At 33.5% G+C, this 72,089-nt stretch overlaps 5 protein-coding genes and 1 long non-coding RNA gene across 7 annotated transcripts; 4 read left to right on the forward strand and 2 right to left on the reverse strand.

Moving 5' to 3' along the window:
• Positions 1-536: 536 nt before the first annotated feature.
• On the reverse strand, positions 537-2,056 carry LOC132316533 (uncharacterized). The gene is made up of 4 exons (XM_059815006.1): positions 1,814-2,056; positions 1,666-1,719; positions 924-1,550; positions 537-713 (listed from the first exon to the last, which is right to left on the reverse strand). Exons 1-4 carry the CDS (start codon positions 2,054-2,056, stop codon positions 537-539), a joined length of 1,101 nt encoding a protein of 366 aa, XP_059670989.1.
• Positions 2,057-4,500: 2,444 nt separating this feature from the next.
• On the forward strand, positions 4,501-11,498 carry LOC132266929 (uncharacterized). The gene is made up of 2 exons (XR_009468774.1): positions 4,501-5,330; positions 10,779-11,498. It is a non-coding gene; the product is annotated as an uncharacterized LOC132266929 (long non-coding RNA).
• A 19,283-nt stretch (positions 11,499-30,781) lies between these two features.
• On the reverse strand, positions 30,782-38,961 carry LOC132267627 (protein TONSOKU-like). 2 transcript variants are annotated; one of them, XM_059768758.1, is made up of 3 exons: positions 38,587-38,961; positions 31,295-31,392; positions 30,782-31,200 (listed from the first exon to the last, which is right to left on the reverse strand). In XM_059768758.1, the coding sequence occupies exons 1-2, from the start codon at positions 38,836-38,838 to the stop codon at positions 31,300-31,302; spliced, it is 345 nt and encodes a 114-aa protein (XP_059624741.1). In that variant the 5' UTR covers positions 38,839-38,961; the 3' UTR covers positions 30,782-31,200; positions 31,295-31,299. The 2 variants fall into 2 exon arrangements, with proteins under 2 accessions (XP_059624741.1, XP_059624742.1); XM_059768759.1 differs by lacking the exon at positions 31,295-31,392 and having other exon boundaries at positions 30,790-31,200.
• Positions 38,962-53,172: 14,211 nt separating this feature from the next.
• Positions 53,173-54,917, forward strand: LOC132266930 (G-type lectin S-receptor-like serine/threonine-protein kinase LECRK3). Its single transcript, XM_059767946.1, has one exon. The coding sequence runs from the start codon at positions 53,326-53,328 to the stop codon at positions 54,388-54,390; it is 1,065 nt and encodes a 354-aa protein (XP_059623929.1). The 5' UTR covers positions 53,173-53,325; the 3' UTR covers positions 54,391-54,917.
• A 6,384-nt stretch (positions 54,918-61,301) lies between these two features.
• LOC132266931 (cysteine proteinase mucunain-like) lies at positions 61,302-64,854 on the forward strand. Its single transcript, XM_059767947.1, has 4 exons — positions 61,302-62,031; positions 62,981-63,216; positions 63,332-63,472; positions 64,330-64,854. The coding sequence occupies exons 1-4, from the start codon at positions 61,560-61,562 to the stop codon at positions 64,606-64,608; spliced, it is 1,128 nt and encodes a 375-aa protein (XP_059623930.1). The 5' UTR covers positions 61,302-61,559; the 3' UTR covers positions 64,609-64,854.
• Positions 64,855-69,841: 4,987 nt separating this feature from the next.
• LOC132266932 (UPF0481 protein At3g47200-like) lies at positions 69,842-71,672 on the forward strand. Its single transcript, XM_059767948.1, has one exon. It carries the CDS (start codon positions 69,919-69,921, stop codon positions 71,521-71,523), a length of 1,605 nt encoding a protein of 534 aa, XP_059623931.1. The 5' UTR covers positions 69,842-69,918; the 3' UTR covers positions 71,524-71,672.
• Positions 71,673-72,089: the final 417 nt, after the last annotated feature.

A 72,089-nucleotide genomic window follows, 5' to 3' on the forward strand; every position in this document is an offset into this window, starting at 1 on the left:
TATAGCTAACAAAGCATACCAAAACATAGAAAAAAACAAAACACAACAAAAGTTGTGTGCTGCCATCTACCAAAGCACAGCAAAAACACAACATTGGGATTAAAAGCTGTATGTTGCCATCTACCAAAAGTTGTATGATGTCATCTGCCAAAACATACCAAAACATGAGCTATATACTCTAATCCTAATGGTGCCTAAAGTCTTGGATCCATTGTAGTGGGTCTGCCATAAGAAAAGATTAACAACATTGGAATTATAGTGAGATAATGAACTTCACTACTATGGAAATCAATTTAAATATATATACCTTCCTAATGATAATGACGCTGACTACTCCACAAGACATTCAAGTCAACTGATGATGATGATGCTTGGCTACTCCTCAAATTGTTCAACATAGTCCCATACCTTGATGGTATTGTAATGACCTAAGTAAAAAAAAGATAAATATTACTACAATGGTGAAATCATAATAAACTATAAGAACATACAGTAATTTAAATAATATACCTCCTGTAGTTGCCTTTCAGTGGCAGTTATAACCCTTCCAGCCCCTCTTCCTCTTGTACCACCTCCAGCTTTACTTCCTTTTGCACCACCTCCAGCTCATCTTCCTCTTGTATCAGCTTCATTACCTCCAACTCCTTTTCCTCTTGCATCAGCTTCATTACCTCCAGCTCTTCTTCCTCTTGCATCAGCTTCATTTTGTATATCTATATAGTCTGGCAATACACCAGAAACAACAGGCAGACGAGGTCTATCTCCTTTACTTTTTATTTGACCTTTTTTCTTAGGTATTGTCTCAGTTGCCTTGCAAGTCCTAGCGTTGTGGGATATCTCCCTACATCTTCCACACCTTAGATGCTTTTTTTTCTGCTAGCAACACCAAGTTTACTGACCTCACCCATTGTCTTTTTTCTTACCTTTTTAGGCCTACCAGTTACAGGCTTAACAATAGGTGGGTGTATAGGATCAGTGCCAACTTCTCGTTGCAAGTTCCTAAGGGGCATAGGGTATATAATATGGTTATATGTCCTGAAATAACTCTCCATATGATAACAACTATCCACATAATTCTCAGGCAGCCCCCTTTCAGATATTATACATGCAATGGCATGAATGCGTGGTATTGATCCTTTCACATCCCATTCTCGACAGTTACATGTTCTATTTGCTAAGTTAACACCCTTATTAGCACCTTTATAGTAAACCTCAAAAATATCATCACCTGTCTTTCTGGTAGTACAATGTCTGCAGTCATCCATTAGGTTCTTCAAGTCAGTTGCTATGGTAGGGCACAACAACCCAGTCTGATTCTGAATCCACTGCCTTCTGGACTGATTGCGATGCATCAAATAACTACGAATCCACTCCAACATAGTAATGAGTGGTTTATCCCTAACATCACCAATGTTGTCATTCCATGTCTCAGCGAGATTGTTGACAACTAAATCACACTTTGAATTATCCTCAAATTTATGCCTTAACCATAACCTAGGAGGCACATTTGCAAGCCACTCATAGGCTCCCTTATCAGTGTCCTTTATAATCTGCATGTGATACTTAAATACACTCTCAGTAAGTGCACGTGATGCATTCCACATCTCATTTCTCAACTTCACAGCCTTAAAAGTTCTTCTTGAAATTTTCATACATGTGTTTTACATAATATCTATGATGACAACCATGCAACATGTCTTCAAAAGTGTCAACTAATCCCTATCAAAGAAGGAAACATATAAACATTAATTAAATGAACATGCAAACAAACATATATTAAAAAACATAAATTAAATTTAAATTAAATTATTACCTTCTGTATGTCAGACATAAATGTAAACCAATGTAATGAACCCAAAGCCTTCTCTAGTTGTTCCATAAACCACTTCCATGACTGCTTTGTTTTAGATCTTACCACAGCAAAAGCAATAGGAAAAATCCCACTGTCTCCATCCCTCCCAAGCGCACTTAAAAGTTGGCCTTTGTAAGGACCCTTCAAAAAACATCCATCCACTCCAATGAATGGCCTGCACCCTTCTAAAAAACCTTTACTCATTACTTCAAAACAAATAAATAACCCTTCAAATCTTGTAGGGTCTTCAAGTGTTGGTCTGTCAATAGTGGTGACTGTAATACTACCAGGGTTTGTAGATTGAACTAGATGGCAGTAGTCTCTAGCTCTTTTGAATTATGACCCATGGTTCCCCTCAATGTGTGAGATTGCCTTCTTCTTTGCTCTATAAACCTTGGAGCTAGAAACAATCACATCCAAATCCCTTAAAACAGCCTTCTTTATTGCACCAGCCTTCCATGCAGGTTCATCCCTCAAGGTCTCCATGTATTTTTTTGCTAAGAAAGAAGATGATGCTTGCTTGTTAATTTTAGTATAAGAGCAATGATGAGTTGATTTGAATGTCTTTATCTCAAAACTGCTATCTTCAGTGTTGATTGATGCGTGTATCATCCACCCACAATCAGAAGCACATTTGGCAGTAACTCTTTCTCGTTCATTCTTCACAAATCTAATGTCAGACTTCTCACTGATAGCATGAGCCCTCAAGTCCACTCTGAACTTTTCTGCTGATTCATATATTTTTTCCCACTTCAAAGCCAGTAACCCTTGGATTCTGCCGGCCTCCATCATTATTCTCTTCCTCATCTTCATCTTCAGATGAGCCCTTTAAACTTTGAAACTCATCACTTGGAGCATATGCTGATTCAATGTTAGAAAAATTGTATTCCCTCTCATGCAGATCAAGGTCATCAAGATCCACCCCAGAATTGGCATATTCATTGTTCTCAGCAACAGTAGGCTCTACCTCACCATCTTCATGTGCCATTTCATCTTTCATCTTAGCAACAGTAGCCTCCACCTCAGCAAATTGATGTCCCATGTCAGCAGCTTCCATCTCCGCACTTCCCATCTCAACATCATACCCATACTTTATCTCAGTATCTTCTATTTCAGCATCATACCCATGCTCTATCTCACCATCTTCTATCTCAGCATCAATTAAACCTTTTTCCCCATCACCATTGTTTATTAACAACTTAACATTACCATTTGCCACCTCAGTAGCCCATTCTAGGATTTCATCTTCCCACTCAGCATGCTCTGATCCATCCCCCTCCCCATCAACTACTTCAATATTAGGTGAGATGATGAACATTTTAATTAAACTAAACCTCTGATGACAACTAATGCAGCCCAAAACATCTTCATCCTTTAATATTTGTTTAATCCCTTCATCACTGCTCACCATTGGATTCCTATAATATAATTCACTCTTCATATCATCATACCCAAGCTTCTTCACCACACGATTCAGATCAAAAGAATTTAAGTAATCCAGATCTATATTATGAATCAAAGTTACAGTGCCACATGTATGATTAAGAGGTGTGCCCTTAAAAGATCCTCCATGGTGTACCTCCAAACTAACTAACCTAAACATGATCTGTTAACAAAAAATAAAATTAATTAATTAGCATTGCAATTAAAATTAACAAAACAGAAAGCAATGGCCTACTTATGCAATAAACTATATAGATGACAAATACAAGACAATCACAATAACTACAACACATGGACAGAAAGTAAGAACCAAACCCCAAAAGCACACCACAATGACACACAGTGGGGTCAATACACTTTAAGAAACATAAAGGCAGTACCAAAAAAATCCAATTATTGTGCTGACAGTACCAAAAAATATATATATATATTCATGCATTATAAAAGGTTGAAATCAAGATTTCGAAAACCCTACCAATTAACAATCACAATATAAAACAAAGCTCATACGAATGCAAAAATATCTACTACAAACCCTTTATAGAAAAAATGTCAGAAACCCTAGAAATTTAGTGACACTTAGTATTCAGTAACCCTAACAAACAATAACATCAAAATAACATGAAAATAATACATAAAGAAGCGATTTTGAAACTAAAATCAACCTTTGGAATAGTAAGCACACTTACGATTCAACCATCTTTCTTGCATGATCGATTCTGAGAGTTCAAATTTTTTCAATCTTCAATACAAAACTCCAAAACCACAAAATAACTCTTTCAAATCGTAGTTCAAAGACCCTCAGTCTTCATCGCACTTAGAATCCCTAGATTCGCGACCTTGCATCTTCTCTTCTCTTCTCTAAGCACTGAATAGACAGGGTTACAACTTCAACACTTAGGCAACGTTTGGGAAAACTAAGTGTATATCCATGAAGGGCATTCACGGTATTTCACTCTTATTATTTATTTTCGTATTTTTATTTTCTTAATTACGATGGGTAGTTTTGTAAATCTACAATGAGGTGGGCCGGAAAGTGGCCGGAATTGCGTTTCAGTGGTTAATTTAAACGATTTGAATAGTTGTGGTACTGACTTAATAGTTCATTTTTTTAATCCAAAGAACGTAAATTGTCGATTTCTAATAGTTCAGGGGCTTTGCACTTTTGCTTATTTGTTATAATTTTAAAGCAGACAACTATTTCGAGAACAATGTATAATATATATGATTGTTACATTATTATTGAATCAATATTGCATAATTTCGCATGGGGCATGCGCCCTTGGGCTTTGGGAGGATCTCTCTTTGGATTGCAGAGAGGATGCATGTGCGCACATGGATAGCGGGTTTCAAGTTTCTAAAGCCCAATTGCTCTCTCTCCTCTCTCCACCTCTCTCTCTCTCTCTCTCTCTCAGTTCCCCATACTCCATTCATTGAATCATATTAAATGCAAAAAAAAAACACACACCCCCATGAATTTTTTAACTATTTGTCGCCCAATTGCTCTCTCTGCTCTTTCTCTATAAACCAAAACGCACACGGACCATTTTATGAGTTTTTTCTGTTCCAATTCATTTTCAATGATGTCTGTTTCTATAACCACCATCCTTTTCCTCTTATTTGCTTCGTTATCGTCTGCAACAGACCCTTCGATCATTGAACATCATGAGAACAGAATCGAGAATTCCTCGGGTGGGAATGAAGGGGAGGTGATGGCTATGTATGAATGGTGGTTGGCTGAGCATGTTAAGGTGTACAATGGGTTGGGAGAGCACGGAAAGAGGTTCGAGATTTTTAAGGATAATTTGAGGTTTGTTGACGAACATAACTCGGAGAACCGGACCTACAAGGTGGGTTTGAACCGGTTTGCTGATCTGACCAATATATGAAGAGTACCGGTCCATCTATTTGGGCACGAAGACTGACGCTAAGCGCCGGTTCTTGAAGTCCAAGAGCGTCGGCTGGCGTTACGCGGTTCGGGTCGGTTGGAGGGAGAAAGGTGCTGTTGCTCCCGTCAAAGATCAAGGAAGTTGTGGTAGAACTCTCTCTATATAATTTTTGTTTTATTATAGTTTGATATACGTGTTCGAAAATTATTAAATTTGTTTGGTTGACAATTTTCTAAAACTATTTTGATAACATTTGAATGTATACCTTATTATACATGAATATACACATATATGTTATATATATATTTATATTGTATACTGTTTTTTGTTTGTTAAAAAATGGAGAGTGGAGATTGGGTGTGTTGGTGGTGAACTGTTGTGTGAAGAATGGTAGATTTTGGACTTCTGGTTGATATGTCCATCAATTGGTCAAGGGTCTCTTTAAGAAAATTTTGGTAGACCTTTTATATTGGGGTATATTAAATCCAAGGCCCATGGGCCTGTTGTGCTTAGTCCTTCTACTTTGGACCAATCTTGGTTCAAATTTCATCACCAGCCCACTATGCCCCTACAAACGGCCCATATGCACAATTCTGTTCATAAGTACCTTCCACCTTTTGAAAAAAAAAAACACACACACACACACATCTTGGTTTTTTTATTTTTTATTTATTGTGGGTGTTGACAAGGCCACAATGCAAGGGCTACAAAAAAAAATAATAAATAAATAAAATGACCACTATGCCCCTACAAGCGGCCCATTGGACATAGACCAGGGAGTTGGTGGGTCTTCTCGACGGTGGCGGCCGTGGAAGGCGTAAACCAGATCGCCACCGGCGATCTCATCACTCTCTCGGATCAAGAACTGGTCGACTGATAAATCATACTACAATGGTTGCAATGGAGGCCTCATGGACTACGCCTTCAAGTTCATCATCTCCGATGGCGGAATGGACTCCGAAGATCACTACCCTTAAAACTCATCAATTGCAATTGGTTTTTGTGAATTATTGTTACTTGTTCATGTAATTAAGCTGAAATGTATTGAATCAATTGGGATTGTCCACCCAATTCACAGAATGTGGGAGACCATAAATTTCCCCCCTTTTCCTCCTAACATTGGTAATCTTGTATTTGTATTGTAATGTCCGTGGGATGGAGAACTAGGGTTTCTGAAATTGGGTAAGATAAGAGCTCCAAGCCTCCAAATCTTTGATTTTTAACATTGGGAGCTCCAAATCTTTGATTTTTGACATTGGGTTTGTGAAATTCGGTAAAAAAAAAAAAAAAAAAAAAAAAAAAATAGCCCCAAATCTTTGATTTTTGATTCGGTAAAAAGAATGGATACATGAGGATGGAACGTAATGCAGTCGATGCATTCGCTGGCAAGTGTGGATTGCAATGTAGGCTTCTTACCCCATCAAAAATTTGAAAAACCCTGTTCAACCTTATTGGGTGTACGGATGCGCTGGAAAAGGGATAAGTTGTGCTTGAAAATTTCTTAGGTGGTAAAATGGTTCACGGGTCAAGATGGGTTGAGTAATTTTTAACCACTTAATTTCAAGGTCAAGATAGATTGAATATGGTTTATTTCACCCATTACATAATAAACACACAATACAAATCTATTCCATATTACACTCAACTCATTTCTCTTTCTAAAATTCTCTCACTCACAATCCTCTCTCTCTCTAAATTTGTCTCTCATCAGTTCCCTCTCTCTAAGTTTCTCTCTCTAAAAATTTCTTCTAAAAAAAATAAATAATTAAAAATAATTTTAAAAAATTAAATAATAGTTAAATATAATAATTAAAAATAAATTTAAATAATTAAAAAAATTTAAAACCTTCTGAAAAAAATAATTTAAAAATAAAAAAAATTTATAAAAATTTATAAAAAATTTAAAAAAATAAAAAAAATTTAAAATTTGCATGTAGATAGAATTTTGCATTTGATTATTTGCATGCCTTTGATCAAATGGCTGGCAAAGGCTGGGTTCCATAATCAAAAGAAGATTCCTGCAAGGAATGAAGTGGGCTCCATCCACTAACTACCCAGTAAGATTATATATATATATATATATATGTGCTATTAAAATAAGTACAGATAAAGCTATTAAAATAAATAAGGCGGTGTATAACCGACCAAGATATATAATATATAATAAACGAAAGTAAATGTAACTGAAATTAAACTTATATTAATATAACTGAGAATGGCTGAAAGTAACTTACAAATTACTGATAGTAGTCTAACAAATACAGCATACTGATATAGAATTACACTCAGAAAAGATAAATAAAACTGAACTGAAGATTACAATTTGAAACTGAGAAAATGTTATGAAGCCTGAAATCTCTCAAATAAAGCTTGAATTGCAAAGGAACTGAGCACTGCTTTTATAACCGGGCTCCTGCACTGTTGGAGGATGCTTCAGCGCGAATCTTGGCTTTTTGAAAAGTGACTTTTGCTTTTGACAGCTTTTACTGTAGATGAATAGTAACTTTCACTGTGGATGAATAGTATCTTGTCGGGGGTACTGTAGAAACAGTGATTCTGCCAACAGTTACTGTAGAAATAGTGACTTTGACTGGTTACGTAGTATTCTTGACTTTTACTGTAGCAAATAGTAACTTTGACCAAATAGTGACTTTTTCTTCCATATCAATTTTCAATTGAATGGATCTTGGTATGGATTCTAATTATCTTGGAACACAGAGTCGTCATATAAATTGACTACTGGGTGACTTGATTCAGTAGCAGAGGAAGCATCAGCTACTTCTTCTTCATCTTTAGACAGATCTTGGATGCGATCAGTCAGTGAGGCTGCCATTTTTTTGAGTTCTTCTATTTCTGATTTGGGAGCATGTTTCCATGACTTGGTGGAAACATTAGAACTAGTAGGGGAAAGCTGTTTCTATTGAATGACTTGCTGTGTTGGAGGAGTGACCTGTGTCTGTGAAGTAACTTGGTTTGAGGATTGTTCGGAATAATCATTTTCAACATACCCAATAATCCTGTCAAATTTGAAAGTATCCCACCATTTAGCATAGTGGCGACGGATGACTATGTTGTCTTGGATATCATATTGCCATTTAAATATCCATGGGACTTTGTATTTACTACAAAATAACAAGAGGACTGGAAATTGGGAACTATGTTTATTAACTTTGTGAACTATGTAAAAGTATTTGACTTGATCTGCAAAGGAGAGGGAGAGGATTTCTGGAATAGCACCATGAAGAGTCCACTATCTCATAAACCAGGTAGGGATTTGACTTTTGAAATGACTATCAAAGTTGATAAACCATGAATGAGTAAATGACTCATTTTGGTATAAGAGAATGGATAACCAGGCTGTCATATAATCATAATACGTAAACTGTATATTATGATCAGGTAATGGTTGCGGTAAGTAAGGGTGACTGCCCCATTCATTCATGGAGATTATCCGTCGGATGTACAGGGAATGGTAAATAACTTTGGAAGAATCATTCTTATCATAAGTTGTCTTGACTATAATAGATTCAGTATGGTACAGGATATCTCTGTAAAACCTAAGAGTTTTAGAAGGATGGCCTGGGGCATAGTGAAGGTTACTTGGAAAATAGGAGCAGGCCAATTCAAGTGGGGTGACTAAGGTGTGGCTCAATGAAAAACAAAGAAGTAGGGGGTTTTTCAATATATGGACTTGGTGGTTTTTTAGCAGTGAATTGTTGGATCTGGGACTGTGTGTGAATTTGGGGTTGGACTTAAAAAGGATTTGGTGTAAGATTAACTAGGGCTGACTTGAAAGTTGATGGGGAAGCAAGAGGTTGGAATCTGTTGGTAACTGCTAATGTTGAAGAGGATTGTGACTGGGATCTGGTAACTGGAGCTTTGTCTGAGCAAATATCAAAAGGTTTAACCAGTTGGGGCCTCAAGGGAGGCTGTCGGTCTGCCATTCGATTTCTGCAAGAATTCTCTTGTAAGAAAATCTGGAATGGAATTGTTACTACCTTTGATATATTCTATATCAAAATCAAATATACTTAATATAGCTTGCCACTGGGCAAAAATTTGTTTAGAAGCAATATTTTGAACATTTTTTTCTAGAACATATTTTGCACTTTGACAATCAACTCTGACTAAAAACTTTTGATTTAAAATATCATCTTAAAACTTACTAATACACAAAACAATAGATAAAATTTATTTATTAATAGTACTATAATTATTCTGTGCTTTCGTCCAAACACCAGAATGGAATCGAACTAATTGTTCAAGTGCATTTGGACTGACTCGTTGTTTGAGGATGCCACCATAACCAATGTCAGAGGCATCGGTTTCAATGATTTTAAAAGAATCAGTAGTAGGAATGCCACGACAAGGCAATGTCTTAACATACTGTTTGATAGATTTGACTATGCTAGTATGAACAGAAGTTCATGAAGGAGGATTACTTTGAAGGCGCTCAAATAGTGGTTTACATTGCTTGCGAAGATCTTTGTAAAAATCAGCAATATAATTAAGGGATCCTAAGAACCTCCGGAGTTGTGACTTATCAAGGATTTCATCTGGAAATTTTTCAGCAAATTGGATTGAGCGATCAATAGGACGAATTTGTTCTTGGTGAATATGATAACCAAGAAAACAGATTTTTGTTTGAAATAACTTGATTTTAGAAGTAGAGACTACAAGACCATTTTTCTGGATGACAGTAAGAAATGTTTTTAAATGTTTCCAATGCCCATCAAGTGACTTTGAAAATAGGAGGATATCATCAATATAGACAATAGATAAATGACTGTAAGGCTTGAAGATGTCATTCATGATATTCTGGAATTCACTAGGGGCATTTTTCAATCCAAATGGCATAATTTTCCACTCATAATGACCAAAGGGGGTGGTGAAAGCAGTTTTATACCTATCCTTTTTCCTTAAACGGATTTGCCAAAATCCTGATTTCATATCAAATTTTGAAAAGATGACTGCTTGACTAAGGCGGCTAATAAGGTCTTTCTTATTAGGGATAGGGTACCTAATCCATTTTAAAACCTTATTGAGTGGTTTGTAGTTTATGACTAAACGAAGAACTCCTCAATCTATTTCAGAGTTTTTCTGAACATAGAAAGCTGGGCAGGACCAGGGTGACTTACTTTTTCTAATAATCTTCTTATGTAAAAGATCATTAATTTCTTTTTTACAAAATTCCTTGACTTCTGGACTCATCTGAATTGGTCTTGCTTTAGTAGGAATGTGTCTTCTCCTAAAGCCTTTGATATAAGGTAACTTAACTGAATGTCTTTTTCTATGCCAGAAGGCAGTTGGTAGATCAGAACAAACCTGATTTTTTATTTGTTGTCCGAAATCTTGAATTTTTTGTTAGAGCACTGGATCAGTTAACTGATCATCAATGCGTTTATAATTGATTTCTTCTTTTAAGAAATTCAATTGTTGAGTCTTGCTCTGCAATAAATTTATTGATTTTGTTACTGAAGAATTGATAAGTGCTTAAATGTTGCACATTTCAGCACCTAAGTTAGGGTATTTTAGTCTTTGCATCTATCTTAATTTCATGTTTTAGTCTTAATTTATGTTTATGTGTATTTCAGGGTAATAAAGTTAAAATGAGCTAATTTTGATTCACTAAAGCCTTTTTGGAGTCAAGCAAAGATATTCAAAAAAAAAAAAAAAATGGCAAAAAAGAGGTCACAGCCCATTGCTTGTATAGTGTGTTTATTCTTCAAAAACGGTCAATCTCAGGCCTTTGATGATGTTCCCAAAGATGAAGAAGCAAACCAATGAGCTCGGGGCCAAAATGGAGCTAAATAGGGCTTAAAGGAAATTTCCAACTCTTGGGGGATCAATCCCCCAGGGTGGGGGATCGATCCTCCAGGACTTGGCAACATTATAGGATTTTCTTATTGTTTGGGCTTATTTTATGAACTATTGGGCTTTAATGGGGTTATTATTTATGGCCCAGTGAGCCTTTAGTTTAGAGTTAGTTTTTATTTTATTGAGGTGGAGATTATTATTTTTTATTAAGTTTTAAATTCTGTACCGATATCACGTTCTCTCTGGAAAAACAATCGAAAGAGGAGAAAAAGCAAGAACAAGCTAGGGTTTTGAGAAGAAGCTTAGAGATGATGAAGCAGATGATGGAACTTATTGACACCTTGAATCCATCAACTATAAGCGGCTAAATCTTCTACTTAGGGTTGGATAAACCCTAAGCATGTAACCTAATCTCTCTCTCTTTTCACTTTTTGGGAATTTATTTGTGTAATTTTTGTATAGCCTTGAAATATAAATTAATTCTTTCATTTGATTATCTATGTCAATTTCATATTGTCTTATATGTTTTTGATTGATAATTAATCTCTACACTTGATTTCTTTGTGAATTGAATCTTGTGATGGCTATGCATTGTGTTAAGTAAATGTAATTGTGTTTTAATTTGATGGAATTTTCTTCTACTAGATGGGTTGTACTACATAGTTAATTTAATTAGCTTAAATTCTTGTTGAATTTAGTCAATTTCAGGCTTAATTAGTTTAATTGCACTTTCATTCTTAGGTAAGTAGACAATCCATGCTTGTGTTTGATTTCCATGCTTGTTGCCACAATTTACATTATCCTCTAGATTAATGTGAGTTGAAATTGCTAACTGAATTGATGGACCATGCTTTGAATTGGTGAATTGATTTACATTTAGTTAATTGTCATTAGGTAAATGATTCAAGCTTTAAATTGATGTTTCATACTTTTCATTGCAATTGTTAGCCACATTTAGATTATACATTTATTTCCCCAATTAGTTGAAAGTTAGTGAGTTAGGGAATATGCTTAGTAGTGAATCGTACACCCTAAGTCTCTTCCCAATCTCTTAAACTCTATTTGTGATACCCCCACATTTTCCACGCATAAATTGATCAGGCTTATACACGAAAAATGAGGGATATCAAAAATAATTGGTAATATACAAGCATGGAATACAAAATGATAATAATAGAAGAACTTAGATAGGAAAGGAAAACTAAATGATAAAACATCCATCCATCCTTTATGAAATACAATACTCCGTTATATAACTTTGAAATCCTATGTCAAGGATCCCTAAATACAAACTTGAAAGTTCAACGTCGGAAGTAAATAAAACTGAAACTAAAATAATACATAAAACTTCTACCCTGGATAAGACCGTAAGAGTAGATAAGTTCGGATGGTGGTCCCACACTGCTAAGCCTCAACCTTGAAACGGGTACTGACTGTGTCCTAAAATAACAACAATGGTGGGTCAACCCCACGAGCAAGTCCTCTCTACTATGACCCAAATCAGAGAATCAAATAAATTAATCATTAATAATTGGAAGTATACTATACCTGTATACACCCTAATGAAACTACACAATGTATAATATGACCTCAACCAGAATAGACGGTGATCACTTAGACTCACACGAGGTGGTTAAGTGTCTCATTTCCCTACCTGGGAAACCAGCTATTAATACATGGTGCATGGTACTGACAATACAGACTATGAGTCCTACACAGTGGTAACACATCTCAAGGTACTAATGAATATACTGAGCATATCACTTAGGCAACACATGCCAATAATATTAAACCACATACCCCGACAGCCACACATCTGTCTATGGTAACGAATGCATAAGGTATAAATGAGTCTCAACTTAATAATCAGCTCATATGGTTCTATATGGCAACACATCCATATAATATAAATGTGACATAATTTATTTAGCAGTCCATTTATTACCTGAAATGTACATAGCATAATAGTAATGATTTATATATCATAAACAACATAAATAATCCTGTAATATATAACGGACAATTTATATGAATCAAATTATGTAATCATTTCATTTAACATTAAATAACAACACAATTATTATTCAAATATGCCATTACATTAATTACATCTAAACCATAGCGATCCAAGCTGTAAATGATATAATTAATGTTTAAAACTATTAATCAGACATAATAATAATTAACGGGTAATAAAATAACAATTTAATGTCCCGTAAATCCCGAAAATATCAACCCGAGGCCCAAAATTGAAAGTTTAAGGCTCTGGAAATTACAAAACAGTCCCTATGGGTATTATGGACTTTTCCAGCAGCTGTAGAGACCCCACACGCCCCCTCACGCGCCTCCCAGAGCTTCCCACACGAGCCGCCACCTTCCTCACACGCGCCCCCACGCGCATTTGGCATCAGCCACGCGCGCGCTCTAAGTCCTTGCTGACGCGGCGTGTTCTGATTGGTCTGTTGTAACATACTCCTATAGATGCACTACATTGGATCAATCTGTTGACCCAAAACTAATCCAATGGCCGCTGATCCGTGCGCACACTAACTACAATGCGCCACATCACACCGGATTACTCCGGTCACCTTCCTCACTGCCGGTGGCCAGAAATATCGCCGGAGTCTTGCCGGAAATTTCAGAAAAATCCCGGAAAATTCCAGAAAATTCTAAAAAAATCCTTAAAGCCTTAAATAATTATTTTTAGCTATATTTTAATTACATAGACAAATAAATAAATATCTAATAGCCTAATAATTAAAATTTCATTAATTTAATAAACTAACAATTAATTTATTAAAATTCCTAGCATGGTTTTGATACTCCAAAATAACCTAAATAAATTAAATAATTAATTTATGAATTCAAAGGGGAAAAGTAGATAATAACTTGCCTTATGGATTTGAAACAAATCCGCCGGTTGCGCGTAGTCGGGTAAAATCACCTACACCGGTCCAAGCTTCTCTCTCTCTCTTTTCCTTTCACTCTTCTAGAATAGTTCACTGCTATATTTTTCTTTCTTCTTTTATTACGTGAGTTCCCTCAAAGGAATACTAACTAACTAATATATATACACTAACTTATATAATATATATATCTAACCTAAATATTAACTATCAACATTCGCACCTAAACTAACTTAAGGCTATGCAATTTAAGTCAAATAATTGACATAAAATTCCACCACAATAAATGAGATTCTATCCTACTCTCAAAGTTACATCATGACATAGTTTTATTATTATTATTATTATTACACTATAATACAAATGTAATACTTTAATTAACTAATATTAATTAATATAAAACATAACCAATAAAATTTCTAAACTAACATTATATTATATATAGAACATAAAAATCAATATTACGTGCACAAATAAATAAAATTAATTTAATAATTTAACATACACAATTTATAGGTGAATAAATCTACTCATTAAATATATAGAATTAATTTAAATAAACTCTTTAAAAATACAGGGTATTACACTATTTATTTTATTGAAATCATTTAGCTTAAAATTAGTCTAATCACAAAACCAAACCTTTTTAATAATCACATAAGCACTAAAGTAGAATTCAATTATGGAAAATCTATAATTATTTAGATCTCTTGGGATGATCCCTGCTCACTTCATACTCCATAGTATAAGTGTTTAGTGGTTTTATAAATTTTAAAATATGGTGTCCACTTGACATTATTTCTAAACCTAAAGTGTTGTGCATTATTTTGTGCACACGCTCGGTCGCACCAAGAATTTATGACTGATTTTAATTCTTTTCGAGAAGGAGGACTCAGGAATTTAAATTGAACCTCTTGACCGAAGGGTTTAGTGACTAGTCCTTCATTGTTAGTAGTAAAGGGATAAAGGAGGTAGATAAATGGAACTCCTAAGATTAACTTATCAGTCATATTTTTTACCAAGACAAATGATGTCTTAAAACATACGTTGTTTTGGCATATATGAGCTTTAGATAGCTTGTATTTTATGTCCATTTTATTTCCATTGGCTGAGCTTAGCCTTTCAGAGGTTTTCTCATGGTATTTAGTGGGTATGAAACCTTCCTGAATCCGATTAAGATCAGCTCCTGTATCGATCAAAGCAACGACTTCAAGTTTGAAATCTTTGTTGATGATGAGGGTAACTTTAGCATACCATTTCTGAAAAGAGATATGGTTTAAAGTTTGGAGTTTTTTAAAAGATTCTGAATTTTCGGAATGTTTAGAGGCTTCTTCATCAAATGATTCTTTTCCCTTAAAGGAAAAGGCAGGATTTGTGTTTAATTCCTGAATATCATTTTTCATGACTTGGTTTTCTAACTTAAGGTTTTTAATTTCAGTTTTTATCATGTTAATCTCTGTTTGGAGGTCTTGAATAGTGACTTCTTTAGGCTTATTATTAAATCTTTCTAAAGTTTTATATGGACTAAAATTGGGTTTACTAACGGTTGGGGGTTCAGGTTCTGAGTTGTCTAATAGTACCTTAAGTTTTTTAAGATATAAGGTTTTTAACTCAGGGTCATCTACTTTACTGATTAGATCAATAAGTAGATGTTCTTGTTCATCATTTTTTGTGAGAACATTAAGTGACTTAGTAGGATTACAGCAACTATCTTTACATCCTAATGTAATATTAGGAGAGCTGGGGAAAGTATCAGATGACTGTGAGGAAGAACTAACTTCAGGGTCACTACTACTATCCTCAGTATCTCTTAGCTGGAGTATATCGTAAATAGAGTTTTTAATTTCCTCAGGAATTTGTAACTGATTGATCTTCTTTTTTGCATAACAATCTTTTGCAAAGTGACCTAATCGACCACATTTGTAACATTTGACTTTACTAACATCTTTAGCATCTGTAGTATCCTTTTTTCTAGAAGTCTTTTTACTAAATTTCTTCTTAGGTTTAGACTTTTGGGAATAATATTCATTCTGTAATATCTTCGAAAACCTTTGGAACTTTTCATATGAGGTTTGGGGTTTTGTCTTGAGGGAGCTATAGGGGGAAGACCATATTGTTCATAAAAGGTTCCCATTTCATATTTAGCACTTTTCCTATCATCTTGTAATTGGTTACTTATTTTCATGTCAATACATATCCTTAATCCTTCCTTTTGGATTAAGCTAATGATATTGCCATAAGTGAGGTTATCATAATCAATATTACCTATGGCTTTACTAAGAGTGTCTCTAATTTTGTGGGCAAAGAGATTGGGTAAACCATTAATGAATTTTTCTTTCCAAAATGGTTTATTACTATCATCTCTAAGCATAACTCTGGACAGGAATACATCTTTATACCATCTAAAATCACTCATGGTTAGACAAGTGAGATTGGTAAGTTGGTCATGTATTTTGGAGGTGATGTTAGTTGGAGTACCTATGAAATGGTTAACTATGGTATACACTAATGTGTTAACTCCATCAGGGATACCACGGCCTATAACTTCATCAAAGATGGGAAGACCATTATCATCTTGTTGAACAGCATTTCTTATTTGGGTTCGAGAATCTTCAGTGAGATAAGTAAGTAGATCAACAATATCTGGTTGACTTAGGTTATGGGTAGTGATATAATTATTGGCTACCATAGATATATGACTAAGTTTATTAAGAATCTCTTGTTCAGATAAGCCATCTATATTCCATTCATAGAGTTTATCTGAAGAAACAGAGAATTGATTTTGAATATTCTTTTCCTCAAATTGGAGGTCTGGAGATATTGGTCTGGGATACCAATTTTTGGTGAGGCTGGTGGGATTGACTCTTTTGTTAGTAATACGGTTGAGTTCCAAATTGGAGAAGGCATTTTCAATTTTTTGAAGGTCAGAGGGGTAAGTAGAACTATCAGAGGAGAAACTATCAGAATCGTCAGTATTATTGATGACAGTGAGGACTTTTTAGTCTTTGACTTTAGATTTACCCTTTTCAAGAGATTTGAGAATAGCGTCAATTTGGTGAATAACAGAAGGATCTGGCAAGGCTGGTGGAAGACCTTTTATGTTTGTGGGCATGGAAATGATGGGTGTTTCCAGGGGAGGAGTAATAGGGGGCTTGACTGGAGGTTTTGGAGATTGAGCCAATAAGAGCTCAATTTTGTCTAACTGGGTACCAAGGGTGTGTAAATACCGGTTAGTGTAATTATTTTGTTCAATTATTTTTCTAGTATTAGCATCGGTTGTGGTACTTGTTTTCAAGGGCGAAGCAGTAATTTCAGTTCCCATGTGATCAAGAATCACATTCTCTAAAGGAGGATGGGAAGAGGAAACTATGGTTGCATCAGAAATTTTCCAATTAACTTTGGTTAGAACATTGACTTGATTATAACAGTTTTTCAGTTAATCAAAAAAATTTATTTCTAGTTGATGTTCAATCATAAACTTTTGCCAATGACGGAGAATTTTATTTTGTTCTTTTTCAGTATAGGTTTTACGAAAAGATCTACGCTTTTCTTTGTTATTAGGGGATGAGTATTCATTATGTAATTTTGAAAGATTATACTTAAAAGGTTTACTAATAGTAGTTAACTGAGGATTGATTGCATTGTACTCTGCAATGAGATCAGATGGTGTAGGAGAGGTAGGTGTAGATTTAGCTTTTGGAGTAACATAACAAGGACGAGTAACCTGTTCTTTAATTTGAATACCTTTTAATTTTGTATCTGTTGGTTGGAGATGATGAAATCTAGAATTTTTTCTTTCTAGAGAAGGAATTTCACTTTCTTTGTCTAGTAGATGTGCATCAGATCTACTACAAGAAGTGGAAGGACGTGAGCGAGACAGAAGGCGTTGTTCATCAAAATTTATTCTGACTGTTCCGTCAATAAATTCCTGTATTCTATCAAGATTACCAACATCATTTTGTATTTTAACTGGATGATTCTCATTTTCGAGAAACCATTCATTGGGTAAGGAAATGTCTTTCCAGGTTATGGTTTTCTTAAGTTGAATATTAGCATCTGGAGTATTACTTTCGATGAGTAGTGTATGACCTTTGATGTCCTTTTTAATGGCTTTGACATTAAGATTAGTTTTTCTGGTTTTGTAATAGATTCTGTAGATCAGACCTAAAAGTTGTGATCCTAGAAGCATTTTAGAACCTGAAGTTTTAACATTAAGAGTTAAGGATTTTAGAAGGTGAGGGTCGGTAAGACTAAGGGTGAGATCATGATAGCAATTAAAATGTACTGGACCATTACAAAGACTGGTTTCAACTATTCCTAGAAGACTATCATTATAATCTAGGAATCTAGGATCACGAAGGGCTAAGAGGACTGAGGCATTAAGACCAGTATTGGTGAATGGGTTGACTGCTGTAATAGCCCTAATTTTAAAAAGGATAGTCCTGGTATTTTGGTTAATTATTTAATTGTATTTTTAATAATTTAAATTGTGACTTGTCTTAATTATGGCATTTTAATTTATTTAATTTTTTTTTAGTTAATTGTATTTTTTGTATTTGAATTCTTTTAAATGTTTAATTGGTTTTTTAAGGTTTAGTTAACTGTTTAATTGTGCATTAAATTTTCATTACGTGACTCATTGTTTTAATTGAACTTAAATGTTTTAATTATTTTAACGTGGGTCTGTTTTATTGTTGCACTCATATAGTTACATTAGGTTTACAATTTACATAAGTAGCCGGCGATGATTAAAACCTAGGTTTATATTCTATGGGCCGGGTAAATCAGTTAGGGTTTAATGGAACCTAGGATTGGTGACCTATAAATATACCAGTAATGCTCTGCTTAGGGTTTAAGATTATATTCACGATATAGTAAAGGCAGAAGTAATTTTGGAGAAGTCTGGGAAGTAACAGAGAGGGAAGAAACAGAGAGTTCACTGGGGAATTTAGAACGACGTCGATGTAAGGCAAGTTCTAATCCTAACTCTTTTCCTTAGGCTCGTATTCTATGCATCACTAATACAACTCCAGGAATCTATAAATATTAAAAGTAAATTGGTTTGCATGTCTCTGTTATTTTGTTTAAACTGAACGTAGCATGGGTTGCACTGTTTGTTTGTGATCTTTTGTATGTGACTCGTAAATTAATTCACATAACTAGATGCTTATTTCATGTAAACTGTTATATCAAGAGTTAAATTAGTTTTTAACACTCAGACAAACATTAATAATACTCTGGTTCACATGGTTGAGTTACTCAGAACAGTGTGTGTTCTTGAAGGGTAAACTGTTTGTTCAAATTTCTTGTTGCATAAAACTTGTTCCAATTGTTGTCGGGGAGTGACTAAGGCATTAAAATATTTCTGGATCACACTAGGATATAATTTTAACCAGTAGTGGCGTTAGAATTTAGGACAGATGCACTAAACGTTGCCGGAGAGGTCACAACTGAAGAAGACGAGCAGATTAGGAGCAGAGGGCCAAAGAGGCGGCTCCCCACAAGGGGGAGCCGGCTCCATCAAGGGTGGAGGCGGCTCCACATAGTGTGGAGCCGGCTCCACTCAAATGGGAGGCGGCTCCCCTTGTGGGGAGGCGTCTCCTTCTTCCTCTGTTGCATTTTTGACCCTCTGTGTTGATTCCGGACTGGTTTCTGATGCGACGATTGTGTTTAGGAGCTGTGATTGGGAGTTTTGGGTGAGGGCTATGATCAAATTAAATCTACAGAGGGCTTGACAATTCATAATAAAGCAAGTTATGGTTGTTGTGGGATTATACATAATTTTTAAAGAAAATTAGTAAACTGTCTTGGAGATTGAGGATTTAAATTGCACAACTTTAGGTGTAGCAGTTTATTTGGGAATGGAGTTATGTTTTGTGCATGTTTCTGTAGTGTACTATAAAAATGTAGGACAACAGAATGAATTATATGCCTATCATGGATGAATGATGTATACTTACATTAACTGTTCTATTCACTCCTGAACAACGGGGTAGTATTATAGGATCAGCATGTAAATTTGTAAAATCTGACACGCTTACTTGGATTTAACTAAAGGTTACATATATGATTTGTATTATCAATCATGGAACTGTGTGGAGTAGTGTTAATAGGCTAGTTAAATAACAAAGTTTTAACATGATTAATGTGAAGCAGTTGATGTTTACAATTAAATGTTTGACTGTCGATTATTGGATTTACTATATAGTTGATAATTATATTGATTACTGGTGTTGTCAACTGTGGATGTTGGATTACATGCACCGGTATGGGACGGTGGCATGCCTAGGTTTGGATTAGTCTCAAAATACTACATCCTACCTATACGAAATAAGGGAATGGATTTTTAAAATAAATCCTACTTATACTTAAGTCAAATAAGCTGCACAAGCTGAATGACTAACTGGACTTCTTGGTATCTATGTGAGTCTGTGCAGCTGAACAAGCTGAACGACTAACTGGATTTCTTATGGATGGATTAAGCACGGACTTTAAATATATTTTTATGGTACCGCGATATGAGCTTGAGTCTCAGAGTCGTCGGTTAGGGAGCGTATATGCAATGGGATGAGTAGCTGGATATGAAAGGTTGAGGTATACCCTGTTAGGTCTAGGTACTCATGCCCACCTTTGGGTGCATTTTCGCATGTTGCCTCCTATTCAGGTTGAGACCCTCTCCATAGTCCAGTGAGAGTCCATAGTGTGATTATACATATGTACGGACTATTAGCTATTGCTGAGTTGGTTAGAATGTATATGCGTATCGAGTCTCTGCTTGGATCGTAGTGGAATAGGACTTGCATGTGAGCCTGACCCACTCCCTTATTTTTCAGGTGTTCGTCAATTCCAGGGCTAGAGCTTGGACGTGCAGAGCAGATCCAGACACTCACTCCTCTGATAATGTAGGATTTCATTTTATGTTCTAGATTGGGATTTAGTCTTTTGTTGGTTAGTTCAGTTTGGATTTTAAGGGGTCCACAAGATGGATTCCTGAGTTGTACAAATATTGGAAGTTTGGAATAATTTATATTAATTTATAAATTGTAAGGATTTTATTTAGTTTTCTTTTCAGCTTTAATATTTATTTCTTAAACTATTTTGTAATCTGTGTTCATTTATATATTAATTGTTTGGTATCCATCGGATTTGTGCTCGGACCTGATCACCCGTTGCTCTAGAATCGAGGGGTATCACAACTGCTACTTGAACAAGGCCTATGTGAATGAAGTTATATCCACAATCTTTGTGACTTTTGATTACTTGAGCTGTGAATAACTGACATTTTTCATGTTCTTTAGATAGAGAGTAAATTTGCTCTACAGTTTTGACTGCGTAATCACTAAGGAAAGTTGACTTAAGGAAACTAATTTTGTAGATTTCACGAGTTGGGCTCCTAGGGATATTCCAATCTCTAAAATCTAAATTAACATCTTCAACTAGGTATTCTTCTTCACTAACTATGTTTAGAACTGGAGGAAGACTTGTACTAGCTCTGGATCTAGAGCTAACAAAAGAGGAAGATCTAAATAACCTATTCATGGTTACTTAACTCTTACTATTCTTGATGGGTTGACTGGTTAAAACAAACTATTTTCATGGTTCTCTCTAAGTGGTATCTATATCCTATCCACGCGCTCATCCGCTCATGCTGCACCGGTTTGGATCTAGGACTTACTGTTTGGATCTGGACTCACAAGAAAAGAAATAGAAGTACAAAGTGAGAAACAATGAATAGAATGTTAGAACAGAATCAACAGAATCAAGATAAGCTAGAGTAAAGAAACAGAATAGATTACTCAATCAACCACCAAATGGCTCTGATACCAAAAGAGAAGCGCACATTAACTTAAAACAGATAAAGCTATTAAGGCTCTGATATCAAAGGGGAAGCGCACATTAACTTAAAACAGATAAAGTTATTAAAATAAATAAGGCGGTGTATAACCGATCAAGATATATAATATATAATAAACGAAAGTAAATGTAACTGAAATTAAACTTATATATATATATTAAACTTATATATACTTAAAAGATTATATATGTGTGTGTGTGTGTGTGTGTGTGTGTGTGTGTGTGTATTCCTTAGTTTAGGTATTAATAGCTTCAACTTTGAAGGACCATATAAATGTTTAACACTTGTTGAATTTTCTCTTTAAATTGCATCTCCTACTCCTAGAAGCTAATATGTTACATTATTATTTCCGACCATCTATCTTTTGCTTTTGTTTATCTTTCATTTAAAACAGAGTATGAAATGCGCCTCTTTTATTTTATTTTTCTCACGCACTGAATTTTATAATGAAAAGTTGAAAAAAAGAAAATTAAGTGCTGAATATGTGTGTGCACATATATATATAACTCGATGGGAGATATATAATATTTGCACTTGGAAAAAAAAAAAAAAAAAACTCTCAACCACAGATTTATTTTTTTAGATTTGTTTGTATGAATTAAAAAATTTTTAAAAATAAATAATAAATAAAATAATTTAAAATTTTAAAAATAATTAAAAATAAAATTAATAATTAATGGGTCCACGGGTCATAATGGGTTGACCATGCCCATTTTCAACCCGTTCTGAACGGGTTGAATATGGGGTCTTGACCCATGTTGACCCACCTATTTTTAACCCAACCTAACACGCCCATTTACCACTCCTAAAATTTCTATTTGACATTTCCGAACCAAGTAAAAACTGAAAACCAACCCATTAAGCAGGCCTAATTTTGCCCATCTAAATAAGCCCAACAAAATAAAATTAAAAATCAATCTCACAAGCCCAATTTCATTTAATAAAAATTTAAACATATTTTACAATCAAGCCTCGCTCGGACCGGGCGGCGCGCTTGTGGTAGTTGGTTCGGACCCAAGCTTGCCTAGGTCTTCCCCCTCTTAAAAACTTGGGTGTCATTGAGCTTAAACCCAAATCTCATACTATGCTTATTTATACTTCAAATGGTTTTAATATTTTCCCGATGTGAGACAAGCATTTCTCACATATTGCAAACCCATTTAGGCGTATCAAACACCTCACTTTGGAGCTAATTTTTCATTCACCCGAAAATGAATTTGAAAAAGTAAATATACTACGTTCATCTTCTTGCGGAGAGGAATACGCTGGTTTATAGATCCGCAAACAATTCTTAGCGGATTCTATTCTAAATCTCATCCAAAGTTTATGGTTTTAATGCCCTTATTTCTAACAAAATATACATCACATCTAGGATTCTTACGAATTTTGGGTATTGAAACTTATGCAACGGCTTTGACAGCTAAGGTTTTTTTTTTTTTTTTCATTCAGGTGTTATTTGATAGACCGATAGTAGTAATTTAATTAAAGAGACAACATAATTTTTTTAAAATATAATAGAATTTTTTTTTAATATATATTTTAGGTCTATCTCTTAGACTTATTAGTCAATGTATGACATGTGATTTTAATTATTGGTTGTATATGTTAGGCAAGAACTTGTAGAAATTCGTTAAGAGTTCAACATTAATTGCATACATATATGTATATATATATATATATGTATGTATTCAAACAATTCAATTTGTGAACTCAAAAGCTTGGCGAGTTGACAAGATATTTTTTATTCATATTTTATATGCGCTTGGCGACTTGACATGATATTTTTTATTCATATTTTGAGTTCACAAATTGAATTGTTTGAATGAGAGACAATGTATTAAGAATGTACAACAAAAGACGTGAACAAGCCGGCAATATTGAGAACACTATTATTTTTTATTAGAAGTCCCTAATCACGTCAGACTCAGTAATCATCAGGGTGTGGTTTGTACTAGGGGGGTAAACACCTCGTGGAGGCGGCTCAACACAGTAAATTATTATGTAAAGAGTGAAATTACCAATTCAACCCCACATGGTATTATCTTTATTATAATTGGTTTGTTTGGATTGGGGGCTAACTTGCAACTAGTTGTCCCAAAATGACACGTCATAAAATTATAAGAAAAAAAAGTTACTAATACGAAATAATTTGATAGAAAATTGAGCGGATATCCTTTATGCTTCAACTGATTCGTTCGGATTTATAATTAATTTTTAAGAGTCTAATATCACTACACACCTTCTTGACTCTATTAGTTTTCATTAATATTAATCCGAATCTGTTACACTGCGACCACAACAATAACCAATACTGTCGTGATACTACCACTGTGAAGCATGGCTTCACAATGTTAAATAAATGCAAATTACTTGTCTTGTCCCAAAAAAATAATAATAATAATAATTAATTAATTAATTAATTGTGCTAATTGATGTGACAAGAGCATGGTGAGGTATACAGTACAGTATTTATTAGGTTGCTCAAAATAGAAAAATAAATGGACCAATGAGAGAATTGTAGGAGAAACCATTGCAAACAACACGCAACTACCTCAGCTCAGAAAATCAGCTGAGAGAGAGAGAGAGGAGAGAGAGAATGTGTTTGGGAGAGGAGAGAGAGATAGGAAGACAGCAAGCAACAGGAGCATGTCCATACTGTGAAGGGAAAGTGGAGGCAGTGGATGTAGAGAGACAATGGAGGTTTTTATGTCTACCAATTTGCTGCAAGACCAAGAGAAAGTTCTTCTGTACTTCCTGCGCCAAACGTTTGGTCTGTTCTCTTATATATTATTAAGAGACCACTACATGTGTGTATCTTTGCTTTTTTCTTTTTTCTTTTTTTTTTTATTTTTTTATTTCAGGTAAATAAGTGTAATGTATCTCAGCTTTTTCTTCATTCCAATTACAAATTAGATACACCATTGATGAGTTTTCTAATGATTTGAATATCTTTTCTCCTACTCTTAGTATAGTTTCTCAACAATCATATATATATATATACATATACACACACGCGCACACATACATACTAGCAACTTAAACATTTAAAAGCAGATGATTGTTAACATGGTTTCAAAACAGATAAGTTCTTGAGTTCAAATCTCACTCTTATAATCTTAAGTAGCTTGAAATATTAGCAAATAGAAACAAAAAAAATTCTATGTGAACATTTCTAAAATTAAAATAGGATAGTTCATGGTCGATTATTGTTTCGAGAGAACAAGGGGATGGGATTTAAATACGCTGTTAATCTATGAATCACATATACTCCATTGTGCCATTAATTATCACTTTTTTATTTAAGATTATAAGGGTTAAGACTGGAGATTGCCAGCCTTCAGCATCATCAAATTGCTAAGAGCACATACAGAAGGCTTCTGTTCAGGTGGGCAGTTGATCGATACATGCAATTTTCTTTTTTTTCTTTTTTTTTTTTACCTAATTTTCTTTATTTAATTTTTTGTTTGGATGATTGATATTTGTCAACTTAGTTCTGGTGATTGCCAGGAAATTTGTATCCAATATGCTCTAAGTTTTATACTTGCCAGCAAAATAGAAATCATAGATTTGTGACAATACCTCTTTGTAATAATAGAGTTTATTCAATGTAAATGTTTTTGTAATAATAAATGTACATTCTTGCACACAAACCGAATCCATACAATGACCTTAAACATTAGTCAAGTCTGACTGTATCATGAATTACACTAAAGGTGGTTTGGCATGCCCTTTGTTGTAGACAATTTGTTTTTGTTAAAACATAAATAGTGTTTTTACTGTAGGAATATTTTGAAAGAAAATAGAAATATGTTTTAGGCGTTCTATTTTTGGCCCGGCCCGTATTGCGCTATTGTTATGACTTTGATGGCTTTGAGTTATGAACAGTTGTTAAAACAAGAAAAATAATTTTTTGATGTTTTGACTTTCGATCACTGTTCCCAAAGTATTCTAGCACTGTGTAAAATAAAACAAGACTGCACCAAGCATGTTTTTGTTATCAAAATCGATACTGTAGCAGTTTAAAAACAAAAACAACAAAAATAAAACACATGCCAAACAATCCAATTGATACAAAGAAAGATGAAATTAAATAACTATAATCTTCATAAATGAAGAATTTAAATAATAGAGATGGTGAGGTGTGTTAGACATTGTCGTAAAATTGATATCGAGTATGAATGACGGTTTATATGGACTCTATGATACAACCCAATTACTTGCAGTGGTGTCCTAAAGAGCACATTCCCCAGAACAATAGTCTAGTGCCAAATCATTTTCTCGTTACCCATAAAGCAGATAACCTCATATATACATGTATGTATGTAAATATATAAACACATATAGATATAGGAGAAATATAACATGACTGAGAAAAAGAAGAGCAATTAGTGTGTGTGTGTGTGTGTGAAAAAAAATTTAAAAGTAGAAACCCAACAAAAAATATGGTGGAAAAGCATCATTTTATAGGTTGCGCCTTTCTTCCATGCTGACTGATAGATACTGTATATAGTTACGCCTATCTAAGATGTTAGTTACCTATCTAAGAAAGCAGATAACCTTTTTTTATTATTATTATTATTTTTTTTGGAGTACAGAAAAGAGAACACATAAAAAAACAGACTGTTAGTTGGATCTAATAAACAAGATACTGTTAGTTGGATCTAATCTTCAGAAGGAAGAGATCGAGTGGTTGCCAACGGAATGGTTATCAAGCCAAAAGCTTCTAATTTTTTTGTTTTTATTTTTATTTTTTGTTTTTATTTATTTATTTATTTATTTTTTACTTTAGTTGATATCAAACTTGGTTTGATTGATTAAGTTATTTATGCTCATATGTATTTATTAGAACATTCTCATAGTCCTTATTACTATCAGCAGAACTTGTTTTAGTTTTCCTTCCTATCTTTTTTCTCATATATATATATATATATATGGGCTTCGCTAACCGCAAGGCGACTGTGGATTTACAGTGGCTTGTCCTATTAGTATAGGAATTAAATTCCATTTATGATTTGTCCAGGAATTAGTTACCATTTATAACTTGTCTAGGTGTAAAAACCTATTCACTGTAACTTCTTTTACTTTATCTTACTGGCTTTGTTTATTTTTGGGTTATATATTTTACTGTTAAATAAAATCTATACCATTTAAACTTATACTTCACTTTAAATAAATATAAAAAAATTCACATTTAAGGAAAAAAAATAAAGTAAATAATCAAATTTGTTGTATTGGTAGTAAAATATATGATCCAAAAATAAACAAACGCGTAGCCGATAAATTACGTGAAATAAAAGAAGTCACAGTGGTAATAGGTTTCTACACCTAGACAAGTTATAAATGGTAATTAATTTCTAGACAAATAATAAATGGAATCTAATTCCTGTACTAGGACAAGCGACTATAAATTCATAGTCGCGCAAGACGATTGTGATTAGCAAAGCCCGAGAGAGAGAGATTTGTCCAAAATGGGATTTGAACTCTTATCTTCCTCACTTGAGATAAGGATAAGAATGTACTTTCATGTCTTTTTTCTTGGAGTCATGAACTCAACAATTTAAATAGTGATTTTAACAATTCTAAATAAATAATAAAATAATTACATAAAAGCGTTAAATTTTTTATTTAGTAGTATATCTGTATAAATATTACTACTTTGTAAAAGTTATTCTCAGAGTCTCAAAATTTTAAGAATTCTATCTTTTCTTTTTGGACGATCCAAGTACTTGTGCACTCAAAAATTATAAACAAAATATTTTACATATTTCTATAAAAATTCTTTAAAAAATTTTAAAAATTAAACAAGGAAATATTACATTTTATAGCACAGAACCCTATGACGAGAGGATCTAGGTGCACATGGATAGTTGATCATGCGGAGTGTGGGTTTCAATTTCCTAAACAGATATAACTGTTCTGAATGATATAATTAATGCATGGTGTCTTTCGATGGACTTGAAAAGCAATTCAAATTATCCGACTTTAATCGGGCATTTGATTGGTATGGACTTGAAAACCACGAAAAATTATTATATAAGTTGAATTAATAGATAAGTTGAATCGATAATTTAAGAATTGAGAAAATAATTTTATAAAAAGAAAAAGAGAAATATTTTTTTTGATGACAGATATATACCTAACAACAAATCGACTTTCACGTGACAACAAACTATTTGCGCACATACCATCAAAAAAATAATAATAATAATAATAATCTATTTACGCACAACACTTTCCTCTCTTACCCTGCACATAGCCTCTCTCACTCCTCCGCAAAACCTTCCAATCTCTTTGAGAGGATGAAACACAGTTCCGACGCCCCACCACCACCACAATTTTCACTTCTTGTCTAGTGAAGCCCGGCCACCACCACAATTTTCACTTCTTGTCACCACAACCAGTGACTAAAACACCACCACCATAACTGGCAGTCACCGCATCACCACCACTACCGGCGGGGGTTGCCAACCCACCACCACCACCCTAACCCCCACAACCACCACTACCACCAGCATGGTGGTAGAATGATGAAGTGATGACCGTGGAAGATTCAACGAGGCCGGCAGTGAGCAAGGTTATGCTCGGAGAACGTCGACAATAAAGGATGGCTGCGAGATGGTCATGGCGACGACAGAGTTGACTGGTGGTCGACGACAAGGACTGATGATGGCAGAGAACAGAACACCGGCGAAATGATCGGAAGTTGCAGGTTGTCGATACAATCTGATACAGAGAGTGTTTGGTGCGTGTAGACACGTGGTGGGCGATTCCGGCAATGGGCAAGGAAGGAAGAATACACTGCGAACAAGGATCGGCGTTGCGTACGGGATGGCCGTGAGTGACTGCAACCTATGAGCTCGGTGAGGATGGCGTCGAAGGGTGATTAGTATCACCAGGACGGGTCTGTGATATCGTCGGATCAGTAATCGGATTCCGACCAGAGACCAAACTTGCTAGGAATCCGTGGCCGACGTCTCAACTCCGTCAATCTCTTCACTCCCGACAAATCTCCGTCACCGATTGCTCTGCTTGATGGTGATTCCATGGTGCTGATGCTGGCAGCAGGAAAGAGAGAGGAGATAGATGACAGAGGAGTGAGAGAAACAGAAAAGTGGAAAAGAGCAGTGCAGCAATTGTGCAGCTGACACGCGTTGTCGGTTTTGGCGGGGAAAAGCAAGTCGGGCAGAGTAGCACCGCTCAAAGAAAAATTATTAGATGAACTTGATAAACTAATATAATAAAATTTAATATTAAGTTGGTTCACATATTAGTACATTATTGTAGAACAATTTTTTAAAATCGAATCTTGATTTAACTAGTTCTTTAATTGTTAATGGAATATGATCATCTAATAATTTTTTAAGAGTGTATTAAATTAGTTCACCAAGTGTCAAATGAACCAAAACAACGAACAATTCATGTGAGGGCAAATGGGGCACTTGCCCCATTGAAATTTTATTATATATTTTTTTATATTTTCCTAAAAAAATCTTAAGTAGTGCCCCCATATTTTGATCCTTTGCCCTCACTGATTTTTTTCTTCTCTCCCTCAGCCTTCAGCCCTCATTATTGTTTAAAATCGTCCCCATTGAAATAAATATCTGGATCCATCACTGACCGAACCATCTAATAATTTCTTGAAAAGTAGTTTAAATTATCCAACTTAAATTGTGGCATTTTAATAACACAATATTTTAAATCAGGAGATATTAAATTCTGGATTTAACAGCGTTATAATATTCTAATATAATACTTTCTCTGTTTTAAAGTGGACAGCTATTTTGAAACGATAGAGTATAATATATATGAATTTTACACACACCCATATATTATTGTATGAATATTGCATAATTTCGAATGGGGCATGCTCCCTTGAGTAGAGATGACAACGGGAGCGGATCTGGGCGAGTGTACCCTACCTCGCCCGCATAACCGTTTAAAAAATCCGCCCCCGTCCTCGCCCAAAATCGCAAAAACGGTGGAAACTTTCTACCTTATTTCCGTAACCGTTTAACATTTTTACCTTCGTTGGTACCCGCACAACCCCATTTAAGACCATAATTTATTTGTTATTGAAATAGATTTGTTCTTTTTTTCCTCCCACCTTCAGTTTTTCACCATTATAACTTTTCTTCTAATCAAATTAATTAATAAGTAATTTGCCTATCTAAATGAGACGGGACGGAACTGGGCGGGGTGGGGGGCCCTCCCCCGTCCCTGCACCAAATTCATGCGGGATATTATCACATCAAACCATTTTCGCCCAAATAAAATAAACGATTGTCTAAAATTGTCAAAAATAAAATGGGACGGATTAAATTGTCATCCCGATTTGGGAGGATCTCTCTTTGGATTGCTGAGAGGATCCATGTGTGCACATGGATAGTGGGTTTCAAGTTTATGAACAGCATAACTGCTCCATCCTCATTCAGAATGATATTGATAGTTAAATGCATGGTGTCTTTCGATGGGCTTGACAAGCAGTTGAAATTATCCAATACCCGAGAACGGTGGTTGACCAGTCGGTGGTGAGAAAAGTCCCCACAATTTCCAATAACACCAGTCACGAAACTCCACGTGGCAAACACCCATTTGCCCAAATTGTAGGCTACCCTCAAATCCAGAACCGTTGTCTGGTTAATTTATAGAAACATTGTCTGGTTAATTAAAGTTAAATGGTCTAATTTTTTGCCTGCTTTTAAAATAATGTAATGTAATGATTATTTTCATAAAAAAATTAATAAATAAATAAAAAGAAAAGAAAAAAAGAAAGAAAGAGAAAATTAAAAAAGGGGTCAAATTTCCTTCCTCTAATATGTGGAATAGTGATTTATGAGCATACTGAAAAGGGATGAGTACTTGCTTAACCAGAATTGGAAACGTAGATTTATGAACTTGAGCAATAAGACTAAAAAAACGAGAACAACATGCATGACAATCATGAGAATTTAGTAGGAGAGAAAACCGGTTTATAATTCTTTTTTTTTTTTTGTAAAAGTGGTCCTGAATCAACTATCAAGTATCCAAAGCCACACTGGTCTCCCAAGCACTAGGTCAAGGGTTTGAGATTGGTAGAAAGAAGGAAGGAAAATTAAAAGGTAAAATTTAAGCCAATGTTTAAAACCATGATAGAATCAGATCTGCACAAATATATATCTTCTTTGCAGCTGATTCAACTTATTCACTCGAATATCAGATCAAATGCAAAAGAATCTTTCAAAAGCATACAAATTACCAAAACTAAAATGATTAAAAAACGTATTGGGACGAGTGGAATCCATTTGGTATTTAAAATGCAGAGGAAATTGGATGGCTAACTCATTCGATTCCATTAAAGTCTCTAGCATTTCTCTTTTTAACAATGACGATCAACCGTCTTTGGAAGATTTTTTTCCATCAAACATGGCAGCTGAATTCTGTGGTTTTTGAAGTCCCATTCTGTGGCAATGCAATTAATAAAGAAAATGAGTTTTTATATAACGAGAATGTTAAAAAAAAAAAGGCCAGTGAAAGAAATTGTAGAAAAACTCACCAAGATCAGTACGGACAAGTTGAAGTGATTGACGAAATCAATATATACTGTTGTTTTCGTCTTGGACTCGGTGAATTGAGGATTTGATTCTCAAGTTTCTGGTTCAAAGAAGAGCGGACTCGGTGAGAATGTGAGAGGAAACATAAAATTATTTTCTTTTTAAAACTTGTACTTGTTGGGAAACGTGCAAGTTTTAAAAACTTTCCAAGAAATTTTGATTCATAGATCTTGATTCATCACATAGAGACAAGTTTTATGCAAAAATAAAAATATAATGTATCATTCAATTAATGGATTGAATACTTACATCAAAGGTGAGTGTTCTCACTTATTGCAGATCCCTTAGCAAGATACCTTCTCCTTGGATCTCCATCTTCTTAGTAATTGTTTTGTCTTTAAGAATCAATCATAAACCTCCATGAATGACTTTGAAAAATTAGGCTTGTGGGAGCCTCCATTAGATGAGAACATAAACCCTAATTTTCTAGAGAGAGAAAATAAATTCCTTTTTCCTTCTTCTAAAAATCACCCCTAAAATATACATAGACCATGTATATTTATTGGCAACATAAAGGTAAAGAAAAGGAAACAACGAATCCTTCTCAATCTCTAATTTACATGTCTCAAATCTAATATAATTCCAATATCAAGTTGGGCTATGAGTGAGAATCCATTAGGCCTATTATTTTATTGGTTACAATGAATTAATAATTGGCCCGGTCCACGGACCAAATTCAATTAATTCATAAATTAATTTCTACTCCACTAAAAGAAATTAATTGAACTCCAATTAAATAATAAATAACCTCTAAGTCAATATTACATTTCGACCCCTCTATGCATAATTAGTTATCGGATAAATAAAGTCATCAATCCGACTACTTAATTAATATATTTATTTTGATACCTTTGATTATTTCTGGTTCAATTACAATTAAACATTTGTTTGACAAAAATAATAATTTAAATATATAATAAATCATTTTGTCTAAAAACACACAAAGGCATTCGAATTTACTTTGTGATCAACCATAATCAATACAAAAATAAATACAAGTAGCAATGATGCAAATATTGAAAATATAACCCTCTAATTATTAATTACATAACTACCCAAAGTGTCGGTCTAAGGATCCCGAAAAATCCGCCGAACAAATCAAAGTAATTATTAATTAATAAAAGAGTCTATAATTTTCTCATGCTTAAGAGTCAAATGCCATGACGGTGATAGGGAGCAATTGCATACGACGGCTCTCGCAATATATCTCAACTTAATGCGGATCCAGTTCAAATCTTAATTAATTATGAGTCCATCCATAATTACCGACTATGAACCATTTATGATTATATTTATATATCATGCATTGATTGCCATTGCATACATATATATAAATATCTCTTATAATCAAATGGACACTATCAATTCTATAATGAATCGAAATATAATACATTGAATTCACCAATTGTATAAAATATAAATATTTCAGAAACGTCAGGAACATATGTTACCTTAATCCAAACAGGAATTTGCTATGCCAGGGCATATAAATCCCAACAGCTCCCACTTGCTCTCATAGCCAATTCAAATTGCACCTAACTCCAATGTTATCCAGATGATGATCAAAATTATTGATCAATGACACCTTTGATAATGGATCAACAAAGTTATGTTCCAATGCAATGTTCTAGTTACAAGTACATTTTCTTGCCGGACAATATCATGTAGAATATGATACTTCCTCTCAGTGTATCTTGTTCCTCTATAGAACCTTGGGTCATTGGTTTGTACTACTTTTGCACTATTGTCACAACATAGCTCAATAGGCAAGCTAGTATACTCCACAACCTCCAAATCAGTGAGATCAAGCCAATAGGCTTCATTTGCCGCCTTTAAGGCTGCAATATATTCCACCTGCAGGTTTGAGTCAGCAGTTGAAAACTGCTTAACAATCTACTAACTGATTTCCCTTCCATTAAGTGAACATACACTAAGTCATGAACCTCATAGTATCTACTTCTGATTGAAAATCAGAACTAGCATACCTGACTAGGACCATATCATCACATCCATAAATGAGTATGATATCATTGGTTCTCCTTAGGTACTTAATGATATTTTTCACAACAGACCAGTTATCAAGTTCAGGATTAGACTAATATTATCTGACTATCCCTACAATGTAGCGGATGTCCTGTTCGGTATAGACCACGGCATATATGAGACTCTCATATGCCAAAGTATATAGTTCTAGTCTCATTTACTCAATCTCCTCTGCCAGTCTTGGAAAACTACTTACTAGAGAGAGCAATCCATATCAATAAAGCAAGAACTCATTTTTTGAGTTATGCATACCAAACTTGATAAAAACTTTTCCAATATAGGATTATTAAGATAAACCTATTTTCCTTTTAACCTGATCTTGCAAAAGCTTGATCCTAGGAATAAGCTTACATCTTGAAAATCCTTCATTTAAAAGTAATTGAACAACTACCTCTTTATCGATGACAAAACTTCCACATCATTCTAAATGAGTAGGATGTCATATATATATATATATATATATAATCAGAAAAATAATGACATTCCCTTGTACACTCATGATTTATTCACTAAAAAAATCTTCTGGTATCTTTTTGTAGATTAAATTGCCTTCCATAGAAATCACCCTACTAGAAAGTTCTACAAGATCCCAGAATTTATTAGAATACATAGATTCCAACTCTGATTTCATAGTAACTCGCCAAAACGATCTATATCCATATCGGTTCACGCTTCCGTGTAGCTTACTGGGTCTAACTCATGTGTAACAGGGATGTCCATAATGGTCTCACCTAAAAACATAATTCTGTCGGATTGGATGATAATCCTCCCACTACATTAATGTACCGATGCAGGAATCTGTGTACTAGATGATGCTGACGCATCAATAGGGAATTCATTTATTATTCTCAATCTCTATTATAAGTGTGTTCACATGTGGTATATCTGGTACTCATACCATATTCTCTAACATTATGCTACTAGGTATGTAATTCATAATATGATCCTCCTATAGATAAACAGTGAGTGTAAACAATCAACTTTTATCATTGAAATCATAAAATAATCCATCCTAGTGACTTTTAGAGTAGCTATCAAGTCTATCATGCGTATGATCTGTTTCCAACTTACTTGTCCATATCAAGCGCACATGTGCAAGACTACCCCATATGTGCATGTGATTCAAACTAAGATTTAGTAAAAAACACAGCTCAACGGTATCCTTGAGACATACTAAGATGGAATGCAGTTCATAATGCGCATCGATGTCATAAACGCTAAACTCTTAAATGAAAGAGATAATGTGGCATAACTGATCATAAATCTAACCATGTTATGCGGAATTCTGTTATTCCTATTTGACACCTAAATGCATTTAGCGTCAATTGCGAAAAACTGGTACACAACACCCTCATTGACCATATAGTCTTTGCACTATCCCAAGAAATACTCATATCCTCGATCAGATTGAAATGTCTTGATAAGTTTACCTAATCTGTGCTCCACATCAGTCTTGACCCTCTCAGAATATACCAAAAGTATAAGACTTGTGTCGCAACAGGTAAATTTATCCAAAACGTGAGTAATCTTGCTTGGATGTTCACAAGACCACACGTGTCTGTGTGTACCGACTCCAATTGTTCTCTATGTCTATTTCATTTGGCTGATTAAGCCCTTAGAGTTATCTATCCTTCAAAACAGGATTCATAAGTTTGGTTTAGGCTCCTCAGTCTCACTAGGTAATAAACTTTCTTTGACCAATCTTTGAATCTCATTTTGATTGATTACAACCCAAAAATTGACACCAAAAAATACAATGAGTCAGGAATGACAAATTTTCTCTTAACATTCAATTTAGAAATGCAACATTAGTTTCTACATCCTGCAAATCTTAAGAGTTTGTGATTATAGTATATTAACCATTTTTCAATGCACCAGAAGCAATCGCATATCTATTCAATTTTATAAAACCAATTTTACAAAATAACAATACAGTTTTTTATAAACCACAAGTGAAACAAGAATAAGATAGCGTCTAACTTCTGTGCATAAAGATAGTTCTCTAATACTAATATCCTCATACTCTCTAATTTCAGATGTAAAACTCTCACTGACTTAGCTACAACCTTGACATCAGGTCAGGTACAAATATATTCCATATCATCGAGGCTTCTAGATTCCTGAAATCCTTGCAACGAATTGCAAAAATATTTAGTGGCTCCAAAATCTATCCATCAGGAATTAATAGATACAACCACATAGCATGGCTTAATGATTAAATATATATTTTCCTATGCCACGTCATTGCTTAGACAGTTCGTCCTTTAGTGTCTTTGTTAGCAGCAAAAGAAACAATTTAATTTACCCTCAACATACACTGCCTTATTCCCTTTAACCTTTTGGATATCCATGTTTTGTGCTAGCCTAGTCCTATTATCATCCTTCTTCTTTACTTTGCCCTTCCACTTGGGCCTAGAAGAAGATGGTATAAACTAGGTTAGATTGATAGGAATACTTATACTATTTGATTATCCTTTCATTTGTTATCAATTCTATAAGAATATCAGCGAGTATGAACTCAAACTGATTCCTTATTTAGTTCACTCTAAAAGAGTCGAACGAGTTTGGTAACAAGGCAATAATCATGTCAACTTGAAACTTACCACCCAAGTCAGCTCTATTGATCTCCAGCTAATTTTTAAATAATAAACAATCATTTTCCAAAATTCGATTTCATACTGGAGTTCCTTAGGCTATCTTGATGGTGTTCAAGTCTGACATAGTACGTAGGCATATGCCCTATCTAATCTCACCAAAACATCATATTGACATTTAACATGATGCTTGAAGAAAATAAAATAATGTAAATGTTAGCTTTGGAGCGTATTCGAGGTAAACTCTAGAATATTGCACCAAGTCATCTCATTTGCCTTATTTCACTTATTCAAAGCATTAATGTTCTCTTGGGTATCTTAAAGTAAAAGGATTAGGTTTAGGAGTAGTAAATACGTTTGTACCCTTACGTTGTGAATAAAATATCTAAATTCCTTTCCCTGTCAATATTAATGAGGTCCAGTTACATTGAATATGTAAGCAAGCGGATAAACTGGATCAGACATAATTAAATTGAATATAAATGCGTTCATACAATATGCAAGGTGAATTATTAATACTGCATGCATATTTAAAATTAAAATGAGTTTGTTTACCACATAATATAATAAATCTCAATCGAACAAGAGATCATTGTCATTATTGGTGAACAATCTCTTTTAATTAATGCGAGTCCCTCAACTCTGTAGCATAATAAATCAACCAATCAATATATCAATAACTTATCCTATTGGAGGAGTTCATTATTACTATTGTAGAGATTCATTTGCTATTAGGTGAGCACTTCCATTAAAATAATAATATGTGGGTCCCTTAACCACTGCATGAAAAATCGGATAACCAATACGCCAATAACTTATTCGGTTGGCGAAGTTCATTATTACTATTGGCGGACAAATCCCATCATCTCCATATCTCTTAAGACAACGCCTTGTCTATCTATATGAAATGATTCCCGATTATGTTTAGCCTTTCTAAAATCACCTAATATAGACCACTCCGTTGGGGAGCTAACACTATTGATTTTAGATTGAGTGTATAACGTTATTAAAACTCTAATGAAAAATAAAACATTAAATAAAAACTTAGATAACTTGTGTTTAAGGCATTGCACACAACAATTGAGAATGAAACTATTTAAAACAGAACACAATTTTTTCATACAGCACTAGAATAAAAACAATCAGATTGTAAGAACTGGCTACTGTAGGTAATATGATCCTTCAACGCTTACCGAAACCTATGTTAACAGATGGGATTGCATATTTGCACTCAACCTATGTTAACCGTATAATGATATTGGAGTCAAAATACAATTAAGAAACATTAGAAAATCTTTGTTCCACTTGCTAGAATTGGGAAAACATAGCAAATATAATTGTGATCATATAGCAAATATAAGCCAGGTGATCACATTAGCAAATATAATTGTGATCATATAGCAAATTTAAGTCGGCTTTTAACAAAGGTGGAACGGCTTTTATAAACACACACATGCATTTACAAACCATTTAAATGTGCAAATACAAACCACAAAGAAGAAGACATCAATGACAGAGAGTGTTATGAGAAATAAATTGATCTTTCTAAAGGGATTTGTGTGTCTATGCATATATGCACCGCGCATAGAATATTTTAAATAAGGATAACCAGGGCATGGCATAATAATCCAATTTCAAATATTTTGAATGTTAAGAATTTGTGTCATTGTCCCCTTGTACATTATGCCACCCAATTTTAAAGTTTTCCTCTCTCTATATATATAGACACACACAGATATATATAAATACTCCATTTATAATGTCAAGGGTTAAGTAAAGTGCGAGTTTAGAAGTTTGGACAAATAATCTTCCCCCTTTAAAATTCATCATTTCAGACTAACATTTTGTATTACTTCAGTGAATATTGTGGTCTGTGCATATATTTTCTTTTGCACACCACTTTGAAGTTTGAACATGTGCCCTGAAAAGGAACTTTAAATCTAATCGAATGGCCAGAATTTTCTCCACATAAGCCTACAGTAGATACACAATCTGAGCAATAATGCTCCAATACTTGAGACCCATCAGGACCAAATATTGATATTCAGTCTTCCACTTAATCACAAGGCTTATGTATACTCTTTTTGATTCTGGGCTGTCCATTGACTCCATGGATCCAATGGTTATTTTATGATTATGTAATGTCTATGGATAACCCCTTTCATTCATTCACAATTGACAGTGTAACGCACCCATTGGCTTTCATTGTCTAAATAATTATCTGCAAGATATCTTGTCTTGGCCGGAAAGATTATGTTGGGGGCTTAAGCTTTTAGAATTTACACACACTTGTTAATTATAAGTTCCCCTGTTCTTCAAAGCCAATCCAATGGAGATGAATGTTGCAATGGTGTTCTATAGTAACCGCTATTACCAGTGTTAGTCAAGAAGATAGGGACATTTCTAACCTTTGGCTATTCAAAAATTGTGACTAGGAAAAAAAGATTATATGGGCTTTAGAGATATATGTTAATAAAGAACCCTCACTGCAATGCTTAAAGATCTATGTTCGTTCCCAAACAATTGCTACAAATAAATATGCCCCAAATCTAATATGGGTGTATATATTTATAGAGAGATAGTCTGATAGAGAATACCTGCGAGTGAGGCTGAGAAACAAACTCCTGGGCGATTCTCATTGATTCCATGTCCTCGAGATGGAGACAGAAGCTGACAGACACATCATAATCGATTAGGAGCCATTTCAGGGACTCGAAGTACTCTCCTCTGTTCTTCAGAATGTCACCAATCACGTTCGCCCACCTTGCTTCTTCCTGCCGGTTGCCCACCTCCACGGCGTTCCGGTAAACGTACTTCGCGGCCTTTAGCTGAGCATTGTCTTTCGCCATTTTTGGCTGTGAAGAAGATGGATCAGATCTAGGGTTTTGGTCTGGGAATTGGGAGGGTTTTTAGGGTCTCTTTTCTGTTTTTCTGGCGGTTTTGTATTTGTGGTTTGTTTAAAACACCTGCTGAAATACTTACCCAAAAATACCTAATGAAATTCCGCCAAATGCTTTATGGGCTTCCATTTGGACTTTCTTTGGGGGAAGCGATTTAATATTTTTAGTTTTATAATCAAAACTCTAAAAAACTATAATGATAAAAATATTTAAAAATATATTTTCAAACTACCATAAAATTTTAAAATTAAAAACATCATCATTATTAGCAGAAATCAGGTAGTTATTTTTTAAAATTGTAATTTTTTTATAATAGATAAAATTTATGAAGTGTACCTATAAAATTGCATATTTCCTCAAAATATATATATATATATATATATATATATATATATATATATATATTGTTGAATATAATACTATGAGGACTGCTGGTTACAGTCGCATACGACTGTAGAAGGACAATGGCACCTCTCATTGGTTGAAAAACCAATCATAAAAGGTATAATTAGTGCATCTTAACTTTAAAAACTAAAAATTTTGGACCAAATTAAAAACTAAAAGGTAATATATATATATGAAACAAATGAAAGAAGGAAAATGAAGATACCTTCTTTCATTTGTTTCATATATATTATCTTCAATCTTTATTTTATTTTTTTTAATAGTTCTTAACTGTTTAATATATATACACACACTATCGTGCATTCTTCTTCTGTTTTTAATTTCTTCATATTTTAAATAAATTTTGCATGAACGTGTGTCTCAGCAAAATATATATATATATATATATATATATATATATTAGGAAAAGACACGGGCGATACACGTGATGAATGTTTTATAACTTATTTTATTATTTGGTAATTATTTTATTAAAATATTACCTATTTTTTAGTCGTTTTAATAATGATTTGAAATCTTTTATTTTAATTCATTTTATTTATAGAAACACTTTTATTTTAATTCATTTTATACCAATTAATAAATATTTTTTATATTAATAATTCTTTTCTAATTAGATTTCCTTTTATTAAAAAAAGTCATAATAAAAGCTAATTTGTGATAGAGTTTTAGAAAAATTATTTAATTTTTTATATCAATTAATAAATATTTTTTTATATTAATAATTCTTATCTAATTAGATTTTATTTTATTAAAAACTCATAATAAATAAATAAATAGGTAAATTGTGTTAGAATTTTATAGAAACTCTTTTAAAAACTATTTTTATATCAATTAATAAATAAAAATAATTATATCAATAATTCTTGTCTAATTTGATTTTTTTTCTTAAAAAACTCATAATAAATAGATAAATATGTAATTTGTGTTAAAGTTTTATAGAAACTCTTTAACCATATCCTAGTCTAATGTGATAGAGTTTTATTGAAAATATTTTATATTCTTTAAAAATATCATTGCCTAATTAGATTTTTTTTATTAAAAACTCATAATAAAAGGTAATTTAAGTTAGAGTTTTAGAGAAATTATTTTATTTTATATCAATTAATAAATATTATTTTATATAAATAATTATTGGCTAATTAGAATTTCTTTTATTAAAAAACTCATAATAAATAGATAAATAGGTAATTTGTGTTAGAGTTTTATATAAACTCTTTTAAAAAATTATTATTATTTCTTAAAAATGTATCCTCATCTAATTATATTTTCTTTTATTAAAAAACTCATAAGAAATAGTTAAATACAGGCTATATGTAATAAAGTTTTAAAGAAAATAAAATAGGTAGTTTGTAGTAGAGTTTTATAGAAATTATTTTATTTTCTTTAAATATATTAATAATAAATAGGTTATAGGTGATAAAGTTTAAGAAAAATTATTTTATTTTTATATCAATTAATAAATATTTTTATATTAATAATTATTGTCTAATTAGATTTTTTTTGATTAAAAAACTCATAATAAATTGATAAATAGATAACTTATATTAGAGTTTTATAGAAAAAAATTTAAAATCTCTTTTTATATCAATTAATAAATATTTTTTATATTAATAATTCTCGTCTAATTATATTTCCTTTCATTAAAAAACTCGTAATAAATAAATAAATAGGTAATTTGAGTTAGAGTTTATTGAAACCCTTTAAATATATTATTGTCTAATGTGATACAGTTTTATTGAAAATAAAACAGGTAATTTGTGGTATAGTTATATAAAAATTATTTTATTTTCTTTAAATATATCCTTGTATAATTAGATTTTCTTTTATTAAAAAATACATAATAAAAGGTAATTTGTGGTAGAGTTTTAGAGATATTACTTAATTTTTTATATCAATTCATAAATATTTTTTATATTTATAATTCTTGTCTAATTAGATTTTCTTTTATTAAAAAATTCATAATAAATGAATAAATAGGGAATTTGTGTTACAGTTTTATAGAAACTCTGTTAAAAAATTATTTTATTTTATTTAAATATATCATGTTTAATTAGATTCCTTTTATTAAAAAAACTCATAATAAATAGATAAATACAAGTTACATGTAATAGAGTTTTAAATAAAATAAAATAGGTAATTTGAGGTAGACTTTTATAGAAATTATTTTATTTTATTTAAATATATTCATAATAAATATGTAAATACAGGTTATATGTGATAAACTTTTATAGAAAATAAAAAAGCCAATTTGTAGTAGATTTTTATACAAATTATTTTATTATTTTTAAATATGCTATTGTTTAATCCGATTTTATTTTATTTAAAAACTCATAATTAATAGATAATGTCATAAAGTTTTATAAAAAATAATTTGTGGTAAATTTTATTCAAATTTTTGCATTTTCTTTAAATATATTCTAGTCTAATTAGATTTTTTTATTAGAAAAACTCATAATAAATAGATAAATTGGTAAAATGTGTTAGAATTTTATAGAAACTCTTTTTGTAATGATCCGGTCATTTTCCTTCATTTCCTTTTTCAGTGATTTCTTTTTTTTCGTCATTTTCCCGTTTATCGTTTTTCCTTTTATAACCTCACTTTTTATGCTCGGATTGGATATCGGCTTTGCATGCATCCATAATATTTGACTTCCATGACATTTGTATTTTTACTTTTATAGAATTTACATTCCAGTTACTTACTTTTTGTAAAAGGGCATGGATGCATACTTTCTTGTAAAGATTCTTGATTTTTGAGATTTTAGTGTAATTATGTAAAATAATTATTTTTCGTTTTAGGGACCATCTTGCGATTTAATTTGGAAGATATTTTGAAAAATAACCTTTGTGCAATTTTTGAAAAAATATGACAAGTGTCACAATCTCATGAAGCCACTTGTTGGCATTGGGCTGGATAGACTTGGAAGCATGATCTTGTGACATGTGGAGGGTAGAGATTCACCCACTTGTGTGGCCTAGGATTGGTGCACTTGTTGGCTTAGATGGTGTAATACCCCTAATTTTAAAAGGATAGTCCCGGTATTTTAATACTTATTTTCTGGCATTTTTGTTGCATTTTTGGTTGTTTATTTGTTTAATAATTGTTTTCTGTCATTTATTTGTTTATGTGCCTTTGTATTTTAATTAACTGATTAATTGCTATTTACTTGTATTGTTTGATTTATTTACTTTAATGGTTTGATTAATTGGTTGGTTAAATGTAATTTTTTAATTAGAATTTTATTTTTTAATTAAATGGATTTAATTAGCTTACATTAGTGTTATTTATTGTAGTTTTAATTTAGGGTTTTATTTTTGAAGTTACGTTTTGAGTAGCCGACATAGGTTGTAAATTAAGTCGTTTTCTGCTCCTTCTCGGTTTCTAATTAGGATTAGGGTTATGTATACCTAAGCTTATAAATATAACAGTACGTGTATATAGGGTTGGAAAAACTCTATTCACATACCAGAGATTGTGAGAGAAACAGAGAGAGATTTTGTGAACAACAAAGCAAGTTCGGTGAGGATTTCGACTGTGGCTTAAAGGTTGGACTTAGGAGGAGGGACGGTAGAGTAGTAAGAGGTTGAGTTGACAGAAAACGGACGTCGTCAGAAAGCTTAGGAAGACGGCGACAAGGTTTTGATTCTAAAACTGCACAGGCAAGTTCTATTCTGTCTCTCCCTTTGGCCTGTGTTCTGTGCATCCCTGGATAGTCTCTAGGGTTTTAATTAAACGTAAATTGAATCTTGCATGCTTAGTTTGTGTTAAATTAATTCTTTGTAGGTGTTTTAATTTAATCTGTAACTATTCTTGTAAGTTGGAGTTCAAGGTTTGTGTTAAAGCATAATGAATCGGCAGCGGTTTTAATCATTGTAATTAATTCCAATTGTTGTAAACAAATCATTAGGATGCTACTGGGTATAAATAAGACTCTTAGGTTCAGTCTTAAAGAGAAACAGAAGAGTTGGAATGGCCAGAGACGAAGCAGATGATCAGAAACGAAGCGGAATTGGACTGGAGGCTCTCAGAGAGGGAGAGAGCCGACTCCATGGAAGTGGGAGCCGGCTCCCACCCCTTTAGAGCCAGCTCCAAGAGGCATGGAGCCGGCTCCATGCATTAGGGAGCCTGCTCCCAAGTTCATAGAGCAGGCTCTCTCATGTTTGTGCGTTCTGGACTTTTCTGACGGTACTGTTTGTTACTGTTTGGACGTTTGGATCGTTCCGATTAGTTTTGGGACTATACTGGGGGGTTTTAATAATTAATTTCAAGGGTTATTAAGGTCCCTAATTGCATAAATTACCCCATTATATTAATGGAATTAACAGTGTGAAATTTAACAACTTTGCATGCTGTTAATGGTTGGAAGGAAATTAATTGCCTAGTTTTTATTCAGCGATTTAACGATCTATGGCATGAATTTAAATATTGTTTTAGATGCATAGTAGGGTTATTTTATTAATAGATTTGACCTATGCATGCTTTGGATTTTAAATTGTTGAAATGTTAGTTCTTTTCTGCAATTACATGAATAAAGGATTAGATTTAATTGCTGAGATGTTTTACATTATTCTACAATTAACTGGATAATGGTTTTGAGCTGGATTATGGTTTTAGATTTTAATTGTTGAAATACTATACACTATTCTGCAATTAACTGGATTATGGTTTCAAACATTAATTGCTAAAATATTATACACTCTTCTGCAATTACCTGGATTTTGGTTTTGAACTGAATTATGGTTTTGGATTTTAATTGTTGAACAATTATTTAGGTTCTGTAATTTTCATGGATGATGTGGATCGTATGCACCGGTATGGGACGGTAGCATACTAGGGATGGTTTAGCTCAGAACGCTAAGACCTACCCTATGGGAATAGGGAATGGATTGTAAACATTGAATCCTACTTATATTTAGGTCAGATTAACTGAGTAAGTTGAGTGACTACATGGATTAACTGTTGATTGTAGTTAAGTCATATCAATTGAATAAGTTGAGTGACTAATTGGATTATAAATCGTATGTCAAATTAGTGAACAATGGAATGACATACTCTGGTTTTGAACGGACTTTAAATATATGATTATGGTATCACGAGATGAGCTTGAGTCTCAGGCTCGTAGATTAGGGTGCGTATATGCAGTGGATGCGTAGCTGGCTATGATAGGTTGAGGTGTACCCTGTTAGGTCTAGATACTCATGCCCACATTTGGGTGCGTTTTTGCATGTTACCTTCTATTCAGGTTGAGACCCATTTGTAGTCCAGCGAATGTCCCTTAGTGTGGATTTATATATACTTATGGACTAGATAGATATTGTGAGATATCTAAGATGTATCTGTGTATGGGGTCACTGTATGGATTGCAGATAGATTGTAACTTGTTCGTGGGCTTGACCCACTCTTATATTCTTTTCAGGTACGGGACGGTTCCAGCTTTAGAGCTTGATCGTGCTTATCGGAGACAGTCACTCATTCATCTGTTTAAGTATGACTTCTCTCTATGTTTTAGTTTGGGATTTTTTTTTTTTCAGTTATTCAGTTCAGTTGGGATTTTTGTTTAGGGGTCCACTAGATGGATTCGCGAGTTGTACTCTTGGAAGTTTTGGAGAATTGGGTTATTATTATTCATTATCGTTTGGAGGATTTTATATTTAATAATTCTTTTTAGTTTCATTATTTAATTCCTAAATCTTTTTATTTTCTGTGTTCGTTTATATATTAATTGTTTGATATTCCCTCGGGTTTGGGTTTGGGCTTGGGCTTGGGCTTGATTAACTCATGTCTCGGATTCGAGGGGTATCACAGATGGTTGACAAGTGTAGGCTTAGGATTAAGCCTAGGAAGGAGCCATGGATTGGTGACAAATGAAGGTACCAAATTAAGTCTTGCATTGTGTGTGTGAGAGAGGTAGTGTAGGAACACCTAGTGAGTAGAGGACTACTAGATCATCTACCCACCACTTTTTCTGTTTTCATCTTTATTCCCCTTTTACTTTCATCCAAACCTTACTGCCATTAAAGGAAAAGCTCGGCTTAGAGCTTTGACTTCATCTTCGGCCTCCTTCCACTCACCTTAGACCTTTAGCTTTGAGAGATAAAAGTTTTCTTTCACTCTCCTCTTCATAAACCCTAGACTTTTTATCCATTTTGTGCTTGGTTGCTTTGGATTATAGAGATTTAATTCTCTATTGAGGTAGGGGTGGTAGTATGTTTATACTTTCAGTATTTTATAATTCTTTGTGGTTTAATATATATTATATACATGCTTTGATATGGTAATCTTGCATATTATAGGAAATTCTCACCTTTGACTTAGGATTTATTGATTTATGCATGTATGTTATGTATTTATATTATGTAGAATTATTGTTGTCATATAGAATTCTTATTGACTTGAATTAATATATTTATTGTGATGATAATTCTATATTTTTGTGGATTACTAAATGTTCAGATTTAGTATATAAAGCTTATTGTTGAGGCATGAATTAAATTGATAAGTTAATGGTGTGTATTGTATATAATATCATGATGAGCACTTGTCATTTGGTATGCCATTTTAGACTTGAATCCCTAAGACATAGTTTGTGTGGTTTCAAAATACTTGTGCATGGAAGGTGGTTTACATGCCTTAAATTATGGTATATAAGTTTTGGACTTGATATATTTTGAATCCTCTTGGGACATTGTTATAAATGACATGGCTAAAGTTGGCTCTAGTACGAGAGATAGAGAGCTCCCTATATTAGTGCGCACGGGGTGGTATTCCCAGCGGGTTAGTCCCCGAAATAACCGTTTAGGTCTTGGCTCTATCCGATATTTGATGTTCAAGTTTTCCACTAATTGATTTCGCATTCAATTCTAAGTTGGCAACCAATGTTTAATGGTGACTTATGATTTCCGTTATTTGCGAATTGATGTTGTTAAGTACATTGATATTGTAATTGCATTGTTATAGAATCATTTAAGTTAGTTTAAGATGATCCCTTAGAACACCTTAAACATAGACGTTAAGTGGAATGATCCCTTGTATTCGTCTATATTGATTTCAATGATATTGAAATTTTAGGGTATACGCATATGCTTTTGCCTACGAGTAACTTGATTACTCACCCTAGTTGTTTGGATTATTTTATAGGTAAGGAGACTATGTTCTCGGATGCTCATCATCCTTAGAGGCTTATAAGCAATTTGGAACATTTTTTGTATTTTGCTATGCAAATGTTTAACATGTTTAATTCTGGATGTTAAATTTTTGCATACCATGGATGTATGATATTTTAGAAGTTAAGATGGCTTCCTTGATATGTAATGTGTATCTTAGTACACTCTCTGTTGCATATTTTGTATGTATAACATGAGGCCGAGGGCCATTAATCTTAAAGTTCACAAGTATGTTTGTTTTTAAATTTGTTTTGGATCATTGGGAATGCATGTAGAGCCTTAAACTTGCTTCTATTTTATCGTTCGGTAAGTTTTAGCCTTCTGTTTTGTCGTTCAGCCAATTCATTTTGCTCTCTGTTTTGTCGTTCGGCCAATTCATTTGCTCTCTATTTTGTCGTTCCGCAGTCAGAACGTCTAACCATGCAAGTTCGAATGCTTGAACCCTTTGTCAGAACGCTCGACCATGTAGGTCAGAACGTCTGACCATATAAGTCCGAACACTTAAGCCTTTTGGCAGAATGCTTGAACCTTCAGTCAGCATGGTCGACCATGTAGGTCAGAACGTCTGACCACGTAAGTCCGAACACTTGAAACTTTAGTTAGAACACTTGGATCATATAATCTGAATGTTTGAACCTTTTGTCCAAACGCCTGACCATGTAAGTCAAAAACGACCGACCCTTATAAGTCAGAACGATCGGCCTTGATGAGCGCCAAACTGGTGCTCGGCCTTGATGAACGCTGAACTGGTGCTCGGCCTTGATGAGTGCTAAACGGATGCTCAGCCTTGAAGAGTGCCGAACTAGCACTCAGTGTTGTTGAATGCCAAACCAACACTCAGTGCTTTGGCCATGGACAAGCACTCGTCCATGTCTCAGAACATTTCATTTCTTTCTCCTTGATCACCTTTCATTTCCGCATTTCGGATCCGTTATCGGGTCATCTTTTGGTCATCATTGACGCACCGGGTTTATAAAACTTGGGCCGTCACACTTTTTATATCAATTAATAAATATTTCTTTTATATTAATAATTATTCTCTAATTAGATTTTCTTTTACTAAAAAACTCAAAATAAAAGGTAAGTTTTGGTAGAGTTTTAGAAAAGTATTTTATTTTTTATATCAATTAATAAATATTTTTTGTATTAATAAATCTTGTCTAATTAGACTTTATTTTATTAAAAAACACATAATAAATTGATAAATAGGTAATTTGTGTTAGAGTTTTATTAAACTCTTTTAAAATCTCTTTTTATATCAATTAATAAATATTTTTTTATATTAATATTTTTTGTCTAATTAGATTTTCTTTAATTAAAAAATTCATAATAAATAGATAAATAGATAATTTGTGTTAGAATTTTATAGAAACTCTTTAAATATATCGTTGTATAATGTGATAGAGTTTTATTGAAAATAAAATAGCTAATTTGTGGTAGAGTTTTATACAAATTATTTTATTTCTTTAAATATATCATAGTCTAATTAGATTTTATTTTATTAAAAAACTCATAATAAAAGGCAATTTATGGTAGAGTATTAGAGAAATTATATTATTTTTTATATCAATTAATAAATATTATTTTTGTATTAGTAATATTTGTCTAATTAGATTTTTTTTTATTAAAAAACTCATAATAAATAGATAAATAGGTCATTTGTGTTACAGTTTTCTGGAAACTGTTTTTAAAACTCCTTTTATATCAATTAATTAATATTTTTTATTTATAGTTTGAAATAAATATTTAGATAATTTGAATTTTATTAGGTAATTTTTAATTTGAATTTTATTATGTAATTTGAAATAAATTTTTAGGTAATTTGAATTTTTTTAGGTAGTTTGTAATTTGAATTTTATGAAAACTCTTTTATAAAAGTATTAGGTAATTTTTAATTTTAATTTTATTAGGTAATTTGAAATAATTTTTTAGGTAATATGAATTTTATTAGGTAATATTTTTTTCAATTAATAATTATTATTTTATATTAATAAATAAATACTAAAACACATATTTGAATTTTATTAGGTAATAATTTGTGGTAGAGTTTTAGATAAATTATTTTATTTTTAATATCAATTAATAAATATTTTTTATATTAATAATTCATGCCTAATTAGATTTTCATTTATTAAAAAACTTATAATAAATAGGTAATTAGTGTTAGAATTTTATAGAAACTCTTTTAAAAAATTATTTTATTTTCTTTAAATAAATTTTTGTCTAATTAGATTTCCTTTTATTAAAAAACTCATAATAAATAGATAAATACGAGTTATATGTGATAAAGTTGTAAAGAAAATAAAATAGGTAATTTGTGATAGAGTTTTATATAAATTATATTATTTTCTTTTAATAATTTTTTTCATGAATAAACTCATAATAAATAGATACTGTGATAGAGTTTTATAGAAAATAAAATAGCTAATTTATAGTAAATTTTATTTAAATTATTTTATTTTCTTTAAATATATTCTTTTCTAATTTGATTTCCTTTTATTAAAAAAAACTCATAATAAATAGATAAATAGGTAATATGTGTTAGAGTTTTGTAGATACTTTTTTAAAAACTCTTTTTAATTTCAATTAATAAATACTTTTTATTTTAATAATTATTGTCTAATTAAATTTTCTTTTATTAAAAACTCATAAATTGATAAATTGGTAATTTGTGTTAGATTTTTATATAAACTCTTTTAAAATATCTTTTTATATCAATTAATTAATATTTTTTTATATTTATAATTTTTGTTTAAATAGATTTCCATTCATTAAAAAGCTAATAATAAATAGATAAATAGGTAATTTGTGTTAGAATTTTATAGATACTCTTTAAATATATAATTATCTAATGTGCATTATGTGATAGAGTTTTATTGAAAATAAAATAGGTAATTTTTGGTAGCGTTTTATAGAAATTATTTTATTTTTATTATAGAAATTTGTATTCTTAGCTAGCAAAAAATAAAAAATAATAAAAATTGAAAAAAAAACATATAAAAAATTTTCAGCAACAAATTCATTTAATAATTAAGTCCAACCGAAAACCCAAAAACATTGAAATCTGTATTAAGAATGAACCAAAAATAGAAAATAAAAACTGTGAGAAAAATTACATTTCAAAGTAAAGTTATAAAGAGTAAAATAAAAATAAAAGTAAAAACTAAAGAAAAATGAATAATGATACTTCTAAAAAATAAAAAGTAAAGAAAAAAATTAATAATAATGACTCAAAATAATAATAAATTATGAATGAACCAAAATAAAAATAAATAAATAAAAGAAAAAAATCACAATCCAAAGTAAACTTACAAAATCAACCACTTCTAAACATCAATTAGAAAGAGAAAAATAAAATAAAACAAATCAACTACTTCTAAACGTCAAATAGAGAGAGAAAAATAAAAATAAAACAAAAGAAAAAAAAATAATAATAATGCTTCTAAAAAGAAAAAGTAAAGAAAAAAATTAACAATCCAACCTTCTCAATACAACAAATTAAGAATAACAAATTTTAAACCATCCAAAGTATACTTACAAAGAGTAAAATAAAAATAAAAACTAAAGAAGAATGATACTTCTGAAAAAGAAAAAAAAAAAAAAAAAAAAACAATAATGACTCAAAATAATAATAAATTAAGAATGAACCAAAAATAATAAAATAAAAAAATGAAGAAAAAAAAATCAACCACTTCTAAGCATCAATTAGAAACACCAATTAGAATGAGAAAATAAAAATAAAACAAATCAACTACTTCTAAACGTAAACATCAATTAGAAAGAGAAAATAATAATAATAACATAATAATAATTTATATATATATAAAAAAAAAAGTAAAGAAAAAACTTACGAGCCCAATTATAAAGAGAAAAGAAAAAATATGCACACCACAAGCCGGACCTAAGATATATATATATAGGTTATATGTGATAGAATTTTATAAAAAATAAAATAGGTAACTGAAATTTTATTAGGTAATTTGTTTTAGAGTTTTATAGAAACTCTTTTTATAATTTTTTTTATATCAGTTAATAAATATTTTTTTCTATTAATAAATAAATATTGAACTACAGAAGCAATTAATAAATATTTTTTATATTAATAAATAAATACGCCAGACCTAATATATATATAGGTTATATGTGATAGAGTTTTATAGAAAATAAAATAGGTAACTGAAATTTTATTAGGTAATTTGTTTTAGAGTTTTATAGAAACTCTTTTTATAAAAACTTTTTTTATATCAATTAATAAATATTTTTTATATTAATAAATAAATATTCAACTACGGAAGCAATTAATAAATATTTTTTTATATTAATAAATAAATACAGAAATACTAAAACACTAAAACTCTTTGTACATTTAATAATAGTATAGATATAGATATATGTGTGTGTGCGCGCTCAATATATGTGAACGGAAAGAAAGAGAAAAAAAAAAAAAAAAACTCACGTGAATGGATTATTTCATTTTCTTTTTTCTTTTTTCAATTCTTTTCTTTTTCTTTGCTTTTATATATATATAAACATATATTGTTAACCATAGGTCCATATCGTGTATGAATTATGAAACCATTCTTTTTTTTTTTTTTTACACATCAACTAAAACTCAAATTCTATAATTTTAATTCAATTAAAACTCAAATCTCATAATATTACTTCAATTAAAACTTAATAATGATGAAAACTAAAAACATCTCCAATGCTAAATGTCATTTCGGGCTACCAAATCTATATTTTGAGAGGAACTACAGTGTCAAAATACTATATTTTAGTAATTTTGCTCCAATGATGCATTCCATCCAAAATGCTATATTTTAACAATTCTCACCCTCTATTGAACCAACTCCAACCCACTTCTAGCTTTCCAATCCTACTTTAACTCTGATCGTTGATTTCGAAATTACTTTCCCATCTTAACCATTCATTGCATTATGTCCCACATAATATTTTTAGAGCAAATCATTTCAGCCTCCCCAATCGCCTCCATCTTTGTTCTCGTTTTTGACTCTGAACTTGCCCTCTCTCTCTCTGCAACTGCAAACTACAAAATCTACAAGAATAAGAAGTTCTAAAGCTATATATTTCAGTTTATCTATCTATCAAATTAGGGTAAGTGAGGCGGCTGAGAGCAGATCTAAAATGGGGATGATGTTTCCTGAAAATCTATAGATACATATATGTTGTAATTGTTTGCTTCCCTACTCCACCCATTTCTATGGTTTTCGGTGTTCTTTCTCTTTTCATTCAGCTTCATCATCTCTTTTACACACACTCAAACACACACACACATATATGTATGTATATATTGTTTATATTTCAGTATATCTATCTGTTTGCAAGAATCAAAAGTTCAAAACCTATTACCTATATCAAAACTCATATCGACATATCATTTCAGAGTTCGCCGTTTGCAAGCTTCAGCCGCTGGCTCTCAACTCTCAAGCTTGCCCCCCCCCCCCCTCTCTCTCTGCAACTGCTAACTCTCAAGCCGGATCTGTAAATGCCATCTTCGACCATGGAGAAATTGGAATCATTGAATTGAAAGAGAGAGATTGAAGTCAGATTTTGTATTGAGAGTTAGATATACAAATATACATATATATATATAGAGAGAGAGAGATTGAAGTCAGATTTTGACGAAACTGGCAAAGGGGACAGGAAATGCAAAGAGATAAAGTCGTTCCAAACGGCGTCGTACAGAGAGAGAGAGAAGGCCTGCCAAAAAAAATTGGCAGCTCCTATATTTGAGAAAAAATTAGGCATTCTCAAAATTTGAAAGCCCAAATGAAAGCGCATTGGAGAATCCATTTTTTACACCTCTTTCAAATTTTGAGTTTAGCAGCTCAAATGAAAGATGCATTGGAGATGTTCTAAAGATTCCATTTATGTGTGTATATATATAACATTTATATAGAGACAATTGCATAAAAAGGTAAATAATGAAGGTTATATACATGAATGTATATATACAAATGCTAAAAAAAAAAAAAAAAAATCAAAATTTTAAAAACTAATTTGACCTTAAAATATTAAGTTTTAAAATTTTATTAAATTAAAAAAAGATATTAATTATACCTTTTATGTTTGGTTTTTCAATTAAAGAAAGGGGACGTGACTGTGAACAGTCCCGTGAATACAGAAAAATCTTCCTTGACTGCGGGCTTTACTGTTCACCGCGTTAAATTTCTATCTAGAAAGTAGGAACAGGTAATGCAGTTAGTCTCTCTTAACCCCATCAATCTTGTGGCTGTGGTTTGGTCTTTCTACGGTCATCTACAATTGCAAGCATTGTTTCTTGGGTGTATTTTGGCTTCATAAATACCATAAATGTGTTAGGTGGATCTTAACCCCATCAATCTTGTGGCTGTGGTTTGGTCTTTCTACGGTCATCTACAATTGCAAGCATTGTTTCTTGGGTATATTTTGGCTTCATAAATACCATAAATGTGTTCGGTGGATCATTTTTATAACCATTCATTATATTTTTGTCTCATAATCAAAATAATCCAAATAAATAAAGTGATGATGTGTATAATAAATTAATAAATATATGTACACGTCATTATTGATTCCAAGGTTAAGCGCGTGACGTATTTTCAATTCAGTGTAAAAAATTCTTCGTTGACGTACGGACTTTTCTTTCCCAGAAAACGCCGCCTTAAATAGAAAATGCAGTGCAATAACAACATGGATGCTTTATGAAATATCGTGAAGATTACATACATGTTACAGTAGCTCAAAAATTTACATGCCACTAATAGACTAAGGACTCCTTTGGAGTTGAACACAGTATAAAACAACAAGTTTCCCATAACAATTAGCTGCAGAGGAGAACACAGAAGAAACAGAAAAGAGAAGATGGTAATTTCTATCTTTTTCTTTCTTCTTGTCTCTACTTTGCATACACCATCAGCACAACAAACAAATTCCAATATAAGCTTAGGTTCTTCACTAACACCCACCGGTACCCACTCCTCTTGGCTATCCCGTTCCGGTCTATACGCCTTCGGCTTCTACAAGGAAGCCGATGGCTATGCTGTTGGCATATTTCTTGCTGGATTTCCTGAAAAGACTATGGTCTGGACAGCCCTCAGAGACAACCCTCAAAGGGTAGTCCCCAGCAATACCACTTTGCTATTGTCTAGCGATGGACGATTACTCTTGCGGCCAACACAAGGCCAAGACATGTATATAGCAAACCTTGACCAACCTGCTTCTTCGGCATCCATGCTAGATTCTGGCAATTTTGTCCTCTATAACTCCGATCAACAGATCATATGGCAGAGCTTTGAGCACCCAACCAACACACTTTTGCCCGGTCAGCGCCTCTCAAATGGAGCAGAGTTGGTATCTAGTGCTTCGGAGACTGACCACTCCAAGGGGATATTTCGTCTCGCGATGCAAGGGGATGGGAACCTTGTGCAGTACGCGGATGACAATCCGCGCACAACCAGTATGGCTTACTGGGCGTCTGGAACGAATGGAGTAGGAAACAACGTGACCCTCAATCTTGATGATGGTGGTTATCTCTACTTGCTAAACTCAAGTTCTGTCCTAATAAACCTAACAACAGGAGGATATCCTAAAAAAGGAATGATGTATCTGATGAGAATTGATGTGGATGGTATCTTCCGGCTTTATGCACACAGCTCGGATCAGAAAGGCAACTGGTCAGTTCTATGGGAATCTTCCACAGATAAGTGTGACCCTAAAGGTCTATGTGGCCTTAATGGGTTTTGTACTATGATGGACAGGGAACCTTTGTGTCGATGTATTCCAGGATTCGATTTCGTTGATCCAGGCAAGTGGAGTTTAGGGTGCGAGAGATATTTCACAGCACCAAGTTGCAAAGACAAGGAAGCGAATGTGATGATGCCATTACCTAGCACCTGGGAAGACCATTCATACAAGGTGTTATCGTAAGTGCCAACCGCAGAAGATTGTGAAGAAGCCTGTTTGGAGGATTGTAACTGCGAGGCTGCACTATACACGGGCACAGACTGCAAAAAGCAGATGCTTCCTATGACATATGGAAGAAGAGTGCCGAGTGACTCAACAGTTGCTTTCATCACGGTGGGAACATCTAAACCCATCATAAATGGAGTCCCAATTGACAAATCAAAAGAAACCAACAAAGTGCTAAGGTACTTTGTCCTAGTATGTTAATTACGTAATCAGGTTGAACTCAGGGCAAAATTATATTGTGTAGATTTAGTTGAAATGAGTTTGTTTAAGTGGGTTGGATATTTGATTATTTATGTAATTTGTTTCCTTTTGGGTAAAGATCATAATAATAGTTTGATGTTTGCTGAGAATCAACATAGGAGTTCAGTGTTACAATAGATTTTCCACACTTTGTCCATATGAAAGCATGTACTCAGGCATTCTACTCGAGGAAGTTAAGAAATTATAACTGGATTAAAACCTAGTTTTTTTTTTTTTTTTTTTTTTTTTTACTCACTTATCAAATTTATCATTTTTACATATTTGGTTAATTTCACTTAAATCCTTTAGGTTCGGCCAAATATCACTCTCACACATCTTTCGAAAATAAGTATCATTTACCTAATAAATTTTTGCTCCGTTTTTCACTCACACCCCAACCATTACTTGCACAGTTATGACACTATGTAAAATGACTTAAATACCCTTCACTTTTTCAACACAACTTTTAACCTAAAGAATCAGATAAAAAGTCTGAAATATCCCTAAAACTATATATACATACATATATATACATACTCATTTTGTTGAACACACACATATATATATATATATATATATATATATATATATATATATATATAACCCATTTTGTTTAAACCTATAATAGGTTTATACTATATATATACACACACATATACATAATTAATTTTAGAATTTTCTTTTTTTTTTTTTGGCCCATATTGCGCTATTGTTCTGGCTTTGGGTCATGAACAGTTGTCAAAATAAGAAAATAATTTTTTGGTGTTTTGATTTTGGGTCACTGTTCCAGAAGTGTTTTAGTACTTTGTAAAATAAAATAAGACTACACCAAGCATGCTTTTGTTGTCAAAATCAACACTGTAGCAGTTTAAAAACAAAAGCAAAATGCATGCCAAACAATCCAATTGATACAAAGAAAGATGAAATTAAAATACTATAATCTTCATAAATGAAGAATTTAAATAATAGAAATGGTAATAGAAATTGAGAAAGGAAGATGGTGAGATGTGTTAGACATCGTCGTAAAATCGATATAAAGTTTGTATGACGGTTTATATCGACTCTAAGATAGAACCCAATTACTTGCAGTAGTGTCTCCTAATGAGCACATTCCCCAGAAGAATAGTTTAGTGCCAAATCATTGTCTCGTTACCCATAAAGCAGATAACGTCATATACACATGCATGTATGTAAATATATTAACACAAACAGATATAGGAGAAATATAACATGACTGAGAAAAAGAAGAGCGATTAATATATGTGTGTGTGTGTGTATATATATATATAAAATGTAAAAGTATAAACCCCACTAGAAATATGGTGGAAAAGCATCATTTTATAGGTTGCGCCTTTCTTCCATGCTGACTGATAGATACTGTATATGGTTACGCCTATCTAAGATGTTAGTTACCTATCTAAGAAAGCAGATAACATTTTTTTGTTATTATTATTATATATATATATTTTTTGGAGTACATAAAAGAGAACACATAAAAACACACAGACTATTGGTTGGATCTAATAAACAAGATACTGTTAGTTGGATCTAATCTTCAAAAGAAGAGATCGAGTGGTTGCCAACGGAATGGTTATCAAACCAAAAGCTTCTAATTATTTATTATTTATTTTTTGTTTTTATTTATTTATTTATTTATTTTTTACATTAGTTGATATCAAACTTGGTTTGATTGATTAAGTTATTTATGTTAATATGTATTTATTAGAACATTCTCATAGTTCTTATTACCACCAGCAGAACTTGTTTTACTTTTCCTTCTATCATTTTTCTCATATATATATATATATATATATATATATGTATGTATATATGTTGAGGCTAAAATCCACGTGACACCGTTTTCATGCAAGGAAGAGGGGAGAAGATCGATGAACCTTGACGGCACCGGTGTGGTGTCTGCCAAGAGCTCTTCGACGATCAAGTTAGTCATCGGAAGTCTAAAAAGAATGCAATGATTTAATAATCGTTTTTTCGTCGTACCTCATTCTCGAGTCGTCTTCCTATTTATCGTCACTTCCCTTATTCTTGATAAGGGAATATCATAATCCTTATCCCATAGAATTTATCCAATAGAAATTATTATTCTTGATAAGATTTGTCATTATCCCATGGAATTTATCCAATAGAAATTATTATCCTTGATAACAAAAAATTATCTTTCGAAAGTAGAAGAGATTTGACGGCTGATCAACACTTAGTTACCTCTATCGTTAGGTCAATATAGGTTAGGTTTATTTTTCCCTATTAGTTGCTCCCCATTCCCAAGTTTGCTCGTCAAGCTTTGGGAATGTAAATTTTTTTTTTTCCTGTCGGCACTCTTCCCGAGGGAACAGTGCCCTCGGGTACTGTTCATTAAATAGTAACAATTTTTTTTTTTTGGTCCCCGGCACTGTTCATTGAACAGTTTATTTTGATTTTGATTTTTTTTTTTTTTTCCCCTACCCTTGGGTAATCTTCCCTTAGTAAGGGAATAAATTGTACAAGTTTCATTCAGGTCGTTACTCCTTTAATAAGGGAATTAAATTTTACGAACTTTACTCAGCTCGTCCCTTTGGTAAGGGATTTTTATTTACTATCCCTTATAGTAAGGGAATAGTGATTACGGGATTCATTCAGCCCAGGTCCTTGTAATACAGGACACTCATTTACTATCCCTTATAGTACGGGGATCTGGATTACGGAATTTATTCAGCCTGGATCCTTTTAATACAGGACACTTTTTTACTATCCCTTATGGTACGGGGATATGGATTACGGGATTCACTCAGCCCTGGTCCTTGTAATACATGACACTTATTTACTATCCCTTATAGTACGGGGATATGGATTACGGGATTCATTCAGCCCGGGTCCTTGTAATACAGGACACTCATTTATTATCCCTTACAGTACGGGGATATGGATTACGGGATTCATTCAACCCTGGTCTTTATAATACAGGACACTCATTTACTATCCCTTATAGTATGGGGATATGGATTACGGGATTCATTTTTCCCGGGTCTTTGTAATACAAGTCACTCATTTACTATCCTTTATAGTACGGGGATATGGATTACGGGATTTATTCAGTTCGGGTCCTTGTAATACAGGATACTCATTTACTAGCTCCTGTAATACGGGGATACTGCACGTATAAAGACAATTGACCAAAAGTCAAGGCAACTGAGAGGAATTTCATTAAAGACCTTCATTGCCTCAAGGCTTATTGAAAACAAGATAACACGTGAGGGAGCTACTCTCCATTTAAAATGATTAACTGAGATGTCCCCAGTCTTTATTGTGAATGACTTGATAAGGCTAATTCCAGCTGTGAGACAATTTTTAGTTGGTATACTCATCTGAGTCCTTCTCATGATATGTGCTATCGCTCTGGCTGAAGAACGATCTCTTATATTTGGTATCATTTTCATCCCTGGCGAGAGGGGCTGTTCTTGTCCTCTTCTTCCTTCTGTGCACTCATGGTGTCTTCAACGTTAATGTGTTTTTGCGCTCTGATCAACACCTCTACCATGCTGGTGGGAGGCTCCTTTGATAAAGAGAACAAGAATCTGGAGGATTGGAGTCCTCCTATGAAAGCGGTCAAAGCTACCTTGTCGTCCACCTCTTCTACCTACAACATTTTTGCGTTGAATCGAGTGATGTATTCCCGAATCCAACTCTTCCTTTTGTTACTCCAAGGTAAACAGGTAAGTAGCCGGCCTCCTATGCCTCTAACCTGCAATGAAGTGCCTCACAAACTGCTTACTCAGTTCTTCAAAGGTGTTGATGGTTCCTGGCTTCAGCTTGTTGAACCAAACTCTTGCTGATCCCTTAAGTGTAGTGGGAAAAGCTCGGCACATGATTTCATCTGGCATGGCGTGTAAATGCATAAGAGCTTGAAAGGTTTCCAGGTGATCGAGGGGATCTTTGGTCTCATCGAAGCTTTCGAACGAGGGCATCCGGAACTTGCTAGGCAGTGGGCATTTCATAACGGCGAGTTGGTCCTTTGTACTAGGTCATCTATGGCGGCAGAACCTTCCCCTTTCATAGTCTGCATTACATCTTCCATTTTCCCCTTGAGATCCTCGATCTACAGGTCAAAATAGGTAACTTTTTTTGTCTTTTCCTTAAAACAGAAAACTGTGCCTTCATGAGGTCGGGAACTTCGTGGGAGAGATGGGTGGACCACCTCTCTATGTCAGTTTCCCACCTGGCTTTGTTCCATTTCGGTCTCATTTTGGGGAGGATGATTATCCTCCTCTTCAAGATTCCTATTACCTCCGTTTGGATTTGAGAGATCTTGTCGTGGCAAGCTTTGTTGAACCGGTGGAACAAGATGTTCCAACACTGCAAGCCGTTCCTGTTTGTTTGGGACGTCTAGGTTTTCACTTGACTTTTCCCTTTGACCAGATCCCTGCAACGCTGTTCCTTCGGTAACCATACCGGACCGTAAACGTATATACCCAACTGAGTAATTAATTGATTTAAAGGAATCGTTGTTCCCACAGACGGCGCCAACTGTTGAGGCTAAAATCCACGCGGTTCGATACGACACCGTTTTCCTGCAAAGAAGAGAGGAGAAGATCGATGAACCTTGACGACACCGGTGTGGTGCCTATCAAGAGCTCTCCGACGATCAAGTTAGTCACCGGAGGTCTAAAAGGAAGACAAGGATTTAATAATCATTTTTTCGTCGTACCTCATTCCCGAATCGTCTTCCTATTTATCATCACTTCCTTTATTCTTGATAAGGAAATATCATAATCCTTATCCCATGGAACTTATCCCATGGAAATCTTATCTTTAATAAGATTTATCATTATCGCATGGAATTTATCTAATGGAAATCGTTATCCTTGATAACGAAATATTATCTTTCGAAAGTATAAGAGATTTGACTGCTGATCAATACTTAGTTGTCTCTATCATAGTCAAGATAGGTTAGGTTTATTTTTTCCTATGAGATTTGAACTCTTATCTTCCCAGTGGAGATAAGGATAAGAATGTAATTTCAGGTCTTTTTTCTTGGAATCATGAACTCAACAATTTAAATAGTTAATTTAACAATTCTAAATAAATAATAAAATAATTACATAAAAGCATTAATTTTTTTATTTAATAGTATATCTGTATAAATATTACTACTATATAATGGTATTCAAAATATTTTACATATTTCTATAAATATTCTTAAAAATTTAAGCAAGGGTATATTACATTTTAGATATAAACTGTTATATAATGACGTATTGTTTTATAGCAGCGAACCCTATGACGAGAGGATTTGGGTGCATATGGATAGTTGATCATGCGGTTTGTGGGTTTCAATTTCCTAAACAGATATAACTGTTCTGAAAGATATAATTAATGCATGGTGTCTTTCGGTGGGCTTGAAAAGTAATTCAAATTATCCGACTTTAATCGGGCATTTGATTGGTATGGACTTGAAAACCACGAGAAATTATTAGATAAGTTGAATTAATAGATAAGTTGAATCGATAATTAAGTAGATTTGTTGAATTGATAATTCACGAATTGAGAAAGTAATTTTATAAAAAGAAATTTTTTTAAATGATCTTGGTAAACTAATATAATAAAAGTTAATATTGAGTTGGTTCATATATTAATACAGTTTTGTGGGACACTTTTTTTAATCGAATCTTAATTTAACTAGTTCATTAATTATTAATAGAATATGATCATCTAATAATTTTATCCATAAGAGCGTATTGAATTTAATCCATTAAATGTCAAATGGACCGAAAAAACCTAACAACCCATGTGAGGCCAAGTGGGGGCACTTGCCCCCACTAAAATTTTATTTTATTTTATTTTATTTTTTCGCCCCCCCCCCCCCTCTGATTTTTTTCTTCTCTCACTCACGCCCTCAGCCCTCATTATTGTTTAAAATCACCCCATTGAAATAAATATTTAGGTCCATCACTGACCCGGATCATCTAATAATTTCTTAAAAAATAATTTAAATTATCCAACTTAAATTGTGGCATTTTAATAACACAATAGTTTTAAATCAAGTGAATTTAACAACCTTATAATATTCTAATATGATACTTTCTTCGATTTTAAATGAAAAACTATTTTGAGGCCAATAGAGTATAATATATATGAATTTTACACACACACACACACACACATATATATATATATATATATATATATATATATATATATATTATTGTATGAATATTGCATAATTTCGTATGGGGCATGCCCCCTTGGGAATTGGGAGGATCTCTCTTTGGATTGCTGAGAGGATCCATGTGTGCACATGGATAGTGGGTTTCAAGTTTCTAAACAGTCATAACTGCTCCAACCTCACTCTGAATGATATATATTGATAGTTAAATGCATGGTGTCTTTCGATGGGCTTTGAAAAGCAGTTGAAATTATCCAATACCCGAGAACGGTGGTTGACCAGTCGGTTGCGAGAAAAGTCCCCACAATTTCCAATAACACCCGTCACGAAATTCCACGTGGCAAAAACCCATTTGCCCAAATTGTAGGCTACCCTCAAATCCAGAACCATTGTCTGGTCAATTATAGAAACATTGGTCAGAACAGTTAGTCCAGCCTTGTATTTCTAGAGGACCTACAATCACCCACGAGCTCACATGGTCTCCTCTGCAACTCTCTCTCTCTCTCTCTCTCTCTAGGTCCCCCATACTCCATTCATTGAATCATATTAAATGCAAAAAAAAAAAAACACACACACCCCCATGAATTTTTATAACTTTCTGTCTCTCTTTATATAGCCCAATTGCTCTCTCTGCTCTTTCTCTATAAACCAAAACACACACAGACCATTTTATTAGCTCTCTTTGAACACAAGCACCAGTTTTTACCGTATCAATTCATTTTCAATTATGTCAATTTCTATCACTGCCATTCTTTTCCTCTTGTTTGCTTCGTTGTCGTCTGCAACAGACACTTTGATCATTCAACATCATGATAACATAATAGAGAATTCTTCGGGTAGGAGTGAAGGGGAGGTGATGGCGATGTATGAATGGTGGTTGGCTAAGCATGGGAAGGTGTACAACGGGTTGGGAGAGCACGACAAGAGGTTCGAGATTTTTAAGGATAATTTGAGGTTCATTGACGAGCATAACTCGGAGAACCGGACGTACAAGGTGGGTTTAAACCGGTTTGCTGATCTGACCAATGAAGAGTACCGGTCCATTTATTTGGGCACGAAGACTGACGCTAAGCGCCGGTTCTTGAAGTCCAAGAGCGCCAGCCGGCGTTACGCGGTTCGGGTTGGTGACCGGTTGCCGGAGTCCGTTGATTGGCGGGAGAAAGGTGCCGTTGCTCCCGTCAAAGATCAAGGAAATTGTGGTAAGTAACTCTCTCTATATAATTTTTGTTTTATTATAGTTTGATATACAAATTCGAAAACTATTAAATTTGTTTGGTTATAGTTTTTAGAAATTATTTTGATAACATTGAAATATATACCTAATTATACATTAAATTTATACATATATGTTATATATATATATATATATATATATATATTCTATACTGTTGTTTGTTAGTTAGAAAAATGGAAAGTGAGATTGGAGTGTTGGCGGTCAAACTGTGTGAAGAACGGAAGATTTTGAACTTTTGGTTGATATGTCATCAATTGGTCAAAGGGTATCTTTAAGCAAATTTTGGTGGACCTTTTAGATTGAGTATATTAAATCCAAGGCCCATGGGCCTGTTATGCTTAGCCTTTTACTTTGGACCAATATTAGCTCAAATTACACCAGCCCACTAGTTCGGTTGGTATGATTTTTCCTATCCAAAAAGATAGCCCGGTTCTTTAACCAGGCTATGATTTTAATTAAAGCCCAAAAAAACATAAAATTCATATAAACTAGAAGTGTTATTTTACGTATTTGCTGTTAATGGTTATTTGTTTTTATGTTAATTTAATTGAAAAATGAATAGAATAGAAGGGCTAAATTGTACTTTCCAATTTAATTTTGCTAACATAAGCAAAATTCATTCTTTTAACTCATATGCACAATTCTGCTCACAAGTACCCTCCAACCTTTTGAAAAAAAAAAAAAAAAAAACACACGCTAGCACACAATCACACACACTCGATAGTTTTTTTTTTTTTTTTTTTTTTTTTTTTTGTTAAAAACACACACTTGATAGTTGACACACACATCTTGGGGTTTTTTTATTTTTATTGGCTGTTTATTGGGTCACAAAAAAAAAAAAAAAAAATGGCCACGATGCCCATACAAGCGGCCCATTGGACCTATCTTAAATTTGTTTTCTGTACATAAACCAGGGAGTTGCTGGGCCTTCTCGACGGTGGCCGCCGTGGAAGGCGTAAACCAGATCGCCACCGGCGATCTCATCACTCTCTCCGAGCAAGAACTGGTCGACTGCGACAGATCATACAACGCCGGTTGCAATGGAGGCCTCATGGACTACGCCTTCGAGTTCATCATCTCCAATGGCGGAATGGACTCCGAAGATCACTACCCTTACCAAGGCATCGACACCAAGTGCGACCCAATTCGGGTCAGTAAATATATACATACACATGTTATATATATATATGTGTGTGTGTGTGTAGATATGTTTTATGTATATGTGTATTGGTTTTTGATTTTGATTTGTTGTGAAATTGTTGCAGAAGAATGCTAGGGTTGTGAGCATAGATGGCTACGAAGATGTTCCACCCTTTGATGAGAATGCTTTGAAGAAGGCCGTGGCACATCAACCTGTCAGCGTTGCAATTGAAGCCACTGGCAGGGCTCTACAACTCTACCTCTCGGTAATAAATCATATCTTTCTTGTTCATAAAAACTCATCAATTGCAATTGGTTTTTGTGAATTATTGTTACTTGTTGATGGTATTAAGCTGAAATATATTGAATCAATTGGAATTGTCCACCAATTCACTGTGTGTGAGAGTATCAATTTCCCCATTTGATATGTAACATTGGGAGCTCCAAATCTTTGATATTTGACATTGGGTTTCTGAAATTGGGTAAAAATAAGAGCTCCAAATCTTTTATTTTTAACATTGTGTTTGTGAAATTCGGTAAAAAAAAGAGCTCCAAATCTTTGATTTTTGACTGGCCTTGTGGTTCAACATTGTTTGTTGACATGATAAAGACGGGTGAATATCTGAGATTATTAGATATTGGACCTTGGACAAAGATGGCTTGAACCATTCACCTTCTCTTTGGGGAGGAGGGATCATACCACCTAGGTCAATGGCCTGGTTGCTCCAACCGCTCATCTCCTCTTTAGAAAGATATTGCGTCTCTAATAGCCTGCTTTAGTCGAATGGCCAATGATACAACTTGCACTTTTGACATTACAGGAAGTTATTGATTCGAGAAATGAAACTCATGCTCACCCTTTGAAACCTAGGCTCTTTTCAATTCATTGATTTTCGTTGAATGTAAAAGAAACTGACTTCCGGAACACACTGGTATTGTCTGATTAAATTTTGTTACTGGAAACCTCAGTGCTCTCTTTGAATCGGTTGCCCTGCTCCCAATCATGTATTTTATTTAAATTTGTACAGAAATACTAAAATGCATATTTGTTCTTGTATGATTCTGAAACTACAAAGTTCTTAATTGTGATGTAGTTACAATTTTCTCTCTTTGAATTCCTCAGGGCGTGTTCACTGGTGAATGTGGGACAGCATTAGACCACGGTGTTGCTGTGGTTGGGTATGGAACAGAAAACGGTGTGGATTACTGGATTGTGAGGAACTCGTGGGGCAACAGCTGGGGTGAGAATGGATACATAAGGATGGAACGTAATGCAGTCGATGCATTCGCTGGCAAGTGTGGAATTGCAATGCAGGCTTCTTACCCCATCAAAAATTCGAAAAACCCTGTTCAACCTTATTGGGTGTACGGAAGCGCTGGAAAAAGGATAAGCAGTGCTTGAAATTTCTATTTGACAGTTCCGGACAAAGTAAAAGAAGAGGCGATAAGGTGCAAACAACAATACGTATGTTTGACGATGCCATCTTAGTTAATTATAATATATGCCCTCTTTCACTTGTTTTATTTGGATTATCAGTTGTAAATATATTTTTCATTCGCCTAAATTGTTCCTGAAAACAATTTGATATTGTTGGGAAGCACTTTCACTTCTGCCAATCTAATCTTCAGTTAGCATCTACTTCTATCATTTACTGTTCAGTTATTACTACACATGGTTTTATGTTCAGGACATTGCTTCCATGATTATTTCTTTTTAAACGAAAAACTTAACTTTTTCATGATTTTGCGAACCAAAATCTCATTTCGTCATACTTCTCACTAGAAATAAGATTTTCATTCTGCCCTGTTTCTAGAAAGTTAAGCTAAAAACTTTGAGAAGAAGTATTAAAAAGCTTAGAGATCTGATACACCATCTAGTATAGGGTGCCAAAAATTGGTGTAGAGAGAGTGAAAAATCCTCTGGAGACAATTTGTTGGTCTAGCTGTTTGATGATGTGGTACTCTGTTTTTGAACTTACAAAATAGAATGTAGAATGTAGAATGACCATATGTACTTCTTAAGCAAAAATAGATAACATAGAATGTAGAATCATAGAAGCCATGCTTAAAACAACATTAGTTCTAAGGTTCTTCACCTTACACATGTCTGTGTATTACAACAAGAAGAAGCCAAGTCTTTCCCCAACTTCTTGAGGTCGGCTGCATGAATCTTATTTCATCATCTTAGGGTTCGTGTTCATATTGATTCTGACAAAAGTCTTAAAGTTGGCAATCAAATGTAGAGATAAGGCAATAAACATGATTCAGATGGATTTTTGGAGCTTAATCTAGAATACCTTACCCAAGCAATTTTTGAGTTTGTACATTAACGTAGGTGCTTATTTTCAATTTCCAGCCATCGAGGACCTCCATTAACCCTTATCTTTCATTTGCCCTGATTAGCAGCATGTATGCAGTTCTGAAGTTCTTCCTCATTCTGTTTCCTAAATGTATATCAAATTCAAATAGCTTCTTAGAATTAATTATTCCTTATGTTGGTACTTAACTTCTTGATTGAATTCTTTCCACTTCTTACGTGAAGAACTATCCGAAAACCATTTTCAATTACTTTTCGCTAAAACAACACACTTTGTTGGCAAGCCCTTTTGGACCGAAAACATAGCACAATCCGGTAGGTAGATGGTACTCTAGGCACTCATCTTATATAGCTGGCTGAACCTGGGTGGAGCTTTTACAGCGTTTGTAGTTGCAGAAAGGAGAAACCATTCTTTTGAGGGGTGAAGAAGGGAAGTTGCTTCAAATCTTTAAATAGGAGAGACCCTTGTGAGTTAGTCCTTTTGAGGTATAAATAGAGAAATGGCTGAGTTAAATATATCCAAGAGTCCTTTTGATGAGTTTATCATTGATCTTAACCTCTTCAAGAAAAAGAATGTTAAAATATGTAGATTTTTTTTCCCTTCTAAATTTGGTTGAATTATCTGTTAGCAATAATCGATTCTATTAGCGTTTGGCAGCAAAGGTTCATTTCAAGTCATTTTTTGACGAGGTTTAAAACATGATGAATCAGTAGGCAATAAATTGAGAGAAACATTTTCGACTACCGGATAGACCATTCGATTGGAAACCAAGACAAGGAGGACGATGATGAGGATAATAACTCCTACCAAAATATCAATGAGGTGGATTGGATCTCTCGAAATCTCCATTGTAGAATCCTCGACGTATAAGATTGAATAATCGTGACAGTACAAAATATTCTTCACATGCTTAAGGCTTGAAAATGTTGTATAGTGGGTAGTCAAGCCGGAGATGTTTGAAGGGCGACCCTCCCCTGTTTGTGGTGGGGTTTATGGCTAGAGAGGACCAGGAGATCATTCAAAGGGGAGGAAGCTCCTATTTGAAAGTTAGAAATTTTATATTGAATTCTCTACTTTTTAGGGTCAAAGGGTGAAACTATAAATTTATTTCAGGTTTTGTAGATAACTTGAGAGTTTATTAGCATTTTTGTGCAACTGCACACACGGGCATGCTTAGGAATGGCAAAAATTTCCATCTTGGCAAGCCCGTCCATGTAGGACGATTTTGGAGAACTGGTTATGTAAATAGAAACAGAGATAAGGATAGCCTTAAAAAAAAATTCCACGAATTTTGAGACAGTTATTAAAATAAAAAATTAAACGAAAATAGAAGATGATAATGAGATCCCCACCCCCAAATAATCCCATTGTCATCCCTTGACACGCACACGAAATCTTATTTATCTTTGTTTGCTGGGCACGTGCATGGTTGTACTTTTGGTGGGTACATAGGCGTAAAAAATTGTGCAATCTTTACGTGGGTCATTAAATAAATTGATCATGGGCCTATAGTGGGAGGAAGGAGCTATGTTGTTTATGTGATCAATAATCTGACTTTTCATATTAGAATAAGATACTACCTAGGTTTCTGCATAGTAAAGCTTCACACAGATTCAAAATTAATAATGTAATATATTTTTTTTAACATCTGATCAATTCTAGAGAGAACTAAAATGACTCACACTTGGCCAGAGAACTTAACTATTACACCAAATAAAAACTAACTTTCAATCTAATTTCTATTTCAAAACATCAATTTCATCTTACAAACCCACCAAATTTAGGAGAGTAGGAAATTTTTTGACCTGCTTTTTGGCTGCGGGTTATAGATCCTATTTAGAATTGGGGAGCTGAAACTTATAATTTCCTGTTTTACGCATAATGAAATATTTTGTCAGATCTTCATCGTGTATATAAATAAACTTGTGTCGAACCATGCTAAATTTTTGTGCTCTCTATGCGTAAGGTGCTTACTTTTCCCTGTTGTGTTTTCTTGATTTGTTTTTAGTCAACACAAACATAACTCCCATTTTATGGATAAAACTGCAAGCACCATTAATAGACCTATATTTAGTGAAATTGCAGAAAAAAAACAAAGGGAGAGGGATTGTTCATTACATCATTGTCCAGATCCACCCACCTAATTCAATTCCATCTCTTTCATCACATTGTTAAGTTGTTAGAAAAAAAAATAATAATAACAACAAAGTGCCGCAAATGTCTCTCTCATATCTTTCATCCTGGCCTATATGATTACTTTTAAGTTTTCCAACAGTAAAAGAGAATTCTTCATTTTTGCGACAACTTGATTATAAAAACACCATAAAAAGGAAGAATACAAAAGAATATTCTAAAATTGGAAATATTAAAATACGCCTTGTGTAGAAATTTATTCCTAGTTATAGAGGGGTTTGCATGTACAGTTTTGGCTCAGGGTATGAATACATACCTGTTTTGTCCTTAAGAGTATGAATACATACATGTTTGGTTTGTAACTTTGAAAATAATTTTCTGTTTTCAGAAAACTGAAACTTGCTTGATTTAATTTTTTGAAAACTCAGTTATAAAAATGTCTATTTTCAGATAATTGTCTTTTAAAATAATTTTCTGAATTCTTCAGAACTGTTTTCAGAGTTACAAACCAAACATGCCTTACATTTTATATACAATCAAATTATTGTATAATTGTATAAACATTTCATTCCCTGATATATTTTTATAGCATAAACAGATAAAATGTTAAAAATAGAAAATGTTTGAACATGGTTTCTTAAGAATCCATTCTCTATCCTTCTTGGGATAGAGAAGGATGACAAAAACGTGCATAAACAACTATAAGTATAGCTTATTAATGAGTAATGGATGAGGTGGGACAAATATAGTTTTCTGTTTCCAGCTTGTAAATGTCCCCTCCTTGCAAGATCATGTTATACATATATATATATATTATGTTAACCACCTCTCTTAAATTCTTTCATGTGCAAAAAATTGTGTTAATCTTCTGATAGGTGGTTCACAAAATGGGGCCAGATCTGGACCTGTTAGAGGCCAGTAGAAGATACATCATTTGTGTGTGTGTGTGTGTTTTTCATATTAGAATATAATGATTTCATTGTTATGCCCAATAACCTCACACCAATACTATATATATATTAGCAGACAAGATATAGATTTTTAAATTAAAAAGGGCTACAAGCTTTTGTCAAATCTTAATGAGAAGAAAGATAAAAAGTATTGGAGTTGATGTAACCAAAAATTAAGAGGGATTTCCAATTATACCCTTTAACAATTATTAATAAGATAGGGAAAATATGAGGGGTTTGTGGTATATTGCCATGAAAGTAGACCCCTTATTGAGTGCCGTATTGGAATCAATTTGTTAAGACTTTGATTTATTTCTCACCAACTTCATCCCCAACCCTTTTTAGTTTTCATCCCGAGCCTTGGCGTAACGTTGAGAACAACAAGAAAGTATATAATGATGTTTCGTTCAATGCACAATTTTAAAAAATTTTAAATTTTTTTTTTTAAAAAAGTATGACTGTGCATTTAGCTAAAGTATCACGTGTAAAATATTCCGAATCTTTCTTACTTCTTTTTTTAGTAATAATTATATAGTTATTTCTCACCAACTTCATCCCCAACCCTTTTTAGTTTTCATCCCGAGCCTTGGCGTAATGCTGAGAACAAGAAGAAAGTATATAATGATGTTTCGTTCAATGCACAATTATAGAAATTTTCAAATTTTTTTTTTAAAAAAAAAGTATGACTGTGCATTTAGCTAAAGTATCACGTGTAAAATATTCCGAATCTTTCTTACTTTTTTTTAGTATAATTATATAGTTATTTTATTATGACTTAGAAGTCACGAGTTCGAAACAAGAAAACAACCCATCTATACGTGGTTAAAGTTAAGTATATCTAATTTTTCTCAAACCCCGTAATAATAGAAACATTGTAAGCTGAATTTACCTTCGCCCTAATTGTATTAAATCCTTATAAACCGTAGCACAAAAGGTTCATTGCTGGTCCTATATGAAGCAAAATAATACAAGAAACACACTTTTTCTTTTTCTTTTAAATGGTAAAAGGTAGAACAACACCACACACAAAAGATTGAATAGAGACACGCACCTAAAAGCAAAAAGTCCTCTAGAAATATTTTTCATATTCCAAAACTAAGAGGGTCCATGTGGGCTGGCTTTGTTAGATTAGGTCAATTTCAACATCAAAATGATAATTATCCTACACCCTTCTACAATGATGCTAAAGCAACAAGTTCTATATTTTAAGAAGAATAAGAATTCCAAGAAAGCTTTTGTTGCTTTAGAGGAATCAATTTTAAGGCAACCAAAGCCCAAAACAGCATTGTAGCAAAAAAAAAACCATAAAAAATGGTTGCTGTGTTCAACAAAGAGCTCTTGAGTTGGTACCTAATCACCCTCAAACTCAAAGAAACTGTAGAAGCTGGAATTCCCAGCTCACAAAGTCCTACTACTAACCGTTTGATCGAATTTCCGGAGCAACCTCAACAGCAGCAGCAGCAGAAGGAGCAGCAGCAGCCATCTGATTCGCTGCAAATCGTGATCAAAGATGGGAATGAGAGGTTTGAAGAGGAAGCCAAGTCGCCAGAGTCCGAGTGGGTGATCACCATCAGAGAAAAACTCGAGCAAGCACGCCAAGACGACGTGGCTGGTTCGTGGGCAAAGCTCTGCATCTACAGAGTGCCTCAGTGTTTAAGGGAAGGCGACGACAAAGCTTACATACCACAGACCGTGTCCTTGGGGCCTTACCACCATGGCAGGAGGCGCCTACGAAACATGGACCGTCACAAATGGCGCTCCCTTCACCACATGCTCAAGCGTACCAATCAGGACATCAAGCTCTACCTTGATTCCATCAAGGAGCTAGAAGAAAAGGCGCGAGCTTGCTATGAAGGCTCTGTCACACTCGGCAGCAATGAGTTTGTGGAAATGATGGTCCTCGATGGCTGCTTCGTGCTTGAGCTGTTTCGTGGTGCTGCTGAAGGATTCAGGCAGCTTGGTTACTCGCGAAATGACCCTATCTTCGCCATGCGTGGCTCAATGCACTCGATTCAGAGAGACATGATCATGCTTGAGAATCAACTGCCACTCTTCATACTTGATCGGCTATTAAGCCTTCAGTATGGTCAGCCTGAGCAGAATTGGCTTGTGGCTAAGCTAGCAGTCCGGTTTTTTGACCCCTTAATGCCAACGGATGAGCCATTAACAAAAAGTGATAGGAACAGATTGGAGTCATCACTAGGATATACAACCACTTTTGATCCATTTTCAGACCAAGGCAGCCTTCATTGCCTTGATGTCTTTCGAAGAAGTCTCTTGCGCGCAGGGCCTCAACCGGTGCCCAGGATTTGGATCAAGCGGTGGTCTCATTCCAGCCGTGTAGCAGACAAGCGTAGACAGCAATTGATTCATTGTGTCACGGAGCTGAGAGAGTCCGGGATTAAGTTCAAGAGAAGAAAGACCGACCGGTTTTGGGACATAAAATTCAAGAATGGGATCCTCAGGATTCCTCGGCTGCTGATCCATGACGGTACCAAGTCACTTTTCCTCAACCTTATCTCGTTTGAGCAGTGCCACCTTGACTGCAGCAATGACATTACCTCCTATGTGATCTTCATGGACAACTTGATCAACTCGCCGGCTGATGTTGGCTACCTCCATTACTGTGGGATAATCGAGCATTGGCTTGGCAGTGATGCTGAAGTTGCAGACCTCTTCAACCGCCTTTGTCAAGAGGTGGTGTTTGACATCAACGACAGTTATCTTTCCCGGTTGTCAGAGCAGGTGAACCAGTACTATGATCACAAGTGGAATGCTTGGCGAGCGAGTTTGAAGCACAACTATTTCAACAATCCATGGGCAATCATCTCATTTTTCGCTGCTGTGATCTTATTGTTGCTTACCTTTGCGCAGACGATTTATGGAGTTTATAGCTATTACAGGCCAAGAACATGAGTCCAGTGAGCCCCTCTTCTCTTATTATTGACTTTCATACATTACAAACATGTTTTTTTTTTTTTTTTTTTTTTTGAACTTTCTTTGATGTTTGATCAGAACACAGATGAATTGTTTGGATTTTCTTTCATACACTGAATTTGCTAAGATATATATGACTAATGGAAGTTTGGATTACAAGTATTGAAGTTGCAATGATGATTCTCATTTCACCCCTTCTCTGTTTGGTTGTGGGGAAAATTGGGGTTGTAAAACCAACAAATGACAATCCAAACAACTGAGCCATACAAGAACACTGATTAGAGTCATAACTGAAAACATAATGCCTAGCATTATAAGACATGCCCTGCTCAATTTTGGGTGATTTTTCTCAAACTATCATTTTTCACACAGACACACATTACAATATAGTATGTGATGTCTGTGTGTGTGTTATTCCACAATATAAAAAAGTTAAAGGATTTGAGACATCAAAAACAGAAAATGATAGCATTCATCAATAAGATGAATTAAAAACACTTCTAGCTACATAAAGCATTTTGCTTCACAGAATCCATTTGTTTCCT

Source organism: Cornus florida, unplaced genomic scaffold (genome assembly GCF_030987335.1).
Source record: "Cornus florida cultivar Cherokee Brave unplaced genomic scaffold, ASM3098733v1 CherokeeBrave_3.0.0_Hap2_Chr07, whole genome shotgun sequence".
Taxonomy (NCBI): domain Eukaryota; kingdom Viridiplantae; phylum Streptophyta; class Magnoliopsida; order Cornales; family Cornaceae; genus Cornus; species Cornus florida.

Excerpts from the sequence above, each read along its gene's own strand:
- LOC132266931 (XM_059767947.1), top strand. The coding sequence starts at position 61,560 with ATGTCAATTTCTATCACTGCCATTCTTTTCCTCTTGTTTGCTTCGTTG. Across the intron at positions 62,032-62,980 it reads CAAAGATCAAGGAAATTGTG|GGAGTTGCTGGGCCTTCTCG; the intron begins GTAAGTAACTCT and ends TACATAAACCAG. Across the intron at positions 63,473-64,329 it reads CTCTACAACTCTACCTCTCG|GGCGTGTTCACTGGTGAATG; the intron begins GTAATAAATCAT and ends TGAATTCCTCAG.
- LOC132266930 (XM_059767946.1), top strand. The coding sequence starts at position 53,326 with ATGGTAATTTCTATCTTTTTCTTTCTTCTTGTCTCTACTTTGCATACA.
- LOC132266932 (XM_059767948.1), top strand. The coding sequence starts at position 69,919 with ATGGTTGCTGTGTTCAACAAAGAGCTCTTGAGTTGGTACCTAATCACC.
- LOC132316533 (XM_059815006.1), bottom strand. The coding sequence starts at position 2,056 with ATGAGTAAAGGTTTTTTAGAAGGGTGCAGGCCATTCATTGGAGTGGAT. Across the intron at positions 1,720-1,813 it reads TTATGTCTGACATACAGAAG|GGATTAGTTGACACTTTTGA; the intron begins GTAATAATTTAA and ends CTTCTTTGATAG. Across the intron at positions 714-923 it reads TAACTGGTAGGCCTAAAAAG|ATATACAAAATGAAGCTGAT; the intron begins GTAAGAAAAAAG and ends CAGACTATATAG.
- LOC132267627 (XM_059768758.1), bottom strand. The coding sequence starts at position 38,838 with ATGGCGAAAGACAATGCTCAGCTAAAGGCCGCGAAGTACGTTTACCGG. Across the intron at positions 31,393-38,586 it reads TTTCTCAGCCTCACTCGCAG|AAACTTGAGAATCAAATCCT; the intron begins GTATTCTCTATC and ends TCTTTGAACCAG.